Source organism: Pinus tabuliformis, chromosome 6 (genome assembly GCF_031772625.1).
Source record: "Pinus tabuliformis cultivar Carrire ecotype Pingquan chromosome 6, CPIR1, whole genome shotgun sequence".
Taxonomy (NCBI): Eukaryota; Viridiplantae; Streptophyta; class Pinopsida; order Pinales; family Pinaceae; genus Pinus; species Pinus tabuliformis.
In genome coordinates, this window is record NC_142292.1 from 371,002,536 (window position 1) to 371,074,624 (window position 72,089).

Here is a 72,089-nt window from a genome sequence, read left to right on the forward strand (position 1 = left end):
TGTATGGAACCAAATTATTCCTAATGGATTCCACTATAAGACTCATAGCAATGATTTCATCCTCCTTGAACTTTTCTTTTCCTACCTCATCTTTTGGTTTAACAACCTTCCCTTTCACAATGTCAAGAATTTGTTCTTAGTAAGAAGAATATATATTCTAACTTTCCAAGCTTTGAAGTTTGATTCTCCCTAATGAGCCTTAGTGTTGCAACAATAATGATGCAACTCCCAAGACTACCAACTTAAATTATCACCCGGGGTTTGTACAAACTTAAGAGGTGTCAGCACTGTATGTGCAACATGCAATGTGCCATTCTTTCATTGATCTGATGCAATGAAGTGAATATCATAAAATAAAACACTAACCTAACTGAAAAAATGAAAACAATAGTCTACTTGAGGAATGTTAATTAATACTCTAATTGTAGAATGTGGAATGCTATTTTGAAAAATGAAATTTGATCTTTTTAACAATAATTCTTGTAACTGAAACCTTAAGGAAGCATGAATTCAAAAGTCAAGTCTAATATCATTTTCATTGATAAATCACATTTTCTATCATTGTTTTCAAGGAAACTTAGCGTTAGTAATAGAATCCATGTACATTTCATAAGAAAACATCATTGTTATTCAAATGTGGAAATTTGCCTTCTAATTCTAATTGCAGATTTTTACTTTTAGTGCAGGAAAGGTGGGTCTAGAGTGGTATTTGGTCTTCCTCAATCATGGATTCAGAACCTAGGGGTCATGATTCAAGATTAAGAGATAAAAACCACGGTTTTGGAGCAAATATGGTTAAGTTTACACATGCTACATGAGTTCTACTAGAGGTGCTACATGAGGCCTTGTTTTTCTACAAGAGGAGATAACTTGCTGAATGCCAAAGTAAATCAGATTCAAATTGGATGAGATTTTTTTTTTTATTAAGTAGGATATCTCAAGGCTCGATTCTAAGTGGAATCACTCCAAAATATGTCTGTTAACACGTGTGAAAAAAATAACAGAAACTTACTACTCTAAAAAATGGAAATTCAAGAACTAGTGACCTAGTTAACCTACCAAATGCATAACCTAATCAAGTGAAAATGTTGTGAGGTGAACTTTGCTATTAATTATAATGTTTTTATGACCCAATACAAGTGGAATAAACTCAAATGAATCTAATTAAAATGTTCTAAATGATAGCAAAAAATCACTACTATTTTTCTACAAGGCATTTCCAAAAGTTCTAGATTTGTGAATTAGTGGATCAATCCAAGTAGCTCAATGATGAATATTTCTTTTAAAAGTTTTTATAAGAATGAATCATGCTTATGAATCTATAAATAAAATTAAAAAATACTCACTTCAATCATTTAACCGATGTAACCTATAACAAAAGAAGCATGAATAGTAAATGCAAAAATAAGAGATGCAAGTGAAAAAAGAATTCAAAGGAAATAAAAAAATTGTACAATAGGGATTTGAGGCTCTTGGGACGGTAAAACCCAAGGAAAATCAAATTCATATGAAGGAAACTAAGCTTTAAAAGCTAAAATTGGCACCAAAACTCATTATTTGAATCCATCCAAGTACATCCTTGGTAGAAATGAAAGTGGAGCTACTAAATAAAAAGTTTTCTCCACAAGAAGACTAAGAAATACATCTCCCTAAAGGAAAATTAAAATTGGTACCTATACAAAATGATGAGGAAGAGTTCTCCTTGAAAGGAGAAATATTTCCCCTCCAAAATCCCTCAAATAATGGATCTAGTTCTCAACACTAGGAATATGCATTAAATGATAGGGAGCACATTCCTAGATTTTCTCAATCACTGGAGCTCTAGAATTTGTGCAATAATTTCATTCATTTATTATCTAATATTGATCCTCTTTTAGTAGAGATAAAGTCCCTATATTATATCATTCATTCTTTACTCCATATTCTTTCAATATTTTGCAAAAATAAATAATATTAGGCACATAATATGCAATTATCTCTAAACCTTCCTAAGAACATATTAAAGCTAAAAGAACATTATTAAGTGTAGAAGGAGAGATTTAATATATCCTTTATGTGCCTAGGAAAGGTTATATGGTCCTTAATTTATGTCTAATTTGGAGGCCCATCATACCCCCCTACTAAAATTGTTGCTCATCCTCTGAGCAACGTATTCATCCTCCTTGCTTTGTGGTTGTTCATGTATGTTGGCATATTTCATTCTCTGTTTGTCATTCCATGTGTTTCTTTCCCTGTTGCTGTTCTTGCAACTCTTCTATTTACATTTCTTCTCCTATATTAGTTTCCCATGGAAATTCTAATGCAGGTTTCAACTGCTTCTTTCTCTCAGGTGGTTCTTCAATTGTAATGGTTTTTATTTGTGAGGGAAACACCTTGCTTTTGGTTTGTCTTCTTGGTATTCCTATGGAACTTCTCCTTGTGAAAATATCGATTCTTGGAATCCATTACCACATTAATAATGTGATTCTCATTGAAGTCCAAGCCTCTTATTGCTGATACAAATTCTTGGCCATGACACATCATATTATCCATCAAATTCTTATGAAAACCCTTGACTAGGAGTCTGAATTATCTTTGCTCATTAAATTTTGAAATTGAAAACACTTAATAGAGAGATCTTTCTTCTTACAGAGGGAGAAATGATGGTCAATAAACTAAAGCAAAAGAAAGGAATGATGTGATGAGCAACTTACTAACTTGGATATCTTTTACCCTTGGAGAATTTTTTTGGCATTATGGCATTATGAACATATGTTGAACTTGATGGCAACCCTCTCTTAGACGGTCATTTCTCTTATATACACCATGATGGGGACAAGAAGAGCCAAGAGGAGAGAAGAAAGGCCACATACACATGTATTAGAGAAGAAAGGCCATATACACATGTATTAATGTTATCGGAGGTATTTGGGCGCCTAAAACCCATATATGCATGCATTTATATTATCGGGAATTGGTTGGGTGCGTAAAACCCATATATATATGCTTTTACAATAATAAAAGGCCTTTTTCATTTTTTGGCGGAAACAACACAAGTTAAATATGTTTCGGCACATATGGACCCGATGGCATATCGCAACGGACCCGATGGTGGCATTAAAAATTGGTTTATATTAATATCGCATCCATGCACGTCGGGGGTCTGGCTAAGTGACTTCGTTGAAACCTCTGATTGGGAGCGGACCCGATGAAGGCATCAATCATGGTTTATAACAAGATCGCATCAGCAGTATCGCAATACATAAAGGGTCGCCCACCTCAAATCCTCCGATTGCGATAACTCAGCGGACCCGATGGTGGAATTAAACTTGACGTATAATAATATCGCATCCGATGCTTAAAAGCCCTGAATGCCAATTGCGATAAAGAGGTAGTGGACCCGATGGGAGCACTAAAGGCAATATATAATAATATCGCATCCGTAGTTCGGCATATATGCGCATCGGACTTCGGTGAAACCTCCGATTGGGAGCGGACCTGATGAAGGCATCAAAACATGGTTTATAAAAATATTGCGTCCGCAGTATATCGGAATACATAAAGGGTCGCCCACCCCAATCCTCCGATTGCAATAAGAGGGGTCGGACCCGATGAAGGAATTAAAAGCATTTCATATTAAATCGCATCCGCGGTGTTTGCCCATCTTATAATAGCCTCCCACTTCAAATCGCCGATAGCGATGAAAGGAGCGGACCCGATATATAAATAAAGGCTGGTTAATGGGGCATGTCGCATCCGATCCATCGGATCGGACGTCAGGAATAAACCATGAGATGGGCAGGCACCGGTAGCAATAAGGATTGGACCCGATATATTATTAGTTTGGATGCATTAAGTTAAAAGTCCGCCTTTTGTGGTTTGGACCATTTTCATCATTTTCCCGCTTAAGCCTATTCTTAAGAAGATCGGTCAAAAACAGTTGCGCCTCAGGTTTTCGGATCCTATGGTTTCGATTCATGGTTTTATCAAATGCGTGATTATATAAAGAGAAAGGGGATCCGGTGGCAAAGTATTGATTATGATTTGAAGATCTTAAGGGAGAATAGATCGGCATTCTTATGATCTGTCAAGGAGCAATCTACTAAACTGAATTCAAGAAGAATGCACGTAGGACGGCAGATCTGCATCGCTTTGGGGGTATTGCAGTACAGTTGAGAGCAGCCAACTACAGGGAAGTAGCAGTCATTCCTTAACTCTAATATAGCGTCTTCTGTTGATTCGCTAAAGGTCTCTGGGTCCAGATATTGGGTTTGTCTTGTGTCTAGCCTCTGGGTGCTCTATAACATGTATGTCCTCTGCATTATGGTATGATTATGGCATATACAACCTCTGATTAAAAGGTGACCAGATCAGATATTTATTTATAGCTAGTGCTTGGGTTGACGCGTGGGTGATCTGCTGTATAAAGAAAACATGTATTGATCTGAGGTTCGGGTATTTCTGAAGAATCATTTATACTTTATGATCATTTGATCTTCTTGGATCCAGTCTGAAAATTAATGAAACGTGAACGAAGTAGGGAGTTGTATCTCCCTTCCAGGAAAACCTGAAAACTAGAGAGAGAGTTGTAGCTCTCTGCAGGTTGCAGCCTGCGTACTCGTAAATGACTGCACCAGTACAAACTCATTGTAAAAGAAGTTTCTAATTGAAAGAAGATAGAGACATATTGCAGCAGGTGGTTTTCACCCACATTGGGTTTCCACCTTATATCTGGTGTTCTTTGGTGTGACTATCTATTTATCTTGTTCATGCTCATTATTTTATGATACTGACATACAAAGTAACGATCAATATCTGAAGAATAATTCAAAGTATAAATAAGGAAGATATATTGAAAAGAACTTAATAATACTAATTCACCCCCCCTCTCAGTATTATTTCCAACAATTGGTATCAGAGCCAAGTTCTTCAGAGAAGCTTGATCGCTTGAAGGAAGATCATTCATTATGAGCAACTACGAGAGGGAAGCATCAATCAGGCCATCGATTTTTGATGGGACAAACTTCAATTATTGGAAGGTAAGAGTTACTGCCTATCTTCAATCTCTTGGTACGGAAGTTTGGGATATCATAGAGACATGCTACACTTTTCCTTCAGCTACTCCTACAGATCCGGCCGAGAAAAAGAAATATGAAACAAATGCTAAAGCAGTCAATACTCTGTTGGGATGCTTATCTCAATCGGAATTCGTAAAGGTTATGCAATATAAATCTGCAAAAGAAATATGGGACAAGATTGTCTTGAGCTACAAAGGAGATGAACAGGTAAAGCGTGCTAAACTTCAAACCCTCAGTATTCAGTATGAGAATCTCAGAATGTATAATGATGAAAGTGTGGCTAACTATTTCCTTAGGGTAGATGAGATTGTTAACTGCATGAAAAACTTGGGTGAAGAAATAAAAGAGGCTATTGTGGTTGAAAAAGTTCTAAGATCCTTCCCCACCAAGTTTTCATCTAAAGTGTCCGCCATAGAAGAAAAGGAGAATCTACGAACTCTCACCATGTCACAGCTGCATGGAATTCTAACTACTTATGAAATGAGAAAAGGAGGTCCTTCAGATAGGAGAGAAGCTGCCTTCAAGGCTTCAGGCAAAGGAGAGTACCTTGAATCAAGTCATGTGTCAGAAGAAGAAGAAGAATCAAATTTTGTCAGAAATCTTCAATGAGGTACTGGCAGATTCAGAGGTAAGTTACCCTTCAAATGTTTTTCTTGTGGAAGAGTAGGTCACTATGCTGCCAAATGTCCTCATAAGGATAAGATTGACAAGGGAAAGGAACCTGTTAGATGGAACAAGAAACAAAATGCAAATAAGAAGAGCTATTACACCCATGAAGACAGTGATGGTCTATCAAATAGCGATGAAGATGAACGAGGTAATCCCTATAAACTTTTAATGGCTTTTGAAGATGATGATTACATGGATGCTCTAGATATAGATAGCTATTATGAGGAGATGTCTAGACTCAAGACATGCTTAGAAGAAAAGAATGTGATCATTGAGACTCTGCAAATCCAACTTGATGAAAAGGAAAAATCTCTTGAAAAGTTAGAATGTGAAATTGTTGGGCTTTGAAAAGAAATTGAGAAAACAAAGGCTCTCTATGGTCTTAAACAAGCTCGAAGGGCTTGGTACTACCGTTTGGACAAATATCTTCGTCAACAAGGTTTTTCAAAAGGATCAGCAGATAGCAATCTTTATATAAAAATTGAAAATGACAAGTTGGTAATACTTGTTGTGTATGTAGATGATATTATTTTTGGCAGCAATGAAGAAACTATGAGTCAAAACTTTGCCTCGGTAATGCAAAAAGAATCCGAAATGTCCCTGCTAGGTGAACTGACATACTTTCTTGGATTGCAAATCCAACAAAATAAAGACGATATCTTCTTGTCTCAAACCGAGTACCTCAAGCAGATTTTGAAGAAGTATGGCATGGAAGATTCAAAACCAGTATGTACTCCCATGGTTACAGGATGCAGTCTTAGTGCGAATGATGAATCGGCTGCAGTTCATCAACCAACATACAGATCTATGATTGGAAGTCTACTTTATCTGAAAGGTACCCGACCAAACATCATGCATGCAGTTGGAATAGTTGGAAGATTTCAGGGAAATCCAAAGGAAACTCATCTTCAGGCAGTAAAGAGAATCTTCAAATATCTTCAAGGAACTCAAAACTTTGGCTTATGGTATCCTAGAGATATAGATCTTGTTAGCTCTGCTACATAATCCAACATTTGAGGATCAAATGTAGTCCTGATTGGGTTGTTTGCGCACAGAAGGATGCCCAAAAATGGATGCAAAGTGCCCCAAAAGCCTTCAAAAATCCTCTTAAGGCCTCCACCAAATGAAAAAGTTGCAAGAGGAAATCCCTTGAGAAGGCAGGAACACTCTATCGGGGGGCACAAGCGCGTTGAAATCATGCGAAAAACCAAAGTTGCAGACTTAAGGGTCCAAAATCATATCTGCCATTGGATCTGGCCGATTAACGGTCCAGATCGCGTCAGCATTTCGCTATCGGCAATTACAAGTGGCAGGCTTTAACATAATTTATGCGTCGATGCGATGGGCCGGACCCGATGGCCCTTCAACACTCCATTTTATAAAATATTGGGTCCGCGGCAATATCGGCGATCGACGGGTCGGCGGTATCGGCAGTGGCATTGCGATTGCGGTCTAGCGATTTGATCAGGGCCATTAATCGGTTGCATAGATCAACGGCTCGCATCACGTCGGAATTTCGCTATCAGGGCTGCCAAGGAGTACAGGGCCTTCACATATGTTATGCGCCGATGCGATGGGCCGGACCCGATGACCCTTCAACACTCCATTTTATAAAATATCGGGTCCGCGGTGATCGCCGATATCGCATCGGCACTTTCAAAGGGGCGGGGCTTTAACACAAATGATGGTGCAGGCCAATGGGCCGGACCCGATATATGCACAATACTCCATTTCATATTTTTTAAAGTCCGCACCCATATCGTTTTCAATGTATTTGGTGTATTTTCTTTGTATAAAGAAAATATAAAGGGAAGCCCTGGGCAGATGCCGATTATGATGGGTTTTGGATCCGATGGGATTCAAAAGTAAAATATATATATTCTTCAAATCCGCCAGAGCCATTTTTCATGATTTTGTAACTGTTTTATGTATATTGTTCAAATATTAAAAAAAACAAGGGACCGGTGCAGGGATTTCATAAGAACGGCAGCCACTCCATTGCAGGTTCAAGCGGCAAGCCGTCCTTGAAGGAACCGTGCAGTTATGTTATATACCAGAAGAAGGATTCGGCGGAGGGACAGTGGCCGGCAAACAGAACCCAGAAAGGGAAGGGGAAGGGCCACTACATGCATCAACCCAAATCAAATAAAATCATGGAGCATTAACGGCCCTGCCAGTGCAGCAGTCATCCTAATGAACTTAATGGGGCATCTTTGGCATGAGGGAGTTCCTATGCATCACAGCAGGCCACCCAAAATATCTGAGTATGGTTATTTCGCTGTCAGAAGAGGAAAGCCGCCGAGCCATGCCTACCTATTGAGGGAATCAATCAGTTAAACAAGACAGAAGGATAGATTAAGACACCTAAAGCCTCAAAAGGCTGAGGACCATTGTAAACAAGCTATAAATAGCTGAAAACAAGATGTAACAAGGGTTCAACTTTTGGAGATTATTCCTCCCCTATTTTCTCAAGCTTCTCATCTATAGTCTTTAGTAATACAAGCTTCTTTTGCTGCTACATGTTTAATGTCCATTTCACTTCTGTTCTATGCTTGCACCTGAACAGTTTGTTCAGGTTTTCTGTGTGTTCGAGGCCAGATAACTGTCATCTTATCTCTGCTTTGATATATTAGATTTGCAAGCTTCTTTGCTGCCTATGGCTAGCCATTTATATGTGTAATTATATACGCATCTGCCGGTATAGTCAGTAAGTTCATTTGCTGCCTGTAGCTAGCCATTCGTATAGGTCCATGTATGCAACCTGCTGGCATAGTGAGTGTTCTCCATCTATCCATTAAATCTACAAACTATTGAGCATTAGCAGTCTAAAGCCTTGTGTTATTGGGGGTGTTCATGCATGCCTTGAGTGTGAATAGAGCTGAAATGGTTATCTGACTTGATCCAAACCATATTTCATTCCAATATTTCAGAGAACAATATTAAAATTTATATGTTACCAGGCATCTCTGATTTACAACCTCGGAGAGTTTCCTAGAGTGATAACATAATTGGCGCCGTTGCCGGGGAGAGGAGAATCGAAGCTCATCTTCCCTGGGAGACGACACAGCTTCAAGCTTTGATGACAGACAAGGCTTGAACACAGATTTTGGTTGTAATCATCTGTCTGGCGACTCCACTGGAGGAAGGCCATCCTTTGGCGACTCCACATTGAAGTTCTGGCGCAGTTCGTGAAGCTTGCTCGGAGAAATCTTCAGAAATCACTAGCTGGCCAGTGCCTGATCCTGAGAAGATCGTTAATCGAAGAAAATATTGTAGAAGGAGCATCAGGGTCAGGTAAGCCTTAAAGAAGTTTATGTATCTTTGCTGATTGAAGTATTTCCTTCAGAGATTCATTCAGCTCCTTCCCCCATTCATTTCCCTTTTGGACCTCAATTGAAAGAAGCATCCATGCTGTCTATCGTTTTCCTCTGTCTCTCCTATCCTCTTTATTGATTCATATCACTCAGTTTACTAGTATCTTTTTACCTTACCTCGGTCATGGCAGGCCAGCAAGCCCTTTCAAAGATAGAACAAATAGTTGCTGCTAGGTATGCACCTTTGGTCTTGCCTACCCCTTTGAATGCCATGCCTGTAGGAGATTATATGGAATATATGCCTAGATTTACTGGAACTGAGGGAGTGACAGCAGAAGAACATCTTGAAGCTTTTTATAGTTATGCTGACAATTTAGATATCAATGAAGAGGATGTTTGGATGAGGGTTTTTGTTCAAAGCCTAGATGGGGAGGCTAGAAAATGGTTTAGAGATTTACCCCCTAGGTCCATTGCAGACATTGATGCTTTAGATGATGTATTTTTAAAGCACTGGGGAAATAATAAAGATCTGCTCTTCTATCATGATGAATTTGGGAACTTGCAGAGAGAAGATGGTGAGCTGCTGTCTGATTTCAATATCAGATTTAATCATTTGTACAACAGAATGCTAGTAGAAATAAAATCTACCCCTTCTTCTGCCATGCTCACATATGCCAATGCCTTCAATTCTCAGTTCTGCCTGTTGTTAAGAGAACGAAGATGTACTTCTTTGGCTGATATGCAAGCTGCAGCCTTTGAAGTAGAAGCCAATATTATGGCTGCAGGAAGACTTGAAGGTGATGATGAATGCAGAAGTCAGGGAGGTGAATCCTCATCATCCTCAGAGCTTGAGATTGATAAATTAGCTAGGATGATCAAGCTTTTGACCTCTGAAGTTTCCAAGTTGAGAGCTGAGCAGCATTTTGAAGAAGCAGGAGCTCATTGTTCTATTTCTTTTCCAACTCCAGATCCATGTAGACGAACACATGAGCATGCGCAGATTTTGCAGAGAAGCAGAGAGGTAAACGAAGATCAAAGGGTGAAAACCCTTTGTCAAAATATAGTCATGGAAGAAGAGCATCCCGAAGAGGAGGAGGTCCATGTTTTGGAAGGTGCTCCTTTCTTAACAAGCATTGCTTATGAGGAAGCAATATCCAAAGTCATTGTTCAACAATTTGTCGTAACTGCAGAAGAACAAGTTGACCAGCAGTGGCAGCCAGTAGCAGATCCCTTCCCCCTCGAAGAATTTGTGCCTGAAGCCAGCTCATCTTTACATGGCTATGCAGATCTGCAAATTTTCCAGCCTGCTATTGTCCCCAGTTCAGTGATTAAAAACGGGGAGGAAAGCTCCCCATCATCTTTTGCTTCTCTGTCTGCTCAAGTGAAAATCCCTCCTAGTTGCCCCTTAAACACTGAGGCAGGAAATAGTTCAATGATCGAGGCTGAAGCTGATCATCTCAGTCTTGATATTATGAAACCTGCTCAGATGGCCTCCACACAGACTGAAAAGGCAGCTTATCAATTAACAGAGGAAGAGGGTGTACAGTTTTGGGATTCCTCCTTGGATGAGGACTGTTCTAAGCAAGATGAACGAGCAGAAAATGTCTCTGTGTCCCCTGCACAAGGATACAATGGTGCATCTTTTATATTAGTGGAGCAGGCCGCAAAAGACACAGACTCGTACACTGCAGCCATGATTATCCAGCAGCTGTACAAAGGCTCCTCTGAAAAACGTCCAAGGAGGAAAACACACAGAAAGGGAATGAAGCACCGATCATCTCTACCTATTAAGCTCAAGTGTCCTAAACTGTTTGAAGTGGATGATCAAATAAATCCTGTCCTGCTGATATATGATGAACCAGGCTGAGAACAGGAGAAACAATTTTGGTGGCCCAGCAAATGGGCAAATTTTGAAGTTTAAATTTTCAGGCTTTTATGTTTGTAAATAGTTTCTTGTTCAGTTTTTATGTTGTATGCTTAGTTGACTCCATGCCCAATGGACACTAGGCAAGTGTTTTTATAGCTGTTTTTGTATGAAGGCATTGGTCTGCAGGTTCTTGAGACCTCACAGGGAGGATCTCATCCCCAGAAGGAGCCAGTGTTAGCTCTGCTACATAATCCAACATTTGAGGATCAAATGTAGTCCTGATTGGGTTGTTTGCGCACAGAAGGATGCCCAAAAATGGATGCAAAGTGCCCCAAAAGCCTTCAAAAATCCTCTTAAGGCCTCCACCGAATGAAAAAGTTGCAAGAGGAAAGCCCTTGAGAAGGCGGGAACACTCTATCGGGAGGCACAAGCACGTTGAAATCATGCAAAAAACCAAAGTTGCAGACTTAAGGGTCCAAAATCATATCTGCCGTTGGATCTGGCCGATCAACGGTCCAGATCGCGTCAGCATTTCGCTATTGGCAATTACAAGGGGCAGGCTTTAACATAAGTTATGTGCCGATGCGATGGGCCGGACCTGATGGCCCTTCAACACTCCATTTTATAAAATATCAGATCCGCGGCAATATCGGCGATCGACGGGTCGGCGGTATCGGCAGTGGCATTGCGATTGCGGTCTAGCGATTTGATCAGGGCCATTAATTGCGTGCACAGATCAACGGCTCACATCACGTCGGCATTTCGCTATTATGGCTGCCAAAGAGTACAGGGCCTTCACATATGTTATGCGCCGATGCGATGGGTCGAACCCGTTGACCCTTCAACACTCCATTTTATAAAATATCGGGTCCGCGGTGATCGCCGATATCGAATCGGCACTTTCAAAGGGGCAGGGCTTTAACACAAATGATGGTGCAGGCCAATGGGCCAGACCCGATATATGCACAATACTCCATTTCATATTTTTTAAAGTCCACGCCCATATCGTTTTCAATGTATTTGGTGTATTTTCTTTGTATAAAGAAAATATAAAGGGAAGCCCTGGGCAGATGCCGATTATGATGGGTTTTGGATCTGATGGGATTCGAAAGTAAAATATATATATTCTTCAAATCCGCCAGAGCCATTTTTGATGATTTTGCAGCTGTTTTATGTATATTGTTCAAATATTAAAAGAAACAAGGGACCAGTGCAGGGATTTCATAAGAACGGCAGCCACTCCATTGCAGGTTCAAGCGGTAAGCCATCCTTGAAGGAACCGTGCAGTTATGTTATATACCAGAAGAAGGATTCGGCGGAGGGACAGCGGCCGGCAAACAGAACCCAGAAAGGTAAGGGGAAGGGCCACTACACGCCTCAACCCAAATCAAATAAAATCATGGAGCATTAACGGCCTTGCCAGTGCAGCAGTCATCCTAATGAACTTAATGGGGCATCTTTGGCACGAGGGAGCTCCTATGCATCACAACAGGCCACCCAAAATATCTGAGTATGGTTATTTCTCTGTCAGAAGAGGAAAACCGCCGAGCCATGCCTACCTATTGAGGGAATCAATCAGTTAAACAAGACAGAAGGATAGATTAAGACACCTGAAGCCTCAGAAGGCTGAGGACCATTGTAAACAAGCTATAAATAGCTGAAAACAAGATGTAACAAGGGTTCAACTTCTGGAGATTATTCCTGCCCTGTTTTCTCAAGCTTCTCATCTATAGTCTTTAGTAATACAAGCTTCTTTTGCTGCTACATGTTTAATGTCCATTTCTCTTCTGTTCTATGCTTGCACCTGAACAGTTTGTTCAGGTTTTCTGTGTGTTCGAGGCCAGATAACTGTCATCTTATCTTTGCTTTGATATATTAGATTTGCAAGCTTCTTTGCTGCCTATGGCTAGCCATTTATATGTGTAATTATATACGCATCTTCCGGTATAGTCAGTAAGTTCATTTGCTGCCTGTAGCTAGCCATTCGTATAGGTCCATGTATGCAACCTGCTGGCATAGTCAATGTTCTCCATCTATCCATTAAATCTACAAACTATTGAGCATTAGCAGTCTAAAGCCTTGTGTTATTGGGGGTGTTCATGCATGCCTTGAGTGTGAATAGAGCTGAAATGGTTATCCGTCTTGATCCAAACCATATTTCATTCCAATATTTCAGAGAACAATATTAAAATTTATATGTTACCAGGCATCTCTGATTTACAACCTCGGAGAGTTTCCTAGATTGATAACAGATCTCACACTTCATGCTTACACAGATGCAGATTGGGCTGGAAGTGTGGATGACAGGAAAAGCACAAGTGGTGGTGATTTCTTTATGGGTTCCATATTAGTATCGTGGTTCAGCAAGAAACAAAGTTCGATTGCTTTATCTACAGCTAGAGCAGAATATGTGGCTGCTGCATCTTGTTGCACCCAACTTCTTTGGATGATGCAGACTTTACAGGATTTCCAAATCACTTGTACTCCACCTATCCCCATCTTATGTGATAATACAAGTGCATCCAGCATTTCAAAGAACCCAGTCATGCATTCAAAAACCAAGCACATACCAATCAAGTATCATTTTCTCAGAGAACAAGTGCTTGAAAAAAAGGTCAAGTTGGAATACATTTCTTCTAAGGAACAAGTGGCTGATATATTTACCAAACCATTGCCTAGGGAGACTTTTGAATACCTCAAGCAGAAGCTGGGGGTTGTCGACGCATCATCTTGCTGTTAATTCTCAGATTGGTGCTTGTACGAGTACAAGGTTCAGGGGGAGCATAATTCATTGTTGGCATTATAGTATTACAGAAGGAGGAACATGTTGGGTAAATGAACTGTATCTATCCATGGCAATAAAGATGTTGAATTATATTATATGTAGGCAGTATAGCGCGGTTCCTATTTTATATATAGCTAGAATAGCTCAACTTTCTGTCCTAAAGTCAGAGGGGCGAAATCAGGAGGAGCAAGCTCTCAGGGGGAGAAATAGTTAGGAGAAGTAGATATCTGCCCTTTGCCCTTGATGTCAAAGGGGGAGAGTGCTTTTTGGATGGTGTTGTTGCCATCAAGTCCAAAGGGGGAGATTGTTGGCATTATGGCATTATGAACATATGTTGAACTTGATGGCAACCCTCTCTTAGATGGTCATTTCTCTTATATACACCATGATGGGGACAAGAAGAGCCAAGAGGAGAGAAGAAAGGCCATATACACATGTATTAATGTTATCGGAGGTATTTGGGCGCCTAAAACCCATATATGCATGCATTTATATTATCGGGAGTTGGTTGGGTGCGTAAAACCCATATATATATGCTTTTACAATAATCAAAGGCCTTTTTCTTTCAATTGAGCAATACCTTTCCCTTTTATGGCAGCAGGAGTATCATTCCCAAATGAAACTTTCTTTCCTTTTTCTAAAGCAGTGTATGATTCAAGTTTTTCTTTATCACCTGTCATATGCTTCAAACATCCGTTGTCGATGTACCATTGATTTTCCTATCCTTCTGCATAAAATGCTATCCCACATCTTTCTGGTCGAGGTTCCTTTATTCTCCATGTTCTGGTGCTTGAATCTTTTTCCTTTGTTTGCCGAAACCTACTCCTGCATTCATAGTCTTCATGACCAAAGTTATTACAGATAGAGCATTCAATTTCATTTTCAAGAGCCGAGAAGTTGTTATAGGTCCTTTTTGTAATCCCAGTCATACTTCTTTGCTTTTGAGCTTCTCTAGTCATGATTGTTTTGTAGGCAACACATTGAGCTACTTTGTGACCAAAGTTATGGCAAGAGAAACATTGGCCATTGAAGAAACTTCTGCGATTATCAAATTTACCAGTCATATGATTGTGATTTCTATTTTCATCCATTCTTGAGGTAAATTGAGAGGATCTTGGATGATTGTAGCTTTTGTTCATCCTTAAGGTGAATTGTCCCTGATTTGTCTGGTAGTCTTTGTTTATTCTTGATGAAATTTGTCCCTGTTTTACCTGGTGATCTCTGTTTGGATTTTGCTCATATCTTCTTGCAGCATCGAGATAACTCTTCGAGGTGGATGCTTGAGATGTTTCTCCATTATACCCCAGACCTGTCTTAATTAGAGGACCTGTCTTAATTATGCTTGAGAGTGCTTTTTGGATGGTGTTGTTGCCATCAAGTCCAAAGGGGGAGATTGTTGGCATTATGGCATTATGAACATATGTTGAACTTGATGGCAACCCTCTCTTAGACGGTCATTTCTCTTATATACACCATGATGGGGACAAGAAGAGCCAAGAGGAGAGAAGAAAGGCCATATACACATGTATTAGAGAAGAAAGGCCATATACACATGTATTAATGTTATCGGAGGTATTTGGGCGCCTAAAACCCATATATGCATGCATTTATATTATCGGGAGTTGGTTGGGTGCGTAAAACCCATATATATATATGATTTTACAATAATCAAAGGTCTTTTTCCTTTTTTGGCGGAAACAACACAAGTTAAATATGTTTCGGCACATATGGACCCGATGGCATATGCAACGGACCCGATGGTGGCATTAAAAATTGGTTTATATTAATATCGCATCCATGCGTGTCAAGGGTCCGGCTAAGTGACTTCGTTGAAACCTCCGATTGGGAGCGGACCCGATGAAGGCATCAATCATGGTTTATAACAAGATCGCATCCGCAGTATCGTAATACATAAAGGGTCCCCCACCTCAAATCCTCCGATTGCGATAACTCAGCGGACCCGATGGTGGAATTAAACTTGACGTATAATAATATCGCATCCGATGCTTGAAAGCCCTGAATGCCGATTGCGATAAAGAGGTAGTGGACCCGATGGGAGCATTAAAGGCAATATATAATAATATCGCATCCGTAGTTCGGCATATATGCACGTCGGACTTCGGTGAAACCTTCGATTGGGAGCGGACCCGATGAAGGCATCAAAACATGGTTTATAAAAATATCGCATCCGCAGTATATCGGAATACATAAAGGGTCGCCCACCCCAATCCTTCGATTGCGATAAGAGGGGTCGGACCCAATGAAGGAATTAAAAGCATTTCATATTAAATTGCATCCGCGGTGTTCGCCCATCTTATAATAGCCTCCCACTTCAAATCGCCGATAGCGATGAAAGGAGTGGACCCGATATATAAATAAAGGCTGGTTAATGGGGCATGTCACATCCGATCCATCAGATCGGATGTCAGGAATAAACCATGAGATGGGCAGGCGCCGGTAGCAATAAGGATTGGACCCGATATATTATTAGATTGGATGCATTAAGTTAAAAGTCCGCCTTTTGTGGTTTGGACCATTTTCATCGTTTTCCCGCTTAAGCCTATTCTTAAGAAGATCGGTCAAAAACAGTTGCGCCTCAGGTTTTCGGATCCTATGGTTTCAATTCATGGTTTTATCAAATGCTTGATTATATAAAGAGAAAGGGGATCCGGTGGCAAAGTATCGATTATGAATTGAAGATCTTAAGGGAGAATAGATCGGCATTCTTATGATCTGTCAAGGAGCAATCTACTGAACCGAATTCAAGAAGAATGCGTGCAGGATGGCAGATCTGCATCGCTTCGGGGGTATTGCAGTACAGTTGAGAGCAGCCAACTACAGGGAAGTAGCAGTCATTCCTTAACTCTGATATAGCATCTTCTGTTGATTTGCTAAAGGTCTCTGGGTCCAGATATTGGGTTTGTCTTGTGTCTAGCCTCTGGGTGCTCTATAACATGTATGTCCTCTGCATTATGGTATGATTTTGGCATATACAACCTCTGATTAAAAGGTGACCAGATCAGATATTTATTTATAGCTAGTGCTTGGGTTGGCGCATGGGTGATCTGCTGTATAAAGAAAACATGTATTGATCCGAGGTTTGGGTATTTCTGAAGAATCATTTATACTTTATGATCATTTGATCTTCTTGGATCCAGTCTGAAAATTAATGAAACATGAACGAAGTAGGGAGTTGTAGCTCCCTTCCAGGAAAAACTGAAAATGAGAGAGAGAGTTGTAGCTCTCTGCAGGTTGCAGCCTGCGTACTGGTAAATGACTGCACCAGTACAAACTCATTGTAAAAGAAGTTTCTAATTGAAAGAAGATAGAGACATATTGCAGCAGGTGGTTTTCACCCACATTGGGTTTCCACCTTATATCTGGTGTTCTTTGGTGTGACTATCTATTTATCTTGTTCATGCTCATTATTTTATGATACTGACATACAAAGTAACGATCAATATCTGAAGAATAATTCAAAGTATAAATAAGGAAGATATATTGAAAAGAACTTAATAATACTGATTCACCCCCCCTCTCAGTATTATTTCCAACAAATTTACCATTATACAACCAAGAGTGTCTGCAGCAAATTCTTTGCAGCTTTGTTTTGTTTCTTTGTACCTTGTAGCAATTAATTAATCATTATCCAACACCCTAGTAGAAAAGTTTTTCTCTTGTAGCCCTTTGCTAACTTCCTGTAGAAATATGTCTATCTCTTGTAGTAGCTTTGTTCTTTCCTGTAGCAGTTCTGTTTCTCCTGTAGCATTGCTAGTACTCCTATAACAATCAACTTGAATCCTATAGCAGCTATTCTTTTCATGCGAAGAGGTGGTGGGTCCACCTTTTTATTCTTTTTTTTTTTCATTCTTTTTTCTTTTTTCAAAATTTCCTCTATTTTTTCAATACATGAAAAACAAACTCAAAGTTCTTTGAGTTAACTAAGTTGGACCTCACCTACCCCTTGGTACTCCTTGTCCTCCATCATGAATACATGATTACATCCCACTTTCTCAAGTCCTCTTCACTTATGTCTTGTCATCTCACCCATGTGCAACTGTCTTGATGGAAAAGTGAAGATAACTTCTAAATAAGGCTGAGGCTTCTCTACTACTACGTTTGGCTACAAAAAACCTTTTCCATCATACCCTTACAACATTGTTTTGAGCTAAAATGAGTCTATATGATAGCTTTTGAGGATTGCATACCTAGGCCTTACCCTTGATGTGTTTTTGCAGGTGATATTGAGGTTGATGATGCTATGACTGTTGAAGCTACCTTTTGTGGTTCTAAAGCTACTAGTGATGATCCTTTGATGGTTGCATGATGAATCTGAGAAAAGGTAGTGGTTGATCTATTAGCTTCTTCAGGTGTAATTTTATTATGATCGTTTCTCTATGCATTGGATTTTCTCTGAATTTTTTTCTCTTGAAATGTGCTTGACTAATCGAAGATGTCACTGTAGGTCTTGTTGATGGTAGATCAAGATGCTTCTATTGGAGATGATCAGTAACCCTGTAGTATCCCTTCATAAGTTTTATTTTTTCCCAAGATCAAGGAGATGATCCCTCTATGCTTCATGTTGGTCAGTTCTTCATTTTGGTGCTTCCAAGTGCTTTTGATTGTGGTTCTGGGGGCTTGTGTAGACTGCTACATGGCTGCATTATTTCCTGCAACAGTCACATAGACCAACATATGATCACAATAAGTTTCACAAAATGCATCCAAAAATTGTGATAATTCATGTTAAACTCATGGACAAGGATTAGAATCTTTGGATGTTGTGAACATTGTCGGAGAAGGGGTGAAAATTGGGTATTTTTGATGGAAAAAGATGATTATTTGAGTGGATAAGTGGATAAATTGTGTGGACAATGGGTGACGGTGGTGTGGTAGACTTATTTAATCATTACCTAAAGAATACATGACCTTTTGGCCTCTTTCTCCAATCATATCTGCCTCCTGTAGCATGTATGGTTGTTCCTATAGCATTTCAGGATAGTCTCATTTAGCAAAATTGTTTTATCCATATCTCTCAAATGGTAGAATAGATTGACCTGATTTTTTTAGCATGTTTACATCATACTTATGAACCTACTCATGAAATAACTCATCCAATGGACAAACGATTTTTGAGATATGGTAAAAATATTTTTATGTCCTGTGTACTCTAGCCTCTTGTAGCAAAACATAACCTTCCTATAGTGTTTTAGGACAATGATGAAAATGAAAGGGAAAGACTTGGAAATGATGGGTGAATGATGGAAATGGATGAGGGTGATGGATTGACATGGCTTTGGCCTTGTTGGAGCATTTGGGAAAAGGAGGAAAAATCTCTAGTTTGACATCCATCGACTAGGTTTTTGATCATTTTTTTCTTTTTGTGCTAAATTGTTCTTATTCCTTGCAAAGGTTGGAGAGCACCAAAATTCATCAGAGAGAGATACATGGAGAAAACAATTTTTTTTCCTGTTCATTTTTCAGTTTTTTTCTTTTTTCCCTAGGCCTACTAGCTGCCTCAATGAGGTTTTGAACTAGTAGGTCTGCCTAGCTACCTCAAAGAAGGTTTTCACCTAGGATCTTTTCTTTTTCTCTTGTTTCTCTTTTTCCAACCCATTGACCACCTCATGGATGTTGTCAATCAATGAACCAATCTTAGGCGCCTCAAAAGAGGTTTTCACCTGAGATTTTTTTTTCTTTTTTCCATTTTTTATTTCTTTATTTCTATCCTACTCTATTTGGAAAAACAAAATATCTTTCAAGTATAGGAATACTTCCAGTGGATCCATGTGCACATCAAGTATGATAGATAAACTCATGTGTAGGCTCGAATTATATGCTTTGACTTGTACCTGTATTTTAGAGACCAAATGATTTGACTTTGATGATAGAAAGCATTGTTGAAGAAGAGAGTGATGCTCCATCTTGTTGATTTTATGGAAGAAAACCTCAATATAGGTTTGATGCCCTTGGTTTTCTTGCTGATATTGATCATTCTCCATGTCTTCTTCTACCATGACATTCAAATATTCCTCTTTTTATTGATTATTCTCTTGAACACATGGAAGACCTAATGGTAAACATGAGGGAACTTTCTCAATCTCTAATTTTGATGTCTTCTCTTCATCGAGTGCAACCCATGATTCTTTGGTCTTGTCATTTGAATCCTGTTCTTCTAAATGTTGTCCATAAATGACATAAAGAGAATCTATTTTTTGCAATACTCTTCCTGATCTAAGATGAATACCATTTAGATCAAGAGGATATGTTTGGAAGTGTTGTAGCTTAACATTGTAAGTGGGATGAGCTAATTCCTTGTGTGTCTGGAAATGGTGGTATAGGTAGTTGAGTGGGAGTGGATCTTTGAGATGGATGTGGTTGGGCTCGTGGTTGTGGTGGAGGTGGATGGTAGGGATAACATGGAGTTGGTTACGGAGGATATCGAGGAAAATATTGAGGATATTGTGGATTTCTACCATAAGGTTCTTTCCAACCTTGTTGCATTTTTTTTTGGGGTTGAGATGGCCAAGGTTGCCAAGGAAAGGGTGGGTTCCAATTACTTTGGGATGGATGTGCATAACCTTTAAATTGTGAATTAGGTTCTTGCATCATATCAAGTTGACTAAGTTTCCATGGCCTTCTTTGAGCTACATAACATAGTTACTTTGGTGATTGAAATGCTCCATTGTCCTCTTCGTAAAATTCCTTCAACCTCGGTAATGATGGAAAATATTTAGTAGCATGTGATTCTACATGGATAATGCAAATATCAACATCCTTTTTTTACTCATTTTCCATTCTTAACATTTCTACTTGTTTGATTATATTTCTAAGAATTTTTGTTTTAAAGCCAAGAAAATTTCCAAGTTCAACTTGACTTACCGATCTTGATGTTGTTTTACTTGCTCTTGCCCTTCCTCTTGATATGTGCTTGCATGTTTCACAAATTTCTTCAAATGATAATTGGTATACACCACCTCTACTCATGAGATCAAATCGATCAATCCACTTGTCCCTAATTTTTCTAAGTAAGAGGGTTTTTAGTGTGTCAAATCCTAAATGATGCAATTTTTCCCTCATAACATTATACATGAATCTCTCTATTAGATCCTTAAGGCTCTCATCTTGTTTTTGAGTCATTTTAAAGATTTTAAGATCACGATATTTATATTTTTCTAGAAATATCTTTCGAATATCAATCCGTGATCTTATTGAATTAGTCCCTAAACTCATAAACCATTTAAGAAATCTATCCCTAAATGTTTCCAAAAACAATCTTAGTTTTTGAGTGTCTAGTAACTGACCATAAGATCTACAAAGGATTTAAAATTTAAAGTGAAAGGTTTCTAGATCCTATGACCTCATACCATGGAAGTTGGGAAGGAAATATGGATGTATTTTCTTCATATGAACACTAACATCAATATCTTATGGGAAATCCAAGAGGATCTTCTTCATTGTCATCATCTCCATCCATTTCTTCTACCTTATCTACCGCCTCTTCTTCTTCTACCTGCAAAAGTAAATTGTCATGTGGTTCTTACTGCACCACATGATCCAATGGGGGGGTTTGGTGTTGGAGATTTTTTTTATTTTTTTTTTTATTAAAAAAAAATGAATAAGAATGTTAATGCAATGCAAATTTCTGAAATTAAATATTCTTAATGATTTTTTTTTTGTAGAAATGTATCAACCAGGGAAGAAAACAATGCATACTTTGACACTTCCCCAAAAAAGATGCCAAAAAGTGATGAACCTTAGTATTGCAACAAAAATGTTGCAATCCCCAAGGCTACCAACTTATCTTATCAACCCGGGGTTCATACAAACTTAAGAGGTGTCCACACTGTATGTGCAACAGGCAATGTTTCCTTCTTTCACTGATCTGATGCAATTAAGTGAATATCATGAAATCGTACACTAACCTAATTGAAAAAGTGGAAACATTAGTCTACTTGGAGAATGTGAATTAATACTCTAATTGCAGAATGTGGAATGTTGTTTTGAAAACAGAAATTTTATATTTTCAACAATAATGCTTGTAACCGAAAACTTAAGGAAAACACATATTTCATTAAATTTGGAATTAAATGATGAATCTAGAATTTCAAAATAACCAAAACTTTCAATTCTATTGATGTCATTGTAATAAACAATTTCCAAATTTAATGAAATATGTGTTGGAAGCATGAATTCAAGAATCAAGTATAATCTACTTTACATTGATAAATCACCCTTTCTATTACTGTTTTCAAGGAAAATTAGCTTTAGTAATACAATCCATGTACATTTCTGTTGTAGCGACTACAACCACCCCCAAAATTTTTCCTTAGCTTCATTTTGGAGCCTCCCTACCAACCATCCTTAGATCAAGTACAAAAGCTTTAATGGTTTTCTATTAGCATGACAGCCTGTGCATGATAGCTTGTTGCATCCCCCTCATAGGCTACTTCCCCAAACTTGGTCCAGCCGCAGGCTTAGCAGCTTCGTCAAGAAATTGCACAATTCTAGAGTGGAACTAGCCTTCCCTCCAGAAATTGTGCAATCCTGAATGGAAGCTTGCTTGCCTCAGAAATTGCGCAATCCCGTTAGTCAACCTTTGTTAGGCCCCTATACTACTAGTGTAACCCCTTATTGTTATTAGTATAACCCACTTATTATATTGATGTACCCATGTAGTGCCCATATTGTTAGTATTGTGCCCCATAGAAGCCCACTATTGTTATTATTGTGCCCTTACATTATTATTGTTATGTCAGCTCTGATTATGTTATGACCCCTTAGACTCCTATATATATAAAGGAGGTCTTTTCATTTGTATCATCCAACAATTGTTCATTTCTGTAATGTAAAGGAGGTTGCCCCCTCGAAGAGACTGAATTCTAAGGTGTTGATCTATCTTTTCTATCTTTTCTTGAGCTAGTTTCATAACATTTGGTATCAGAGCTTTGGATTCTAGGGTTTCGCTGCTCCAAACAGGTCATCGTGGCATTTTCGCTATAACTTTTTTTCTGTGGTGTTTCAGAAGTCGCAAAAAAAACCTATTTGAGAATAAATCGCGCTAAACCTTGGGTCCGAATTTTAGAGCTTTTCGCATGATATTTGCGGAGATATGATCTGAGGAAGTTGGTCTTTTTGCAGACTCCTGAATTACATTCAAAACAGGTGACCTGGGGAAAATCGTCATAACTTTCTCTCTGGGGATTGGATTGAAATTTCGTAAAAAGTTATAGAAAGAGGACGGAATTTAGTTTCTTGTATATCTTTTTCAGAGCCAAAGGTTGAAAAATTGACACGTGGGACTTCATACAAGTTCGCTCTTCTGGAAAGGTCTATAATTAGGTCATCTTGGGAGATTGTGCATAACTCTTTTTTGGAGAATCCAATTTGGATTAGACTGGTGGCATTGGAAATAGGACATAGAGGGATACTATAGGTAACAATTTCAGAACTTAAATATCCATAAGTATAGAGTTACAGTTGTTTCAATATCGAGGTCCTAAAATCAAGAAAAAACAAGATGAGGAAGTTTGATGGCAAGGATCCGGTAAATTGGATACTTCAGATGGAGCAATATTTTGATCTACATGGTGTACCACTGTTACAAAAGGTATTTATTGCATCTTCATATTTAGAACCGGATCAATTTTTATGGTATAAAGGGCTTTGTTCTCGTAAACAACTTGTTACATGGTCAATTCTCACGGAGGAAATGATAGCACATTATGAGGATACAAAGAGCAACACCTTCTTTAGAGCAACACCACAAAAATTGGAAAGAGTAAAAGGGCTTTGTGACATATTTGAAAGTAAAATTATGGAAACAAGGAAGTCTACCCCTCACAACTTTAAAGATGGAAGTGTTGTTTCTCCTAGCCTTCCACAACCTACAAGGGTTACACCACAACAATAAGGGGTTACACTAGTAGTATAGGGGCCTAACATGTCATGTTAGGCCCCTATACTACTAGTGTAACCCCTTATTGTTATTAGTATAACCCACTTATTATATTGATGTACCCATGTAGTGCCCATATTGTTACTATTGTGCCCCATAGAAGCCCACTATTGTTATTATTGTGCCCTTACATTATTATTGTTATGTCAGCTTTGATTATGTTATGACCCCTTAGACTCCTATATATAGAAAGGAGGTCTTTTCATTTGTATCATCCAAGAATTGTTCATTTATGTAATGTAAAGGAGGTTGACCCCTTGAAGAGGCTGAATTCTAAGGCGTTGATCTATCTTTTCTATCTTTTCTTGAGCTGGTTTCATAACATTTGGTATCAAAGCTTTGGATTCTAGGGTTTCGCTTCTCCAAACAGGTCATCGTGGCATTTTCGCTATAACTTTTTTTCTGTGACGTTTCAGAAGTTGAAAAAAAACCCATTTGAGAAGAAATCACACTGAACCTTGGGTTCAAATTTCAGAGCTTTTTGCACGATATTTGCGGAGATATGATCTGAGGAAGTTGGTCTTTCTGCAGACTCCTGAATTACATTCAAAACAGGTGACCTAGGGAAAGTCATCATAACTTTCTCTCTAGGGATCAAGTTGAAATTTCGTAAGAAGGTACAGAAATAGGACGGATTGTAGTTTTTTGTATATCTTTTTTAGATCCAAAGGTTGAAACAGTGACACCTGGCACTTCATACAAGTTCGCTCTTCTGGAAAGGTTTATAATCAGGTCATTTTGGAGATTGTGCATAACTCTTTCTTAGAGAATCCAATTTGGATCAGACTAGTGGCATTGGAAAGAGGACACAGAGGGCTGCTATAGGTCTCATTTCTAGAACTTGAAGATCTGAAAGTACAGAGTTACAGTCGTTTCAAGGTCGAGCTCCTAAAATCAAGAAAAAGCAAGATGAGGAAGTTTGATGGCAAGGATCCGGTGAATTGGATACTTCAGATGGAGCAATATTTTGATCTACATGGTGTACAACTGTTACAAAATGTATGTATTGCATCTTCATATTTAGAACCAGATCAATTTTTATGGTACAAAGGGCTTTATTCTCGTAAACAACTTGTTACATGGTCAATTTTCACGGAGGAAATGATAGCACATTATGAAGATACAAAGAGCAACACCTTCTTTAGAGCAACACCACAACAATTGGAAAGAGTAAAAGGGCTTTGTGACATAGTGGAAAGAAAAATTATGGAAACCAGGAAGTGTACCCCTCACAACTATAAAGATGGAAGTGTTGTTTCTCCTAGCCTTCCACAACCTACAAGGGTTACACCACAACAATTGGAAGAAAAAAGAGAAAAAGGGCTTTGTTACAATTGTGATAGTAAATGCACTAAAGGTCATAAGTGTGCTGAGAAGAAATTGTTTTACATAGAATATGAAGAGGAGGAAGAAAAGGATCAAGAAACATCAAAAGAAGAAGATATACGCCAGGACCCCACCCCAGAGAAAGAAGAAATGAATCAGACCATATCTTGTAAAGCATTGGCAAGAATTACCACTCCTCAAACTCTCAAGATAGAAGGACATATCAAGAAGAAAAATGTGAAAGAAGTGAAAGATCACATCGAGAAAGAAGAAATGAATCCAACCATATCTTGTAATTCATTGTTCGAAATTACCACTCCTCAAACTATCAAGATAGAAGGACATATCAAGAAGAAAAATGTTCAAAAAGTGAAAGATCACATCGAGCATCAAGAAATGAATCCGACCATATCTTGTAAAGGATTGGAAGAAATTGCCACTCCTCAAACTTTAGAGATAGAAGGAAATATCAAGAAGAAAAAGGTTCAAGCAGTGAAAGATCACATCGAGCATCAACAACAAGTTCTCCAACTTTTAAAGGATAACGCCACTTCGGTGCAAAATCAAACGAAACAACAGGTAGATAAACATCGTAGTGAAAAATGTTTTTATGTAGGTGATTGGGTATTTTTACTGCTACATCTCAAGCAATCTATTTATGAGAAGGAAATGTTGGCAATTCTACATGCACTTAAAAAATGGTGACCTTACCGAATGGGAAGACTCTTCAAGGATGAGGATGTGGAAGCATTGTTTTGTGCTATTTACATTATCCAACTAGATTGGATAAACGAAGCAAGGGATGAATGGAAAAAGGACGAAGAAGTATGGCCACTTATTCAAAAGTTGCAAAAGATCCCAATTCAAACAATATTGCCAGAAATTGAAGAGGAAGGAAAAATCATATTGGAACCTGGAGCAGTCACAGAAACAAGAACCTGACAGCTACGAAATCAATCAATTGAGTATCTCATCAAGTGGAAGAACTTACCTGCCGAAGATTCCACATGGGAGGACAAGAATTTTATACAGAAGCATCAAGAACTACTCAAGCGTTGAGGACAACGCTTTTTGAAGGAGACGGGCATGCTAGGCCCCTATACTACTAGTGTAACCCCTTATTGTTATTAGTATAACCCACTTATTATATTGATGTACCCATGTAGTGCCCATATTGTTACTATTGTGCCCCATAGAAGCCCACTATTGTTATTATTGTGCCCTTACATTATTATTGTTATGTCAGCTCTGATTATGTTATGACCCCTTAGACTCCTATATATAGAAAGGAGGTCTTTTCATTTGTATCATCCAAGAATTGTTCATTTATGTAATGTAAAGGAGGTTGCCCCCTCGAAGAGGCTGAATTCTAAGGCGTTGATCTATCTTTTCTATCTTTTCTTGAGCTGGTTTCATAACAACCTTCCCTAGAAAAACAATGCAGTCTAACGCAGCAGGACTTCTCAGCCCATAAATTGTGAAATTCTGGGTAGCAGTCAGCTACTTAGCCTAGAAATTGCACAATCCCTCTGGGTAGCGAGCCCATCTTCCTACCAAAAATTGCACAAAAGTTACCCTCAGTCAGACATGATGCTATTTCATGTGCCATCGGGTTGACCGATTCCACCCGGGACAAAGAAAAATTGACTTGCATGCATGGGCTGCTTCTTCCTGAAATAGAAAAAAACAACATGCAAAAGCTTTCTTAGATTACAGGGAGCTAGTTTTAGCAACTAGAGGTTACATGCAAAGATCGTTTTAGAATCTTTCCTCCAAGTGTCGTTTTTTTCCTAGATTTGTCGCATGTGTGTCATGAGGCTCTAACTTATTCATTTGACACTTCAGAGCTCAATTTTTCACATCGATCTTGGAGCACTGACATCCCATAGCATATCCAGGAGTCTTTGACACATCCAGCTTAACTATTTCTGGGTAAGTCCTGTTAACTTGTCTTTTGCATCATTTCTATCACTTTTTGTGTTTTGGCTTGTGCAAGTGTTGTCTACTTGATTTCCATGAACACTTGTTATCATTTGAATGCATATTACTTGTACTGCCACCATTTCAGTTTTCGTAAGCATCTCACTGCTGTCACATGCATGACACTGTTTTGCGTGAGCGGTCACTAATTCGGGGACTCACTTCACACACATGCATGTTGTTCTGTTTTATGAATCTTTCATTCACTTTTTGCATGCACGATCATTCACTCTTGCTTACACTTAGTATCGCGATGCATTCACATCCACATTTGCTTTTAGTTGCCTATCGGTTGGTCTAGGCAACCTTGGTCCAGACTCTGCCTCACCAAGATAGCATTGCACAATCCTGAGAGGGAATGCTCTACCTTCCTCCCAGAAAATGTGCATTTCTTTGAAGTGACTTTCCTCCAATCTTTCATTGCACAATTCTGAGAGGTAGTGACTTCTCACCTATAAAATCACGCAATGCAGTCACTAAGCCTGCAACCCTCTCTAGCTAGAATCATGAATTGCACAATCCTAGCAGCCAGCAGGCTGGTCTAGATTGCACATTGCACAATTCCAACAGCCAGCCTATCTCCGGGCCTCCTAAGAAAAATTGCGCAATCCTTGCTAGTCAATCCCCAGGTATGTTGCATGTCATTTCTCAAGTTTGATTTGATTTTAGTTGATATATTTCTTGCCATGCATGTTGCCATGTCTTCAAACCTGGAAGGTGTTCATCCACCTCTCAACAGTTCAGGATCAATGGCCTCCAAGAGAGTACGATCAGAGGACACCAATGAAAGTGCAACTAGAGCAAAAGTTGAGTGAGTGTATATAATTTTGCTGATCTATGAAGACACCAAATTGATTGTAGATAAGGACATCAAGTTGAAATGGCAAGAGGTTAATAATGTATTTGCAGGCACGTTTGGGGAAGACCCCGAAGACTGCCAAGTCTATGTGAACATTCACAAGTCTGGCTTGTACCAAATTTCATGCAGGTATCTCGTGTTCCCATGCATAGACATGATACATTGAATCGTCTCGCACACTGATCCTGAGACGATGACATTGAGCAGTGTTAGTGGGATGGAGATTGCTACCTTCAAGTCATGGGATTATGAACAAATGTACCATATGTCGAAGCCCTTGATCACATGGAGACACCTTTTAGCCAACCTAGTAGTAACGCAAACTCCAGGGATATCTTGAAGAATTGGGTAAAGGATTCGGCCAAATTCATGATGACACCCAACCAGGTTTATAAGAAAAAGATATTATGGAATGCGTATCGATACTTGGTCATCTTTGCATGCCACCTATATGGCCAAGAGAGCACGGAAACCTTCCTACAGAATTGGGTGATCGCATTGGACCAACTGGCCAGTGAAGGCAAAGCATGGAATTGGTTCGACATGTTGGCTCACAGGTTGAAGGAATAGGTAACAAGAGCTCAACAACTGCCCAAAGGTTAACTAGAAGAAATCTAGATGTTCACATACATCTTGGATGAAATCTATGCCCATTATGAGTTCCCGGGCTTGAAGTGTTCATGGACATCGGCAGAGACCTCTGTGAACACTTATTGTAAAATGTTGTCTGAATGCAGCTTTAGAGGAGTTATCACATAGATGTCAGATCATTTTGTCATCCTGGTGTACAAGATGATATTTGAATAAGATTCACCTTGCATGTCGAAGGAAGAAATGGAGGCACTAATCGATATAGCAGATTGGTATGCCTCACCATCTGGAACCTTCATATGGATGTACAACACGGGGAAGCCTCCGCATGTTTTGCCGAAGTTTGCCTTGGACAAGATCATCATGCAAGAAGTATCATACCATGTCTCGGCAGGATTGTCAGCTAGGTTGCACCGGAAGAAGAAGGCACCTTGGACCACTCTTCCGTTGTTGATCGGGTTATACGAGATACATAATTTCAAGCATTCAGATGTCGAAGCAGAGGAGATAAAGAAATATCCATTTGACGCCCAAAGATACAATTCGTATTACCCACATTGTTTGTAAAAGATCACTACGCAAGAGTACAATTTCAGTGGATCCATGAGGCATGTCATTGGGTGAAGGAAGACCCATGGAGATATTGTTACAGCTTCTCCAGGCTGAATGAACTAGTCGATATCGCTATGGAATGGTTAGTGAAGTAGCATCCAAGAGAGAACCAGCAGTAGTAGCAGCATAGGTAAACATACCGACGAATGACAAAGGAAAGAGGAATATTTTCGACAGTGTAGAGGAGGAAAAAGATGCAAGTTCCATGCATACCCACTTATGCAAAAAGCAGCTTTGGTGATAGAGGCAGAGAGCCAACATCGCGACAAGAGGAACACACAAAGGCAGAGAGAAAAATGGAGAATAGAGGAAACAAAGAAGGAGTTGCATGAGCTGAAGGAGCAACTCCGGAAGGCACATGAGTTGTGCAAACAAGAGAAGGAAGTGCAGCAAGAACATGTACAGCAGGGGGTGGAACATGTACAGATAGATGAAACTGCACCCTTACAGGTAGTAGAATCATCAGAACAACTGGCATCAAGTAGGCAAGGTGAGCAGTTGCAGGAGCAGGACTTCACTCAAGAGATTAAACAAGCACTTGAGCAGATGGATACATACATGGAGCAATAGGATTTAGAGCAATACATCGACCTCATGCCTCACCACCAAGAGGTCGGCACACTAGCTTCACTAGATCCAGAAGTAGAGCAAGTCCCAAGTGACCAAGGAGACACTGAGATCCTTGAAACAATCTCGAGGGAGAGAAGCACAACATCTGATTCAATGAGTCCCAACATAGAGTTGTTCAATCTCACAAAGTGTCCACTTCGGATGATCACACATCTCCTATGTAGTTTGAGGAACGAGTGATCGTGTCTGATGTGCGCAAGCATCCAACATCATTGGGAAATGCTACCAGAGCATATGCCGAAGCCACTAGCTTGAGTGTTCTTTTCTTAATAGTAGAGAATGAGCGAATGACTAAGGAGTTATAGATGGCCAAGTACGGAGGATAATTGGTTACAAAATCCACCGGAGCAAAGTTGAAGAAGGCAACACTGGATGAAGTATTGTCCCTTGACACCATCATGCAGACATAGTATTCCAAGTTTGGCATGGTGCATAAGGCAGTTGTCCATCTCAACAGCTAGCGGCAATGATGTGTGAGGAGAGCACATATCTTGTTGAATGTGCATGGTGTTGTTGATTACATGCAAACATGGACAATGAGATAAAAGGGAGCCCCATTACACTTGCCCAAGATGATGAAGCCCAGAGCAGTCGAGCTGAAGGCATGCATCCAGAGTCAGATCTAGAACTATGAAGATCTCTCGTAGCTCATCAATAGTCTACAGGCCTCCCATGCACAGGTATACAAGAGTATGGATATTGTTGTGTGCACACAGGTTTGAATAGAGCTTGATTCGTACTTTGATGAGTTGATGCGCATAGTCACCAACCCAGACTTGGTGACCAATGCAAACACCATGCATCAATGTGTTGCTGGTCTGGCTACACTCAAGACAATAATGCACATGTTATTAGACAAGTTGGACAGAGGAGCTCGAGCAGTGTATCCAGATGCTATGGAGGGAAGAGTTTGTTTCTAGAAAGATATCACCACAGAGTACACAAACCCCATCATGGACTACCAATCTTGGCATCAGTTCACCACTGTCGATCATCGCGAGGATTTGGAAGAGTTGGTATTCCCACACTTGTCCGAGTCATAGTGATGTCTTGCATGGCTTTCTCAAGCCTATTTTGTCTCACATGGGTACATGTGCAGATTGTATGTAATGTCTTGTCAAGTGTAAGTTCAAGTATCGATAGTTGGATATAACAATCATAGAGTAGATGAAGAGTCATGAGGGTAGATGAACTGTCACAAACGGGAATGTCGAGGGCCACCCCACTCTTTGCTATATATAGTCCCTCATAACTCATCGTAAAGGCTTTTGGTTAGCCAACCTTCCAATAGGAGTATCTTAGAGAGAACTTGGACAATATTGTAATGAGCCTTGGCTTCTCCACTGTGCAGAGCTAGTATATCTCTTTGGAGGAGCAAGTAGCAGTGACTGTAACGTTCCCTTGTCAGAACTATTGTTTGGTCATGGTTGTATTGGATGACTGGAACTTACACTTCTAAATATAACAGAGCCAGCATGTTTCATGCGTATGTCATATTGTATTTCAACTATCTTGTTTACTCTAAACGATATATGTATATATTTTCTTACAGATGCATGTCTAGCTATTTTCTGTATATTTATGCATGAATCTTACTAAAATGTGTTGTTGGTTTAACCATCAATTTTTCTTGCTAGATTACTTTCCTTCTATGTTGTGATGCATCTTTTCTCATGTGTTCCCTTCTTAACTACATTCTTTCGTAGGTTTCCAAGGGGTGCACTCACTTCACCCTCTGTGTGTTAGAACCTCTCATGCTCCTTCCTCAACTTACTACATATGTCACACCCTTGCTACCAACATGGGCATCTTACATGCCTCTATGCAAGACTGCAGTTAATGCGATACCATATGACCCACTATTGGGACTCCTATACCAAATGGTCTCAGGTCTAATTGGGACTTCTTACCAAGGATATCCCCTGACATGTTGGTGTGTCTAGCACCGTCAACATTTCTGGTGCTAGAAGGAGGGCCATATGACAAGTTGTGTCCTCTCATCCTGTTTTGAACCTTTGCACATCTATCATGGATTCTGTCACACTCACCCCACCATGATGTTTTTTGCATGCTGAACCTCTCAACATCACGAGGGAGTTTTTTGATCTCTTATCGGAATTCATGTATGATGGTGAAGGCGAAGTGGCCTGGCTTCTATTCTTACAAGACTTCTTCTCCATGCTTCATGAGGAAGACGAGTGTTCTGACAAACAGGCCAGTCTATTGCTTGCATACACACTTTGCAAATCCCCACTATGGTGGTGTTGCAGCCTACCGAATGACAGCATGCACTCACTTGAGTAGTTCTATGATCTCATTAAAGATACTTTCCATCATTTTGATCCCGAACATCTTGACCAAAAACTATTATAACAACGAAAGGCCCCACATGAATTACCTATGGATTTTTTGCAGTGCTTTCGTGTTTTGCAGTTTGAAGCTTCAAAAATCCAGATGAGATTTCCTTATCTTTGGGATAGGTTCGAGTACTGTCTTAACAAATCATTCCATCCCAAGATGAAATTGGAGCCCAAGCCTCACTCAGCATACTTCAATGATGGAGCTGCACAATCACAAATGGATACGGTCATTGTCAATAGTGACTTTGTGCCGTCCCCTCATCAAACAGCTCCACCACTACAGAGTGATGCGGGAGAATAGACACACACATCCATTCAACTGTCACATCCTCCCAACATCACTTCGCTTAATTTTCACGCAGATGTGGTTTTGAGTCCATTGAGTTGTCACATGCATTTTGTACCTCAACCTCCATCTTTGTACTTGGATGATCCTTCAGATGATACTGTCTTGTGTTCTTCCATTCCAGACTCTACGCTTATTGTGAATGAGGATCAAGCCAATGACGAAGTTGGTGTTGCACAATCAACATGTGCTGTCATTAATGAAGAGTATGACTGGGAGCTTTAGCATCAACACTCAGCAAAGGATGAATCCCTTCGTCCGAGCCTCCTCCATTCTTTCCTGACATATTTGGTGAACTTGCCATCCATGATTTCGCATGTGTATCTCCATCTATGGATTCACCCATTTTTTATTATTTTCAGGACACACAGATGTTAGTCCATCATTCAACAATGGAGAGGATAAATTATTCATTTAAAATCCACTTGAGTTTTCATCTGCTTTTTCCGAAAACATAGAGGGTGAATTTGTCTGCTTCTCATCTACCCCTCTGTTTGATTCATTAGATCATGAGGATGCCAATGAAATCATTGATTTTTTTTATCGTAGCTATCATGATCTATCTATTCCCGTATTCGTTCATGATGATGATTTTAGCGCAATTGTTTTTTCAAAGCCACCTATTTATGATGATCTTTCTATCGATGAAGTTGAAACCCCCCAGCCTGTCGAGGCACTTCAGCTTGAGCTAATGGTTATGTCAAGCCCCATTGTTCTAAGGTTGGTTTCACTTCAGATTAGGAAATTGTTGAAACATCCAAGGCTCCTCATCACTCATCTGCATGCATTGAATATCAATCTCACACACAGATCATAATTCCTCCGCTTGAACTACATGATCCCATCGCTCATGCATTGGAGGAATCTTACATAGCAAGCACACGTGCACGACGCAAGTTGTCTTTGTTTCTTTCATTTGCTTGGATGTCATAGTCAAGAGCATGCGTATGCTTAACAACTGCATGTAGTGTCACACAACACCATGACAAGTCCACAAACTTTATGTCATGCACTTGCACTCACTTATGTTCTGTGGACACATTGAAACTTGGAGTGTGTTTGTCTTCATTGTTATATCTTTCATGTTTTTTGGTTCGCAGAGTTGTGTTGTTCGCAAATGATGCCTTCACCAACATGGGTCAATCAATGCGCCAGTCACTGCATTGGAAGTATCACTTTACGTGATCAGACCCGTGCATCGTTAACTTAGGAGTAGGAGTAGTGTTTACTTTTGGTTGTTTGCTTGAATGCTTGTTTTCTTACATAGCTCGCATGTTTGTTTGCTTGCCTGCTTGTTTTCTTACCCGCTTTTCTTTCACATTTACTTCTTCTTTTGATTTGTTTTGTGCTTGTTTTCTTGTTTTGCGCTGGTAGGTTAGTTTCACATGAGAGTGTGCACGACTCTCGAAACTAGTTGGGTAATGTACAAGAGGCCTTGTGCATCTATCACTACGTAGTTATCTGTTGTCTTGACTATGTATGAAGAACTTGTTATCTTCATTCCATGATATGTCGATGGAAAATATGTACTGATTGAAGTGAACCTTGGTAAAGACACAACGCTTGTGCGCTAACTAGTGTCACCTACTCTAGTTGGTTGTTTTTGGGTTAACCCTTGTCAGCTCAGTCAAGTAGAGTAAGGTGAGGGGGAAAACCTTAACCAGCACATCAGAGGTATATATAAAACTACTTCTCTGAAGGGAAAACCTCTTCTCATCTCAATAAGTTTGGATCCCTCTTCTGCCTCTGAAACGAATAAGTGTTATGCGTAATTATGAAAATAAAAATGAAAAAAAAATGAAAAGTGAAAAATTTCAAAAATGAAAAATGAATAAGGTGAAATAAGATAAAGGCTTCTCGCATAGAGAGGTGATGCAAGTAACTCCACCGAGGTACTGACCAGGCTCATTGGCAGCGGAGCGATGCTTGTGTTCCTGCGTGACTCTGTTGTGGTACTATCCAGGCCTACTGGCAGTGGAGCAACACCAGAGATGAAACTAAAACTATGATGACTATACTACTTGTGCACCAATATACCCCTCATCCCCAATCGAAACAACTGTGTTGGCTTGGCTTGGAATGTGTGTCGACCTACCAAGAGCTTGGCAGATGCTACATCTTACAATCAATCAGGTGCAAAAACCAAGACGAACAGAGAAATAAACAATACTTTTGGAGGTGTTAGACTTGCTTTTGACAAATAAGGTCCATTCAAAGAGTTGGAGTTCTACCAATGTTTCGTCAAGTGTTGTAGCAGCTACAAACACCCTCCAAAATTCTTCCTTAGAATAAATATTTCATTAAAATTGGAAATTTTTTATTACAATAACATTGCTAAAATTGAGCTTTTTGGTTATTTTGAAATTCTAGATCCACTGTTTAATTCCAAATTTAATGAAATACGTGTTTTAGCTTCATTTTGGAGCTTTCCTACCAACCATCCTTAGCAACATGTATTGCACTGTCAATTACACAAGCTTCAGTGGTTTTCTAGTAGTATGACAGCCTGTGCATGATGGCTTGTTGCATCCCCCTCAGAGGCTACCTCCCAAAACTTGGTTTAGATGTAGGCTGAGAAGATCCCTCAAGAAATTGTGCAATTCTAGAGGGGAACCAACCTTCCCTCCAGAAATTGCACAATCCTGACTAGCATCCTGCTGGCATTAGAAATTGTGCAATCCTATTAGTAAACCTTCCATGGAAAAACTGCACAATCTGACCCAGCATGACTGCTCAACCCAGAATTTGAGCAATCCTGGGCAACAGTCAGCTACAAAGCCCAAAAATTATGTAATACCATTGAGCAACCAACCCATATTCATCCCAAAAACTATGCAAAAGTTACCCTCAGTTAGGTAGGTTGTTGCATGTGCCATCGGGTTGACTGGTTCCACCTGAGACCGAGAAAACATGACTTGCATGCATGGGCTTCTTTTTCCAGAAATAGCAAAAAACAACATGTAAAAATCATTCCTATATTTTAGGGAGCTGTTTTTAGCAACTAGAGGTTACATACAAATATCATTTTAGTATCTTTCCTCCAAGTGTCACTTTTTCCTATATTTGTGGCATGCGCGTCATGAGCCTCAAACTTACTTATTCAATGCTTTCGAGCTCACTTCTTCACATCAATCTTGGAGCTCTGACATCCCACAACACATATAGGAGTCTTCGACACATCTAGCTCAACTATTTCTGGGTAAGTCCTCTTAACTTGTCTTTTGCAGCATTTCTGCCACCTTTTGTGTTTTGACTTGTGTGAGTGTTCTTTGCTTGATTTTTTTGAATTCTTTCTTTCGTTTGCATGCATATCAGCTTGTACTATCACCATTTCAGTTTTCGTTAGCATCTCACTGTTGTTGCATGCATGACACTGTTTTGCATGAACGATCATTGATTCAGTGACTCACTTCACACACATGCATGTTGTTTCATTTTCTGAATCTTTCATTTACTGTTTGCACGCACGATCATTCACTCATGCTTACACTTAGTATCGCCATGAATTCACATCCACATTTTATTTCAGTTGCCCATTGGCGAGTCTGGGCAACCTTGACCCAGACTTTGCCTCACTAAGATAACATTGCACAATCCTTAGAGGGAAGGCTCTGCCTTCCTCCCATAAAATGCGCATTTTTACGCAATTCTGAGAGGCAATGATTGCTGGCCCAGAAAATTGCGCAATCTATTTATTGGGCCTACAACCCTTCCCAGCTGGAATTACGCATTGCGCAATCCCAACAACCAGTATGCTAATCCGAATTGCGCATTGTGCAATTCTAGCAGCTAGCTAGTCTCTCGGTCTCCCATGAAAAATTGTGCAATCCTTGCCAGTCAATCCATAGGTATGTTGCATGTCGTTCCTCAAGTTTGCTTTGGTTTTAGCTGACAAATTTCTTGCCATGCATGTCATCATGTCTCTAGATCTAGCAGGTGTGTGTTCGCCTTTCAACAATTCAGGATCAATGGCCTATAAGAGAGTAGGATCAATGGACACTGATAGAAGTGGAACTGGAGAAGTAGTTGAGTGAATGTCTACAAGTTTGCTGATCTATGAAGACACCAAGCTAATTGTAGACAAGTACATCAAGTTGAAATGACAAGAGGTTAACGATGCATTTGCAGGCACATTTGGGGAAGAACTCGAAGACCGCCAAGTCTATGTGAACATTCACAAGTCCGGCTTGTACTAAATTGCATGAAGGTATCTCGTGTTCCCATGCATGAACATGATACATTGGATCATCTTGCACACTAATCCCGAGATGATGACATTGAGCAGTGTAAGAAGAACGAAGATTTCTACCTTTAGGGCCTAGGATTATGAATAGATGTACCATATGTCGAAGCCAGTGATGACCATGGGACACCTTTCAACCTACCCAGCAGTAATGTCAATTCCAAGGATATCTTGAAGAACTAGGTAAAGGAGCCGACCAAATTCAGGATGACACCCAACCAAGTTTTAAAGAAAAAGATACTATGGAAGGCGTATCAATACTTGGTCATCTTTGCATGTTTCTTGTATGGCCAAGAGAGCATGAAAACCTTCCCAAAGAGTTGGGTGATCGCGTTGGACCAACTAGCCAGTGAAGGAAAATCATGCAACTGGTCTGACATGCTGGCTCACAGGCTAAAGGAACATGTAACAAGAGCTCGACAACCACCCAAAGGTTAGTAAGTAGAAATCTATATGTCTGTTTACATCTTGGATGCAATACGTGCCCGTCAAGAGTTCTCGGCCTTGAAGTGGGCATGAACATCGGCAGATACCTCTGTGAACACTTATTGTAAAATGTTCTCTGAATGCAGCTTTAGAGGAGTTATCACGCAGTTGTGAGATCATTTTGTCACCCCGGTGTACAAGATAATATTTGAACAGGATCCACCTTGCATGTCAAAGGTGGCAATGGAGGCACTAATCAATATAGAAGATTAGGATGCCTCACCGTCCGACACCTTCATACAGATGTACAGTGCAGGGAAGCCTTCGCATGTTTTACCAAAGTTTGCCTTGGACAAGATCATCATGTAGGAAGTATCATACCACATCTCGGCAGGATCATCAGCTAGGCTGCACCGGAAGAAGAAGGCACCTTGGCCTACTCTTTTGTTGTAGATCAAGTTACATGAGATACAAAATTTCAAGCATGTGGATGTTGAAGCAGAGGAGATCAAGGAATATCCATTCGATGCCCAAAGCTACAATCTATATGACCTGCATTGTTTTGTAAAAGATCACTGCACTAGCGTACAATTTCAATGGATCCATGGGGCATCTCATTGGGTGTAGGAGAACCCATGGAGATATTGCTACAGCTTCTCTAGGCCTAATGAACTGATCGACATCGCTGTGGAATGGTTAGCGAAGCAACATCCAGGAGAGCAGCAAAAACAACAGAGGTAAACATACCAGTGCATGACAAAGGCAAGAGGAAGATTGTCAATAGTGTAGAGGAGTAACAAAGCTACAAGTTCTGAGTAGACCCACTTGTGCAGAAAGCAGCTTTGGCGATAGATGTGAAGAGGCAACAACGTGGCAAGAGGAACCACAAATGCAGAGAGAAGAACAGAGAATGGAGGAAATAGAGAAGGAGTTGCATGAGTTGAAGGAGTAACTATGGAAGGAACAGGAGTTGCACAGACAGGAGAAGGAAGCATAACAAGAACATGTACAACAGGGTGTGCAACATGTACAAATAGATGAAACTATGCTTGTACAGGTAGTAGACTAATCAGAACAGCTAGCACCAAGCAAGTAGGGTGAGCAGCCGCAGGAGTAGGACTTCTCTCAAGAGATTGAACAAGCACTTGAGAAGATGGATACAGACATGGAGCAATAGGAGTTAGAGAAAGACATCGACCTCATGCCTCACCACCAAGAGGTCGACCCACTAGCTTCACCAGATCCAAAAGCGGAGCAAGTCCCAAGCAACCAAGGAGACACTGAGATCCTTGGAGACAATCTGGAGGGAGAGATGCAGAACATCTCATTCGATGAGTCCCAACATAGAGTTGTGCAATCTTGCAGAGTGTCCTCTTCAGATGATCACATGTCTCTTGCATAGTTTGAGGAACAAGTGGTCGTGTCTGATGTGGGAAAGCATCCAACAACGTTGGTAGATGCTACGAGAGCATATGTCGAAGCTGCTAGCTTGAGTGTTCACTTCTTGATAACAGAGAACGAGCAAATGGCTAAGGAGTTACAGATGGACAAGCAGGGAGGAGAATTGGTTATAGCATCCGCTCGAGCAGAGTTGAAGTAGGAAATACTAGATGAAGTATTGTCTCTTAACATAGTCATGCAGGCATTGTATTCTATGTTTGGTACCATGCATAAGGCAGTTGTCCATATCAATGATTGGCAGTAGTGATGTGCGAGGAGAGCACGTATCTTGTTGAATGTGCATGCTGTTGTTTATTACGTGCAAACATGGACAATGAGATACAAGGGAGCCCTGTTACACTTGCCAAATATGATGAAGTCTAGAGTGGTCAAGTTGAAGGCATGCATCCAGAGTCAGATCTGGAACTATGAAGATCTCCTACATCTTATCACTAGTCTACAGGATTCCCATGCACGAGTATTCAGGAGTATGGATGTTGTTGTGCGCGCACATGTGATCCCATCTATTGGGACACTCACCTAGGCAAAGACAAAGGCACAGGTCTGACTGGAGCTTGTCTCATACTTTGACGAGTTGATGTGCATAGCCACCAGCCCAGACTTGGTGATTAGTGTAGACACCATGCATCAATATGTTTCTGGTTTGGCCGCACTCAAGTCAATGATGTGCATGTTATCAGATGAGTTGGACAGAGGAGCTCGAGTAGTGTATCCGGATGATATGGAGGCAAGAGTTCGTTTTGAGAAAGATTTCACCATATAGTACACGAACAACATCGCGGACTACCAAGCTTGGCATCAGTTCGCGACTGTTGATCATAGCGAGGATGTCGAGGAGTTGGTATTCCCACAATTGTCTGAGTCATAGTGATTTCTTGCATGGCTTGCTCAAGCCTATTTTGTCTCACATGTGTACATGTATAGATTGTATGTAATGTCTTGTCAAGTGTAAGTTCAAGTGTTGATAGTTCGATGTAACAGTCATAGAGTAGATGAAGAGTCATGAGGGTAGATGAACTATCACAAAGGGGAATGTCAAGGGCCACCCCGCCCTTTGCTATATAGAGTCCCTCATAACTCATTGTAAAGGCTTTTGGTTAGCCAAGCTTCCAATAGGAGTATCTTAGAGAGAGCTTGGACAATATTGTAATGAGCCTTGGCTTCTCCACTGTGTAGAGCTAGTATATCTCTTTGGAGGAGCAGGAAGCAGTGACTGTAACGTTCCCATGTTGGAACTAGTGGTTGGTCATGGTTGTATTGTATGACTAGAACTTACACTTCTAAATATAACAGAGCCAGTAGGTTTCATGCATATGTCGTATTGTATTTCAACTATCTTGTTTACTCTAAATGATATATGTATCTATTTTCTTATGCATGCATTTGTAGCTATTTCCTTTATATGTATGTATGAATCTTACTAAAATGTGTTGTTGGTTTAACCATCACTTTGGCTTGCTAGCTTACTTTCCTTCAATATTGTGATGCATATTTTCTCATGTGTTCCCTTCTTAACTACATTATTTCATAGGTTTCCAGGGGGTGCACTCACTTCACCCTCTGTGTGTTAGAACCTCTCATGCTCCTTCCTTGACTTACTACATATGTCACACGCTTGTTACCAACATGGACATCTTACTTGCCTCTATGCGAGACCACAGTCAATGTGATACCGTATGACCCACTGTTGGGACTCCTACACCAAATGGTATGATGTTGAATTGGGACTTCTTACTAGATAGATCCTCTGACATGTTGGTGGGTCCAGCACCGTCAACAATTTCATAAGAAAGAATTCATTGTTCTTCAAATGTTGAAATATGTCTTCTAATTCTGATTGCAGATTTGTACTTGTAGTGAAGGAACGGTGGGTCTAGAGTGGTCTTTGGTCTTCCTAAATCATGGATTCAGAGCCTAGGTGTCATGATTCAAGCCTAAGAGACAAAAAGCAAGCTTTTGGAGAAAATCTGGTCAATTTTACATGTGCTACAAGAGTGCTACAAGAAGCCCTGTTTTGCTACAGGAGGAAATAAATTTCTGAATACCCTAGTAAATCAAGTGAAAATGGGATGGGATTTTCTATTTATTAATTAGGATATATCATGATTCCATTCCAAGTGGAATCACTCCAAAATACATTTGTTAACACGTGCTAAAAAAATAGCAGAAAATTACTACTATAAAAACTAGAAATTCAAAAAATAGTGAGCTAGTTAACCTACCAAATGTCTAACCTAATAAAGTGAAAATGATATGGGGTAAATATTGTTATTAACTTGAAATTTTTTATGACCCAATACAAGTGGAATAAACTCAAATGAAGTTGATTAACATGTTCTAAAAAAATAAAAATTACTACTATTTTGCTACAAGGCATTTCCAAAAGTTCTAGATTTGTGAATTAGTAGACCAATCCAAGTAGCTCAATGATGAATATGAATTTTTAAAGTTGTTAGAAGGATGCATCATGCTTGTGAATATTTAAATTATAACCTGAAAACCAACTCACTTCAATCATTTAACCAATGTAACCTATAGAAAAAGAAGCATGAATAGTAAATGCAGAAATAAGAGATGCAAGTGAAAAGGACATTTAAAGGAAATAAAGAAATTGTAAAGGAGTGATTTGAGGCTCCTGGGATGGCCAAGTCCAAGGAAAATCAGATTCATATGAAGGAAACCAAGCTTTAAAATCTGAAAAAGGCACCAAAGTTCATTATTTGAATCCATCCAAGTACATCTCTACTAGAAATGAAAGTTGCGATGTTAAATAACAAGTTTTCTCCACAAGAAGACTAAGAAATGAATTCCCCTAAAGGCCAGTTCGAATTGGTACTTATACAAAATGATGAGGAAGCATTCTCCTTGACAGGAGAAAAATTTTCCCTCCAAAACCACTCAATTAGTGGGTCTAGTTCACAACACTCGGAATTTGCATTAAATGACAGGGAGGACATTCCTAGATATTCTTAATGACTAGAGCTCCAAAATTTGTGCAATAATTTCATAATATATTGTTCATTTATTGTCCAATATTGATCCTCCAATAGTAGGTAGAAATTCGCTATATTATCTGATTCATAATTTACTCCATATTCTCTCAATATTCTGCAAAAATAAATAATATTAGGCATGTATAATATGCAATTATCTCTAAACCTTCCTAAGAACATACTAAAGCTAAAAAAAGTTATTAAGTGTAGAAGGAGAGATTTAATTTAGCCTTTATGTGCCTAGGAAAGGTTAGATGGGCCTCAATTTATGTCTAATTTGGAGGCCAATCACTCCCCCTAAAACAATAGAAACTAGTCTACAAGAAGGACTTGAATAAAATTCTCTCTAGGTTTTCATCAAGGTGAGCTTAATGTTCCTTTCTTCATGAAAGCCCTGATATCATGTTGATTTTCTTAGTGTAATCAGGGTTAGCACAATATTTCTGAAATTTTGATAATCACTTTTGATGTAGATCTTATTTTAACTTATTCCAATATATCATTGAACAATTATACTTTAGAAATTCAACCATAAAGAACACTAGAAAAATAGAGATCACAATACATAAAAGAAGACGAGATTGACCCTCGGAAAACCCACCAAGGGGAATAACCCAAAAACATCTTCCAATAGAGAAATTCTTCTTGTTCAATGAGAAACACACCTAGACCTATGGTCAAACTGGGTCTTCTCCTCCAAGTCAAGTCATTCAATTTGATCCTGTAATTCTCTTTTCCTATTTGACTTATAATTTCGACCCTCCTATAATTTCCAGCTGCCCCATAATTTCGGTCCTGTAGCTGTTTCCACAGTTACCCATAAAATTTTGCCCCCCTTTAATAGAATGCCTAGAAAACTCAAAATCACAGAGAGAGAAACTAGTCGACAGGTTTGAGTTGTAAGAGAGAGATGTGTTTCCTTTATATAGTGATTAGTTTAGGTCAAATGGGTGTCTTATGGAGCCTAGGTCGATTTGACTTAGAGGGAAACCAACTTGTCACTTTTTGGAGCCAAAAGTTACATATCAAAGAAATCGAATTTCCTCTTTAAAATGTCTCAATAATACTTTAAATCAAAATACATTTTCCTTTAACTCAAGTATTCATAAATATTATTTACAATGATATATATAATTACATCAAATAACCAAATATACATTATGAAAACTGAACTTAATTACAAGTTCAGTAAATGAAAAAGGATCAAATATACACTAAGCCAAAGGCATTGATTCTAAAGAATTGTGACCTATTTATTATCCTCTCACTAATCCTAAACCATCCTTAAAAACTCCTACCTTCGAGTTTGGACACGTGAGCAACACCCTTGATGGGATTCTTGAGCTCAAATTTTATGGGGCCTTTAAGGGTAATCTAGTACGAGCATGTTTAGATGGATTTTTCAATAATGATAAATAAGAGATCCACTAGATCTATGCAAGTTACATGGTACATTATAATAACGATGCCACACAACTTAAAGATTTCATCTATGACCTCTATATAGCTGGTATACATTCATAATGATTCAAATGTTCTGTAAATTGCAAACTAGATTAACCCTAATGAAGGAGTCTAATAATTGGAATTAAAATCTTGCGTCAAAGAAATTTCTTATCTAATTCTTCACATCATAGCTCTATTACCTTCACGTGTTAAACAACAAGATTACTAGTAGCTAACAAAATATTGAACAAAGGTATCTTTGGGACCATGAATGTGTTGGAATTTTCCACGAGTGTCACCACAAGCTAATGATGGTCTCTCGATGAGTTAGTGGAAACGGCAACCTCTAAAAACAACAATATTTTAACTTAGTGGGATAATTAGGTTAATTATGAAATAAATTCGAAGATGGTGTAAAACTATGTGAATTTTTAATTTTCTTAATATTGTTATGTTATTTTTTAGGTAAAATATAATTTATTTATATATATATATATATATAGTGAAACTTAAAAGGGTCTTAAAATTATGAAACAATCTCTTTTTTTTTAAGATTGCATCTCTTAATGTCATATAATGCACTATATTATTTTTTTTCCCAAGTGGTTAAGGTCTCAAAAAGTTATAGCGGAAATAAACAAGGGATATATTTGAATATTTTGATACTTCTTGAGAGAAAAATATATAAAAATTAGTAATTAATAATTTTTTTTAAATTATATGTTTAGAATTTACACAGTGGACTCTATATGCATATCTAGTTTAATGGACAACAAATTTATCTAACTTATAAAAAAAAAATGTCTAATACACACACATCTGTGTGCATGTGTGTTTTCTCAAAAAATGGTGTTTCATGTATTTGTAGCCCAAATCACTACGTTCTAATCCCAAACTTATATGAGATTCCAATACTAACCTTGTACAAGTTTAGAACTTTAAATATATATATATATATATATATATACTCTTATTATTGGAAGATTCTTTCATTATAAGGAAGGAATTTAGTCTATATTTAAGTTTATTTGTTTCTTAATGAGTCATTCCCAATTCAAATTTTGCACTCTAAACTACAAATACTTGAATATATTTTTCTCTGTATTGCTAAAATACAAATATAAAGAGTTTGTAGAAGTAACTATACAGTCTTCGTACTCTTAACAACATTATACAATAACACAATTTTTAAATACTAACAAATACAAATAAACTTTTCTAATTTCTCCTTTTCTACTTTCACATAGATTGCTAAGCAATAATTAGAACCTAACCATTCTAAATCCTTTTTTTTCTCATAATGTTAACATTACAAAATCAAAACAAATTGTACAGAACTATAAACAAAAATATAATAATTCATTTTCCTTTTCTGAGAAGTATGAATATCTTGAAATGTTACTATTATACACTCCTCCTAACCTTTGATACTTTACTTCATAGTATCCCCAAGCACTTTGAATGCAAATCCTTATTTCATCTTTTTACTTTGTTTTTTTTTTTTGTCTACTCTCACTAGATTGTCTCTACATGATTTTTCTCTCAACTACGTGACCAAAGTGGATTGCCTCACTCCAATTTAGTTGGTAGTTGGTAACTACCTCCACTTCACCCAATAGATTGGAGGTAATTACTACCTCAATTATGAGCTCCACTTCCCCACTTTCCATGACAACTTCCTATCATTAAGAGAAGTTAATGATCATTACTCCCATGATCATTTATAATTTAATCATTTAGATTAAATTTCTAGGGATTAATGAGTAGGTAATCAATATGAACAATTTACTTGTAGTCAATACTTTTTTAGCTATATGTAATTCCAACATGAGTTCCATATATTTGTTTTATTAACAAAATTATAAATACAAGATTTACTTTCAACCTTTATCCATTATCATGCTAATAAATTATTTTCAAATAAGTATTCTCAAACTAAAACACATTCATACCTAACCACATTTACAAATTCACAATAAAAGATTCAAGTCAAGGGATATCAAAAAAAAATTTTAGGATGGAAATTTATCTTAAATTTTAGAAACCTAGACAAATCTTACTAGTCCCAAATATGCAAACTATAAAATATTTGGATATATATTTATAAAATATTGAAATTTCTATTGATTTTATAAATAGTGTCTATAAAATTTAAGCAATCTTTAAGGTAAAATAATTTTATACTATAAAATTTGGGTGAATCATTTCTAGAAAAAATGGAAATTGGCAAATCTTTTCTTTCGAAAAAGCGTAGAATTAGCTCACTTGCGAGTATTAGCCCCTAAAAATTTCCATGCATAGGAGCACATTTTGAAGGATCTAGGAATGCTTCCCTATAACGATTCACAATAACTTCTAGGTGAAGAACATTCCACTACCACCACCTACGTGGCTATCCTATGTTGGGTTATTAAGTTGCTTCTATCAATGTAGGTAGAAGGATTATAGGTTGTAATAAATGTGATCATGGGAAAAGGAACTCACAAGAGTTGGGTGACTCAAGAAAGTTCCACAGGAACAATGGGATCATAACCATTAACCCTTCACAGGAATCTTCTTACCTTAGATTTTGGGCATAGTGATCATGGAAGATTTAAAGTTCCTTAATAGAAAATGCTAGTTTTCATATGTAAAATGACATAGGGGAATTTTTTGGATGCCTACCCCAAAGTCTTAGCCAATTAACCTTTTCTTTTCTATCTTCATGATGGAGCATTTTAGTTGGTTGATTTAGAGTAATTTATGAAGAGTTTATGACTAGGATGATGGTGTAGTTATATTGCTTAGAGTTTCAATGAAGACTCTCTTGGTTATCCTAGTGCTATTATTGCCAAATATCACTTATAGGCATGATGAGAATGTGAAAAATCACACAAGTTTGAATTGTAGCATATATACACCCCATGGTCCTTGCAGTGCCGCCCTAATTAAACTATGTGAGAGAAAAACCTAACACTAAGATGAAATGTTTGAAATGAAACTAATTATGGATTAAAAGATGTAGATATAATGATCCTTACTTTCTCAAAAACTCCACTAATATTTGATTGCAATTAAAAGAAAAATTAAAAACCATTTTTAAATTGATTTGCAAAATTTGGAAAAAAATTATTTTGGGTTATTACACTAAACCTCATTAACTATTGAAATTAAAAAAAATAAAAATAAAAACAAAGTATTCATGTGCGTAGTTGGGATAGTTCTTAACTATATGAAATTAAAAAAACAATAAAATAAAAACAAAGTATTCATGTGCATAGTTGGGATAGTTCTTACTTTAGTTAATCTTTTTGTTTTTTAATATGTGTTTGGAAGGGAAATGAAGAGGGTTTTGTAGATTTCTTTTGATCCACTCATATTAGTGCAATGTGAACAACAATCTAAAGTTGTAAATATCTCTTCTACTCCCAATATGATTTAGCAAAAATAAATTAATCTATGAGATGATGAGCCCATGTTCTTAAGGAAGAGTGAGTAACACAGGATGAAAATACTTTACAAAGTGGAAAAATTGAAGTTGAAGGAAAACATAATTAAAAAATAAAAATTATAAAAGCAAATGGCTTTAAAACATAGAGCTCATGAAACTTGCACTTTTGTTTCTTTGATAATCATGCAAGTTTTTTTGAGAATTTTATGAGAAAGGAAAGGTGAAAGCAATGCAAGTTTTTTTTGAGAATTTTATGAGAAAGGAAAGGTGAAAGAAAAGTTGTAAGATAGATGGTTCTAACTTGAGGACTTTCACAACATGAATGGTTAGTATAGAGTGGCCTACAACCAATTGGAGGGTGAGTTTGATGAATTCAAACTTGTGAAGTCCTTAATATGCTGGGAAAAAACTTTTTCCAAAATGAGCCAAAAAAAAATATCCTCTACAGTTTAAACATTACTAATATTTCCAAGATGAGCAAAACAAAAGTCTTCTACATGAAATATAAGTTAAAGATTACTAATATTTCGAAGATGAGCAAAACAAATGTCATCTACATGATATATATAGACTAAAGATTACTAATAATCCATACTGAAAGATAATATGGTGAGAGCATTAAGGTCACATGCATGATAAACATAAAAAACCAACATTAAAATAAAAACAAAACAATAATCATGAAGTAAGTATAAATTTATTGATTAATGGGAAGGAAAAGAAATCCTGAGACACGAGGAAGTGACAAGCAATGGTCTCTTTCTCCTTTCCGTGAGAGGGGTTCTCGTTGATCTTTCTGGAAAATTGCTATACCTTGTAATTTAAAGGGTCTTTACTAAATTGTTTATCTTTATTTAAATATAAAATTAATAATAATAATAATATAGATTTGAATATTAAAAAAGGAAAGAGTTAATTTGTTATTATCAAAGGTTAAATTGAAATGTATCAAAGCACATTATTTATTAGTGATGCAAATTTATATAGATAATAAAGATGCAATAACAGAAAATTAGTTATCTATTTAATATGGAATTTTTAACATAAAATATATTGATGTATTTTTTGTTTGTTCCTTAGGTTATGTGAGCTTTGAGATAATTGACCTTAGTAACTGTAACAATTGGATTGCATTAGGCTTGGGTCATACCAGCTCTTAACATTGCTGGAATTTTTCCCACTAAGTTTGAACATGTTACCTTTACACTATTAAGTATTTTAACAAAACACCCTATCACCATCTACTCTACACCCATGGGCTGAAATATATTCATATATTATACTTATTTATCTTTTCAATCTTATAAGTCAATCAAAAAAATATTTTTAATGAATAATTTTCAAATATAAATATTCAAAAATAAAATTGCAATTTCATAAATTTGTCACCCATCAAATATTATAAAATAAAAGATAATTTTTAGTTAGTAAATATGATGTAATGTTTGTTTTATTAATGATGATGATGATGGTTAACGTCCACTAAGATTAAGTTAATGGAGAATATGTATAAACTTAAACAATACATTAAAATGTTATGATTTTCTTATTTATTTATTTATTTTTAAATATTTGTTTTATTTTTAATTTTAAATGTTTAACCCGTGCAAAATTTACAAATTTATAATTTATTGATTTATGTAAAAATAATATATATATTTTTTAATTTATTAATTATTTTATAATAACAATTTTATTTTATATTTTAGACTTTTTATATAACTTTTAAATCATAATATTCATCTTTAAAATTATAATAAATTTTAACATATAAAACATTTAATACATGGGATTTTTTTACATAATTTTTAAATTATAATAAGCATTCATCCTCTTTAAAATTATAATAAAGTTTAACATATAAAACATTTAATAATCTCATTGAGTAGGTATGTTTTAAAGAATGCAAAGAAGTTAACATTTATGTGTAAATAAACATTTACAGAAGCACAAGAAAATAATCTTGCATAGTTTATAAACTGGAACCATTGTGATTAAACGTGTATAAAAATAATTAATTATAATGCTATTTTAAGTAAAATTCTTTTCTATTTTTATTTGAAAAATATATAAATTTAGTTAAAAATTAAAAAAACTAAATTTATTTTAATTTTAAATTATATTTTTTACATATTCCCAAAAAAAATTATAAATTTAATTTAATCTTATTATAAATTATATTCATATATTAGTTATCGCACCGTCCTTTTAAACTTAAAAAATATAAAAGCAAAGATATTTCAAAAAATTAGTATTTAGCATAGACTTTCATAGGATGAAAATTTTATTACTGAACCTGGACCTATACTCATAATATATACAAAATCTGTAGCTGCGATTATCAGAAGGTTCTCCTAATTTGATTAGGTGAGTAATGATATATAATGTGTGGTACCTGGAAGACATAACCAGAACTTTTGGGCTGACTGAAGACTTCCAAACTGTATGTCCCCTAATAGATTCACGAGTATAACCACAAAACCAATAAAAGCTAAGAATGGATAAACCTGCGCTGGAAATGATTTATCAAAACTTTTGTAACTAATTGGTAGAAATTGTAACTAATGGGCAGAAATGATACCAATGAGGTTTGGAGGATAAAGTTAAAATGTAAGTTTTTTTATAAGTCTAAAATTTTAGCATAATTTGTCAAATCAAGAGAGAGGACAATCATCTTTAGTTGCTAATTGCTAATGCACACTGATTCAACGAAAACCACACCAGGCTACCTGGAATAATCAGTTGTGGTCTGTAATAGGGCAAGTTTGGGCAAGCTTTCACTCCTGCCTGATGCCTCTGGCTCTTGAGTTGTTAACCTCTTTCCTTAATTCCGAGGAAAATAAGGCTTAGCCAAAAAGTTTGAAAGCATACTCCATGCCCTAGTTGAAATGTAATTAATAAATATTATTATGATTTTCCCGTATTAAATGTCATTATGTAAGTCGATTTTGAAATAAGATTTTTATAATTTTTAATAATATAGACGAATCAAAGAAATTCATTTTCAAAGTAATTATGCTTTTTCTCGTTTTTTAATTAGATTCATTATTCATTTAAAAAAAATATCATATAAACGCGTATTATCTAAAAGAAAATATTAATAGAATCAAATAATGTAATAAAAAAGACAGTACTAATGCACTTTTTCTTACATCAACCAATAACATAATTAATAAATGATTAATTGATAGGTTAAATAATAAGTTATTGTAGGCAGAGAAGTTCTAAAAGAAAATATTAATAGATCAAACAATGCAATAAAAACGGCAGTACTGATGCACTTTTTCTTATATCAACAAATAACATAATTAAATAATGATTAATTGATAGGTTAAATAATACGTTATTGTAGGCAGAGAAGTTCTAAAATAAAATATTAATATATCAAATAATGTAATAAAAACGGCAGTATTAATGCACTTTTTCTTATATCAACAAATAACATAATTAAATAATGATTAATTAATAGGTTAAATAATACGTTATTGTAGGCAGAGAACTTCTAAAAGAAAATATTAATTGATCAAATAATGTAATAAAATGATTTTTATTGTTATTTTTTATATTATGTGATTGCAGGCAGTGGTTATTTTTAGATATGCCAAGAATTTTGAATTTGGCACGTGAAAAAATAGTAGGAAGTCATTTCTAACCGAATGGTTGCAAATAATCTTTATTAAGAATAATACAGTTGTTTGATTAAGAATAAAGTAATTTATTAAAAATTAAGTCTATTTTTTTTCTCAATATTTAACCATATTTATATTCATTCCTCTTAATATTAAATTATATTACCATAAATTAAGGAACATGGTGTTTAATAGTTTATCATATTATTTAATTTTCTATATAAATATATTTGTTGTTATGTTTGTTATGTTGTTATTTTAGTTGGTTAAGTGTATGAAATTTTAGTTATAAAATTTTGAAATATTAAATTAAGTTATAAATTATTAGCAATTTAATATGGGGTATGTGGTATTGTTGGTCACTTGAGATGTTTGGTGAAATAGGTATTTTAATGTTTATTATGTATTGATTTCTATACTTATTTACGCCTCATTTAATTTATATAATTATGCCTGTATTTCTATTAATTACTTAATTTATATATCTCTGTTAATGAATATAGTGATTACTAACTATTATTAAAGAATGCAAATGAAAAGTAACTCATCATTATTATTTAAAAATAGTACAACTCTATAATTACCACAATAGTCCTTCTAAAACCTTTTTACTATATATTATAATTTATTTTTTATAATTATTTTATTTATTTTATAAAGAAAAATTAAAATAAAATATTTAAAAATATTATATATCAAATTGAAAAATATAACCTAATTAAATATAATACATATACAATTAAGATGTATACAAAATTGCAAATTTGTAAATACTCTCTGGCACAACAAGAGTATTATACATTAGTTTGGTGTGTAACATTACAATAAATTTACAATTACAAAGAGAGAATGTGGGAGGAAAAGGCGGTATGAGAAAAAGGATCTTGTGGGAGAGAAAGCTAACTCATACCAAAGAAAAATAAAGTTTTAGACCATGAACTCATGCGACATTTCTAGGGTATAACGAGGCAAAATATAAAATGATAATGATTTGATTTCTAACAGAAAGGTTACATGAGGCTCAAGGGGAACAATGAAGATAACAATTCATTAATTGGGTGGAGTGTAGTTTTTCCTATTATATTTTCAATCATTCAAATAAGTAGATGAATTGGCGTTTCAGAGTATATTTTAATAAAAGGAAAAGATGTATTTATACATAAATAGGATTATTAAAGTTTAGGAAAGCACTAGAGGAAGGCCTCTATGCAATGCTTTAAATGTTTGTAGTCCCTATTTGACAACCCCCTAGGAGAATTTGATGAAGAAACCCAAGTCCAAAAGTCAAACACCAACATTTATGTGTATTAAGAGCCTAATTGACCAAATACATAAATAAGGAAAATTTGGTGCAGATATACACTTACGTATATACAAAAACATAAACATATGAATGACCAATATAAAAAAATGTGTTGGATAAAGAAAAAAATAGAAATTAGGCACACATGCTTAACAATGTTCTTTATATCATTAAAAAAACTGGAAAGTATAAAATGAAGACAATTTTAATAGTTTGCATTATAAAGAGGCAAGCACATGCGCACACACATAAAGATAAAGGTAAGGGAAATATTTAAGCCAAAAAACCTTTTCATTGCAAAATAAAGTATGCTAAGAAATAAAGAGTACCTAGTAAATTGGTAAAATTTAATATATATTTTTTAATATTATAGATCACCATGGCCATATTGAAACAATAGTTTCAAGGTCAACAATTTCCTAGAAGAAACTACCAAACCTTAAGAGAGAATTGATTATATATATAAAACTAGGGGTAGAAACCCCATATGAATACAAAATGGTTTAGTCTTTTTCATTTCCAAACTAATTAAAAAAATGAAATAAATAGGCCAATATGGTCATGGTCATGCTATGTCAACAACTAATTCACATGAACTAGAGATTAACCTACAAATAAAAAGGGGTTGAAAGGGCTAGAAACCCTAATTACTTGGAATTTCCTACATTGAAAAATGAGACAATAGGAATCCAGGGAAGAGTAGGTATGGACCTACAGTAGGAAAAGAGAAGTCGTATTGTAAATGGATGTATAAATCTTGCTTTGGACCAAATACAAGAGGGCATCCTCGTATAAAAATAAAGAGAAATTACCTACATATAAAACCCCTCCATAATTTTTGTATATTGAGTAGACAAAGAAGCTAATAATCTATGGAATCGAGAGAAAACACTTACATATCCAAGCGAAAAAATGCATACATGTATATATGTGCAAGGTAAAAAAATGTACAATTACCTATCTTACTATGTTAAAGAGTTAGTAGCGATAGATAGATATGTTCAAAACATAAGTTATGTTGTTTACATATGAAATTATACCTAAAAATTTCTGAAATTAACCTTATGCAACTTGTACAAAACTATTTTTGGTATATAACTTACATGACTAATAGGCATACATGTTGTATAATAGATATCTATTACAACTTGGCTAGAAGGGAGGTAGGAAAAAATTAAGTGGGCAATCATGGCATTAAAATATAAAATACCTAATTGTTAAACTAAAATACTCTTAGAGAGTAGTTATAGAAATTTATTGGTACAAGTAGTCCATGACTACCTGTTGTAAGCCTATCCTCTTATAATTAAGTACACATACCTTGGGTGAAAGATATTTGAGAATAACTATGGAATCCAAAACATTTACAAAATTACATGCTTATATACTCAGGGGTTCAGTTAAAAGAACAATCACATCACATGTGCTATCACATATGCTAAGAAGGTTTGGAAACCTTCGATATTTAAGGTATATGATTGAATTGGAGGGAAACATAGAGGATATATACATAATAAAAGGTATATTAAACACTTTTAAGGTATGCATATACCAATTGGAAACATGCTTAGAAGAAGGGTTGAGAACCTTGTAGTATACAAAATAAAATATAACACAAAATATGATGTACTCAAACTGAGTTTGTTTGGGCATACTCAATGTTAACATTTGTTAAAACCTATTTAGATATACAAAACATATATATCAAATAAAAAACATATGCTAACAACATAACTTAAGTATGATTATGTTAAGTGTAATAACATATGGCTATAAATAAGTCATCTTGGCTGATATGAGTAGGCCTTGGGTTTCATGAATAATATGACCTGTGGATGAATTAATGAACTAAGAAATATTCTTAACAAGAAGGTCTCCTCATGAGGGAAACCTGTTAAAATTGTAGAATAGTTAAGAATCCTAGTAAGAACCATTAGATTGGGGTTGGTAATAACAACTAATGCTACATGGAATCATTTGAAAGACGTAACATTTCTTTTTTGTAGTGAGATTCTCTTGAATATTATAGATTTTAAGAATTTCAAGAGAAACCTTTTCATTAGAGAAATTTTGAAGTCTAAAATGGGCCTCCTAAAAAAATAAAATAAGATTAGATTACATCATCAAATTTTAGAAGGAGAAAAAGAAAAACTACTTTTTCAACTCATATTTTCAACTTATCTCTCTACGGTTTTACTAAAATTTTGAGCGAGATCCCTCATTGGTTACAAAATTTAATTCCTCATCTAAGGAACATGCATGTTTCATACTTTCGATGCTACATGAAAAATGAGAAATACATGAAAAAACATGATTACAATCATGCTTTTCATGTATTTCTCATTTTTCATGTAGTAGGGTCCATCGAAAGTGTGCACCATGGGTACTCATTGGATGAGGAATTAAATTCCGCATCCAACAATTGCTCTCACAGGGAGATAAGTTGAAAAAATAGTTTTTTTTTTTTTCTACTCCAAAAGTGGTGAATCATCCCCCATGGTTGACATCATCATCTCGAATCCTATTGGTTCTTATAAATTTTATTTTGGTTGTTGTTAGGCCATGGAATTTTCATGTTTAATTCACATTCTCACCCTATGCTTACTCATGGTTTTCATTTTTATTACTATCATTTTGCACAATTGTTGGGCTAGTAGCTTAAACTTGGAGCATGATCACGTAAGTGTTCATTATTAAATTATCTCCTTTATTTCAATAAGATTTGCATCAAAATGATTATTGATTACGGTGATTGTGTTGTTTCAAGAAGTCATATGAAATCATGATCAAAGATATACATGCATCAACAATTAATTGCACCTACTTCTATTCCTCCTTCAATGCTCCTACACTAGCATTCCTACACCGATTTGGGGCTTTCATACATCGCCACATTTTCAAGAAAATCCAACAAAGGTTTTTGTTAAAAATGACATTATAACACCTTACCATGATTTTTATTGCACCCTGGTCGCACATGTGGGTCTCTAGAAGCAAATCAACTAATATGCTCAAAATCCGCACAGTTTCCAAACTGCCAAGTTTGACCTCGATTGTGTGAAGATGGAGGAGAATCTCATAAATATGAGAATATGGGTGTTTTATTAGTATCAAACTTTATCTAGAACCGAAACTATTTCAAAATATTCGCAATGGTTTAAAAGTTACATGAGGATCTTTGAGGCAGTTTTATAAAAAAAAACTGTTTTTCCCGAATTTTTGGATCTTGTCCAAATTTGCCAAAGAAATGGAAAATTCGTATCAGATTTCATTTTCTCAATGGTACACTTGTTTTACTGGTCTCCTATTGATGGGAAGTAGTCGAGATTCAATCCCTCACTTTGTTTTCAAAGGTTTGGCTTGTTCAAAGTCTATCATGTAATTGTAAATTATATAAAAGCCAAATCATGGCTATGTAGGGGGTGGGGAAGAAAACCAGTTATTGTACTTCCATTTCGTTGGATCAAGTTTAGGGGGCCTTTTATCCCTTTCCTATGATTATTTGGAGGTTGGATTCGAAGCTTTGATGTATAATTGCAACAAACATTCAAGTTAATCTAAGGAGCTACACCAGTTTATCAATTTCAGAGTTTAAGTCTTATGTGAATGAGTTATTTGTGTATTTGATTTCCCACCTTTCGTAAAGGGAAATGAGCTGGTTGGCCAGGGCCAGCCAACCCAACTTGTTCTCCCTCTATCTATAAGGTGTGTTTTATATATATATACATACATATATATATACATACATATATATATACATACATATATATATATATATATATATATATATATATATATATATATATATATATATATATATATATATATATATTATGCAGATTCAAAGCAAGAAGTATTTTGTTTTGTTAAGCTAACAGATCTATGGTTTCTTCATAAATTGCGTGATACTCAGATCTAAGGTTTGATAGTGTGGGTGTGTTCATTTATTTAATATTACTATAGTATTTCTTTCCTTTGATGCATTTTGTGAACTCCTTTCTGCAAAGGTGTGTTTCAAGTGTGTTTTAATCCTGCAAGTGTGAGTTTTTTCAACAAGATTGTTTATTCCTACAAGGCGATTTATTTCCTTTACGCAAGTGTGTTTCATTTCTAAGTACAAGTTTGCAAGTATTCTCGGAAAGCAAGTTTGACTTAGAATTGATTTGTTAGTTATATTTCCTCGAGTCTGAATGAAACCCTGTTCACCTTGCAAGGATATGTAACCATGTCTACTTCCTTGCAGGAATAGCCTAGTTGAGCACTAGAATCTATTGTGGGACCCTTTGAACTAAAACCTCCATTTGAGAAAGGCACAAATCTAGTTTATATGGTGACAGTCATCTGAAAGAGAAGTATTGTTGGTTCTATAGGGATAGGGACATTGTTCTCGGTACAGGAATCAATATTCTAGTACAGGAACAATGCACCCTAGTTCAGGAACCTGGAATTCTAATACTAAGTCGAGATATTCAGTGCAGAAACAGAATACACTTCTGGTACAGGAACATCGTTCTAGTACATGAATATCGTCCCAAGCACAGGAACTCTGTTCGAGTGCACGAATGTTGTTGCGGTGCAGGCATTGGTTCAGTCAAGGAATGGAAGACTTGTAACAAAGACAAGCATAACTATAAGTCTAATTCTTTCACTATCTCTTAACGCACTGATACTCAGTCACAAAATATTTAATTTCTTTCCTTTATTTACCAGAATTGTTTCTGTTGATTCAAGTTCCTTTCATTAAGTTCTAGTGTAGGAACGAGACCCATTTCGGTACACGCATGTGGTTGCTATAGTGTAGGAATGAGATATATTTATTAAAGGACTTAGATTTATAATTACAATAGAAGATCATCTCTTTTGTTCTTTTTAAAGTGCTGGAGTTTTGATTACATGAACATATTTCATTTTCCAGCATTAATTTCAAAGTGATTGCAAGGCATGCTTTAATTTTTCTATCAAAATTTGTGAAAAGTATTTTTCTTGAGTGAATCTAGTTTCCAAAATGGTGTGGTGCCATTGTATTAATTAGTGTAGGTTGATGAAGTCCTTCTTTGGCTTTTCCAGTGTTGCATCTCTAAGTTTACGAACTCCCAAATTGACAATTAAATGATAGGTTGTTTATTACGCCCAACATTTTGGCACCATTGTTGGGGAGGCGCTTAGGGGATTGACCTTGGTAAACTTTTGTAGTTTGGTTTTCTTTTCACGTAGTTTCTCTTGAAAGTTTTTCTTATTTCAATTTATTTATTTTTTGCATCTCTTGTTTTTTTAAAGGATTTTCATTTCCCAGGTGTTTTAAGAACCCCCCTATATATACTAATCCATGTGATAACATAATATATCAGTTGACTTGTTGAGAATAGGAAAATGGTATTTTCAAGCATCATTCAATGAGAAGTTTTGATGCTGCTACAGAAACATATAAATGATCCAATGAAGAACTCACAAGTGCAGAATTTAATATTTTTCTTGAACATAAAAATAATATTATTAAATCTTTGATTTCAATGTTGGATGATTTGTAGTAACAACATAAAAAGGGTGAAGAACTACTATTGATATATTGTGCCAATTGTATGAAGAATCACTTCCTTGGAAAGTGTCCACTTAGTAGCCTGAAAGTTTGCAAAATTTGGGAAGCGGTTCATGCAATAGAACATTACCCATCACTGCCAAGATTACTAAAGGTACTTAGGAAATCAAGTAAGGAATCAAATCAACTTCCAGGTATAACTCAAAACTTATCATCATTCAATACTTGGATTAATTCTTATTCTCTTGAGAATTTTCCTCAACATGTTTATAATCTTGCAGTTTCATGGAAAAAATTTAGTCCTCCTCCAATTGAATACCCTACTTCATGGTTGTAGTGGCCCTCTCCTCGGACCTCATCCTCGAGTTAGATATCGCCAAGGCCTTAGGAATGGTTTGGAGCCTCTTCCCTAGGGAATTATTTCATGTAAAATCAATTACTTGAAAATAGACAACAACCACAATTCTCATTTAATGATCCACCAAGTCATTCTCCTCCATGGTCTTAGCTACTTGTGCAACCTTACTCTGATCCATACCTTAGGCCTAATCCATACCCTATCCCTTATAATAATCCATATCCTAGCCCTTACCCCAATCCATATCCCAGCCCTTATCCTAATCCATACATTGGCCTTAATCCAAACTCTAATCCATACTCTAATTCAAACCCTAGACCTAACCCTAATCCTAACAAGTAGGTTGCACAACAATTTAAAACACTTGTTCTTCCTGTTGACTCCCCTATTGAGTGTAATGATATATCTTTGAGGTTGGGGGAAGGGGTGAGTTTGGAAACATCTCCTATCACTACAAAACATTCACACCAGGAAGATCTAATTCAAAGACCATCAGAGGAGCAATCTTCAATTGGAACATGTTCTAGAATTGTTGTTGAAACTCAAAGCCCTAAGATTTTCCTTAACCATTCTTGCCAATATGAAAAGAAAATGTTTGAGCCCAAACTTGAGGGGTTTCTCTTTTGTCTTCCACCAGAGCCCTTATGCCTCCTAGAAAGTGATTATCAAGATGTGGAAGATTTGTACAAGTTGGAGAATCATAAATATGTGGATCCCATTGAATCCTGGTTTCAAGCAGTCATCTACACACCTTATTCTCTCATCATTCATCAACTCATGGTACAATATCAATTAAAACAATTGGTTTCTCATACTCTCGTATGTGTTGAGGATTATTCTTTAAAATTGAGTGTCGGTATATTTAAGTTACGCACATGGATTATTTGGAAGTACTCCTACACTTGCAGGAGACCTTCCTTACTTTAAATTAGGGTAGGGTAGTATAACAACAATGAATAAAAATGTCATTTGAAATAAAATTGTATAGCATCACTCTTGAAACTGAAATTCTTAAGGCACAACTATTGAAATTCTTTGCCATTAAGCACTCTTGTGGTAAGACTTGTTAGAAGCAATTCACTCTTAATGCCTCATATTCTATAAAATGACTTTGATTGTTGGTTGAGATTATTATTTGGGTCAGTTAGGAGGATTTTTATTGTTATATTTAATAATTTCCATTCATAATCTTAAAAGCTTACTTTTCACCTATTCATTCTAACAGATTTTCATCCAAGAAACCTTTTCAAGTTTCTCTTCGAAGATATTGATGAAAACCATCCTATGGTGGAACATGTCTATAAAAACCTGACAAGATTTCATGAGAAACTTGGCATGATCAACTTGAGGAATCTTTTAGTCATTATCTAAGATGTTTTCTTTAAAGTGAGTCCTTAGGGTAGAAGGACCAATGAGTAAATATTAGTAATTAAAAACTTTTCATGCCATCCTGTGCCTTTAAGGAGCATATTTTTTCCACCAACCTATTACATAACATATTTAAGGTTAATTATAATCAGAGTTTCTTTTAAAAACATATTAATTGAGGGATAGGAGGTCGCATTATGAGTTGACCTACCATGATCATGGGTCCTCACGAGAATGAAATTACCACTACTGGTCACCAAGCCAAGGTAATGGCTTTCAGTTGAAAAGTTGGAAGAGAAGAGGTCTCATCTTGAGCCAACTTGTTCATTCTCATTAGTTCTTGTGAATGAAATTGTCGTTAGTTGGTTACCAAACCAGGAGAGTGACCTTCAATTAATTTCTAAGAAAATGTAAATACTTTTAATTGACTCTGAATTTATATCTAATAGATGGGACATAGGTGTTCATTGGGTTAAAAAGTCATCCTTGTTGAGGCTATAGACACCTATTGGTAGCAGGGCCATGCCTGTGCTATTAAAGTTAATTTTACACTCTGATTTACTTAGTTGTTTTTGTCTTTCCCTAAACTTATTATCATATATTTATGAGAATGGCTTTAAGATCATTTCAATAATGTGCTTTGGAGTTCTATCTTTTATAAGTATGAAGGTTTTCATGGATGTGGGACCCTTAGTGTAGGTGATTCACTTTTCTTGAACAAGAGGAGCTTACTATATGCTTGGGTAATGGTAAGATGGTCATCCTCGGAAGGTATTGTTTTGTCATATTTCTTTTTTGCTATTTTCCATCCATTTTAATGCCTTGGCTTCCAAACAATGTCACTTATATTTCTAATAATGAGGCTATTGAAAGTGAAGATTTGCTAATTTGGATTACTCTTGAGATGCTTTATGAAAAGTATGATGGTAGGCTATTTCATGATAACACGATTCTTGCAGTAATGACATTGTTAACATTCCTTTGGTACTCCTAGCATTAGTTATTCTTTTCGAAATAATGAAGATCTGCCTTGACATCATTAAATATATGGTAGCAATTATTCCTTATCTTATTTGATGAAAAAAGAGTCATCATCATATGGCACTTACCTACATTATCTTACTCAATTAGCCCTATAGTTTAAGTCAATGCATCATGACTCTAATAGAGAAACCCTAACTCTACAGTCTTAATTAACTTTGGTCTCTGTTAGAGGTTTTTCTTACATGAGGACATGCAAGATGATTGGCATGGGGGGATGTTAGGCTGTGGAATTGTCATGTTTAATTCACATTCTCACCCTATTCTTACTCATGGTTTTCATTGTTATTACTATCATTTTTCACAATTGTTGGGCTAGTAGCTTAAAGTTGGAGCATGATCACATAAGTGTTCATTATTTAACCTATCTCCTTTATTTCAATAAGATTTCCATGAAAATGATTATTGATGATGGTTCTTGTGTTGTTTCATGAATATGTATTAAATCACAATCAAAGATACATATGTATCAACAATTAATTGCACCTAGTTATGTTCCTGCACCAACGCTCCTACACTAGCATTCCTGCACCGATTGGGGCTTTCATACATCAACACATTTTCCGGAAAATTCGAGAATTTTTTTTGTTAAAAATGATGTTCTAACACCTTCCCATGAGTTGGATTGCACCCAAGTCGCACGTGTGGATCTCTAGAAGCAAATCAACAAATATGCTCAAAATCTGCATAGTTTCCAAATTGCCAAGTTTGACCTAAATTTTCATGAAGATGGAGGAGAATATCAGAAATATGAGCATATGGGTTTTTTACCAGTATAACAAGTTATCTACAACATAACTTTTTTCTCAATATTCGCAACGGTTTAAAAGTTACATGAGGATCTTTGAGGTATTTTTATAAAAAATATTGTTTTTCCCGAATTTTTGGATCTTACATAGATTTGCCAAAAAAATTGAAATCCATATCAGATATGCATTTTCTCAATGGGACAATGGTTTTACTGGTCGCCTATTGATGGGAAGCAGTTGGGATTCAATCCCTCACCTTGTTTGCAAAGTTTTAGCTTGTTCAAAGCCTATCATGTAATTGTAAATTATATAAAAGCCAAATCATGGCTCTGTAGGGGGTGGGAGAAAACCAGTTACTGTACTTCCATGTTGCTGGATCAAGTTTAGGGGGGATCTTCCCCCCTCCCTGTGATCATTTGGAGGCTGTATTCCAAGCTTTGATGTATAAATGCAGCAAACATTAAAGTTAATCTGAGTTATGCTAGTCTATCAATTTTTTAGTTTAAGTCTTATGTGAATGAGTTGTTTGTGTATTTGATTTCCCAACTTTCATCAAGGGAAATGAGATGGTTGGCTAGGGCCCAACCAACCCATCACGTTCTCCCTCTGCCTATAAGGTGTGTATATATATATATATATATATATATATATATATATATATATATATGTATATATATATATATATATATATGTATATATATATATATGTATATATGTATATGTATATATATGATATATGTATATATATATATATATATATGTATATATGTATATATGTATATGTATATATGTATATATATGTATATATATATATATGTATATATATATATATATGTATATATATATATATATATATATATATATATATGTATCTATATATATATATATATATATATATATATGTATATATATATATATATATATATATATATATGTATCTATATATATATATATATATATATATATGTATATATATATATATATATACATATATATATATATATACATATATATATATATATATATATACATATATATATATATATACATATATATATATATATACATATATATATATATATATATATATATATATATGTATGTTCAGAGAAAGAAGTATTTCGTTTTGTTAAGCTAATAGATCTATGATGTCTTCATAAATTGTGTGCTACTCGGATATGAGGTTTGATAGTGCGGGTGTGTTCATCAATTTAACATTACTATAGTATTTCTTTCCATTGATGCATTTCGTCAACTCCTTTCTGCAAAGATGTGTTTCAAGTGTGTTTTAATCCTGCAAGTGTGAGTTGTTTCAACAAGAGTGTTTATTCTTGCAAGGCGATTTATTTCCTTTATTCAAGTGTGTTTGATTTCTGAGTACAAGTTTGAAAGTATTCTCGACAAGAAATTTTGATTTAGGATTGATTCGTTAGTTATATTTCCCTAAGTGTGAATGAAACCCTGTTCACCTTGCGAGGATTTGTAACTATGTCTACTTCCCTGTGGGAATAGCCTAGTTGAGGACTATAATCCATTGTGAAACCCTTTAAACTAAAACCTCCATTTGAGAAAGGCACAGATCTGGTTTATATGGTGACAGTCGTCTAAAAGAGACAATGTTGGTTTTATAGGGATAGGGACATTGAACTCGGTAGAAGAATCAATATCCTGGTATAGGAATAGTGCACCCTAGTTCAGGAACTTGAAATTATAATACTAAGTCGAAATATTTAGTGTAGAAAAAGAATACACTTTTGGTACAAGAACATCATTCTAGTAAAGGAACATTGTCCCAAGTGAAGGAACTTTGTTCCAGTGCAGGAACATTGTTGTGGTGAATGAACATTGGTTCAATCCAAGGATGGAAGACTTATAATAGAGATAGGCATAACTATAAGTCTAATTATTTCTCTGTCTCTTAACGCACTGAAAGTTAGTCACAAAATATTTGATTTCTTTCCTTTTTTTACCAGAATCTTTTCTCCTGATTCAAGTTCCTTTCATTAAGTTCTAGTGTAGGAACGCGACTCATTTTGGTACATGCACATGGTTTGTCTATAACAGGTATGGGATATCTTCAGTAAAGGACTCAGATTTATATGCATAATAGAAGATCATCCTTTATGTTCTTTTTAAAGCACTGAAGTCTTGATTATAGGAACATATTTCATTTTCAAACATTAATTTCAAATTGATTGCAAGGCATGCTTTAATTTTTCTCTCCAAGTTTGTGACAAGTATTTTTCTTGAGTGCTAGTTTCCATAATGGTGTGCTGTCATTTTATTAATTAGTGCAAATTGTTGAAGTCCTTCTTTGGCATTTCCAGTGTTGTGCCTCTAAGTTTACGAACTCCTGGATTGACAATTAAATGTTAGGTTGTTTATTACACCCAACAATTGTACATTTTTATTTTGAGGCCCATTTTAGACTTGAAAATTTCTTTAATATACCTCCTCGATGAAGGAATCACAAAGATTGATTTTCTTGTAGCTTAAATTTCTTAAGTTTTAGAATACATGTTTGTGTGATAGGGATTTCCTAGTAAGTCATTTCTGAATAAGCTAAGAATTGTGGCATAGAGGTTGACTAGTGAGATTTTCAAAGAAAAAGAAACACGAGAAGATAGGTAATTGTAGGTTGTGAAGGAATTACGAGTTTAAAATTATTGTTTCAAAATATTAGAATGATGGCACACTGAGATAGAATATTACAATATTTTATAATTGAGAGAAATAATAGTCTAAAAATAAAAATAGAAATAAAATTACAAAGTGAGAAAAGAATTTTGAGACTCTCAAATTGAAAATGATAGTGTTGAGGGAATCTTGGTTACTCCAAGGCACTCGATAAGCATGAAAACATTTCAGAGTAGTGTTGCAAATATTCATAGAAATAATAGCTATAATATAGACTAGACTCAATCTTGAGAACATCTAATTTCCTAAGGAGTTGTAATGGATCCTTAAAAGGTCAAATAAATCCCTGATTGGCATATACTTAAAAGATGTGGACATCATATATTTATGAGGTTATAGACTCATGTTGTAGATTTGTTGAAGGCTCCAGGGTAAAAGCATGTTAATGTGTATCACTTTTTCCCTTTTTGTGGCAAATAAGTTTTATAAAAATAAATGGAGTTGGAATGTTTACTCTTAAATTTACAAAATCATCAAAAACTAGGTGGTGGTAAAAGAAGACAAAACATGTCAATTTAAATTCAATTTCATGTCATATTTTTTCTAAAATTTAATATATAATTTTTATCTAATTTATTCATTTTCTTTAAAAGGTATCATTAATATTTTACATAAATTTTTAAGTAGTGACAAAACCGCGACCCCCCATTTCTCTATTGATTTATGTCTTTTAATTCCAATTTCTTTAAGAGATGTGTTGTAAACATTCTAAAGATTGCTAAACAAATTTAAAAATAAAAAGTAAGCATATTTTTTAATTATTATTAAAATACTAGTAAAAATGATCATATTTTCGTATATATAAAACCGCGACCCAAGAAACTACCCTTTCAAGTTTATAAAATCATTTTTTTTTAATAGAAATTTGAAAATAACATATAACAAAATGTTAAAATTATTTTTTGAAATTTTTTAAAATATATTTTATATTTTTTATAATAAATTTTTTAATTATGATTATAATAACGTATTTTATATTATTCAAAATATAATATATAAAATTATTTGTTTAGAAATTCTACTTCTATTTTTATATATATATTTAAAGAGTTTTAGCATTTCATTTAACTTTACATCAAGTTATTTATATTTTGTGAGTGATTAACCATAGCTTTTACCAATATTTACTATCAGTTGACTTATTTGCAAATTTAGTATTTACTTTTTATAACATTATTTATATTTTCTAAACCCATTAAATAGGTTCACTATAGCTTTTACCAAAATTTATTGTGAGTTAGCTTTGTTACAAATTTAGCATTTATTTTTTATAATTAACAAGTATGAAACTCAACTCATTTAATTGATATTTTTATATTATTATTTTTTTATCTTTTTTATTTGAGTACTTTTTTTCTTTTGCCATATAATGAGACACATTAACATGCTTTTACCCTCCATTAATTGGACTATTTTATAACATCTTCACAAAATAAAATATTTAAGTTTATTTGGAAGAAAAAAAGACAAGAAAGTTTTGATTGGTTGGAATGGTTGCTAATTGTAACTCCTATACTTATAGATTGATTTTAGTTAATGCAGGAGGATAAATAGGAAGGATGTCGACTATATTCCCTAGAGAAACCCAACATAGTTGCAAAAGGTTAAGGTTGAGTGATGCAACCATAACTATGATGGGGAAATCCCTTAACCTGCCTTTTTCTATTTTGATGTATTTTATTTAAAAGCTTTGAACAAATGTCATAAGATGCTGAATGAGAATATATGAATGATAAAAATGTAAAAGATGAAATAGTGAAAAGATGAATGTTCACTAAATAGATATAAAATAATGAGATTTTAGGTGCATACAATAATGGATGTGCATGCATAAAGGCTTTGAGGAGTCGTTTTTCCTAACATGATTCAAATGACGAATAGTAGGTAATGGTAAACATGTATCTAGGAACATGTTAACAACTAGTTGGGGATCCAATTAAATCATTGTATGTAGTCTCGAAGAATAAAGTCTATGAAAAGGAAGGTGTTGATAGGAGATTGACACAAGTGACACTTATGCTGTTCTAATATGGTAAATGCACTAGCTAACAATACACTACTGGTCAGTGGTTCTCCATATAACTGTTCTAGAAATATTGATTATGCCTCTTTGTTTGTAGGCACATTTGAAGTATTATTGAATGTTTGATTAAGTGCATGATACGAATAAGTATAAGTAATTACAAGAGTATAGGAAGGAATGATTATTTTTCAGACAATTTTACTAAGATGATGTGTGTCAAGACAATTGATATGCATAGAGTGCACAAGGAAAGGACCCCGTGGTTTTTGCACAAAATAAAATGCATACAACACCCATACATGTTATCCTACAATCTGTAATTCACAAAGAAATGGAAACCCCATGGAGAGAGTTTTGGGGAAATAAACTGATGAGGTATGGGAGGGGGGATTTCATGTGTTTGTTGTTGTATTTTTATTGTTGTCTTTTATTAACCTTGACCATGGTCATGTTGATTCTTCATTTCTCCTTTATGTCACTATGGTGGTTTCCTTCTTTTTTTCCTTTTGCGGTTTGGTATTGATGGTTTTTGGGTGTGAAGAAGGAAAAAGAAAAGGATATTTAGAAGGAGAGATAAATAAGTAACCCAACTAGAAATGTAAGACCTCAATCAAATCTTACTTATAAAATAAAGGACATAAAGAGGTCAGAAGGAAATGGAGGAGTAACTAAAGTGGACATGACTAAGTCTGATTGAAAAAAATAGATAGTGATATAATAGCCATGAAAATGATAATGCATGGTTGATATATACTTGATATTGTGAAATCAAGATAAAACCAAAATGATGTTGTTTTACGTGATAAATTATTAGTTGAAAGCATTCATAAGTAGCATAGTAAGTAATTAATCCTTAAGAATTTTATGAACACTATGTAAATGGTATAAAAATGGAATTGGTAATTCCCATGTCTTGAGGTTACGTAGTGAAGTCATTTAATGGATTATGTGTCGCTTGGAATATGCATGAAATAAGTATACAAAGTGAACTAATGTTGTTCATTATTATTGATGATGTGCATATAATGATATTTATGACCTTTGTTGGGTGTGTGAATAAAAAATTCATAGTGATTGATTAGAATGAATGGTGACATGCTAGAATTGAATATGAATTTTAAAGAGGAATGAGATTTACTCCGGAATTGAACCATTTTTAGGTTAAAGTGTAATGGAATCATTTTAGTCCTGAGGAGGCTACCTAGGAAATGAAACAAAAATGTGAGAGGCATTTCCTTCACTTTTCAGAAGTGATAAAGGCAGGGGAAACAATCAGGACGATGTTTAACTCAAGGGGGGATATGTGATACCCCAAGTGAAATTTATTTTGCAAACATTATTATATATACTTGTAAATATTGTGGAATTATTGGTTATGGGTCCAAGACTAAAGTTAACTAACAAATGTAAATATTAATATATTGTTATGAATGAAATAGTGTTATTCTAGTTATTGTTTATTTTAAAATATAAAAGGAGCCACCATGTGAGTAGTCAGACTCCCAATTGTCAAGACACAATTATGAATCAATCATAGTCAAAGAAAATATAATTTTGAAGTCACAATTTTTATAGCTAAATGGAAATATATCCTCCATCTTTAAAAATATTCATACCACTAGAATAAATCTTATGGGAGAGAAAGTTCATGTGGTAGAAAGAGGAAGAGATATTGTGGGAGAAAAAGGAAATTTGAGAAAAACTCTCTAGCGGGAGAGAAAGATTAGACAATAAAGAAAAATAAAGTTTTAGAACATGAACTAGACAAAAATTGCTCGGGCATAAGGAGGTGAACAATAAAATAAATTGATTTGATTCCTAACATAAAGGTTAACTGAGGCTTGAGGAGAACCATGGAGATAACAATTCGTTGATTGGGTGGTGTGTGGTTGCTCCTATTATATTTTTAAACATTCAGATAAGTAGATCAAATATAATTTCAAGGTCTTTTAGTTAATCTATATTGTATTTATATTAACATGTTCAATAATAAAGTGGAGTGTAGGTGTAATGTTTAGAAAATGTTTTATGAATGAATGATTTATAACAATTACAAAGTTATTCAAGTTTAGGTGGTGTTGGATAAGATAGAAAAATTGTTATCTGGGTATATTTTAATAATAGGAAGGCATGTATGTATACATAAATAGGGTTAGTAGGGTTTAGGAAAGAACTAAATGAATGCCTATATGCAATGCTTTAAACCGAGGAAGACACTATTTCATGACCGCATAAGAAAAGTTGATGTAGAATCCCAAGTCCAAGAGTTAAACATCAATATTTCTATGTATTAAGGAGTCTAACTAACCAAGTACATAATTAACAAAAAATTGATACAAATATAAACATATGTATATATGCAAAAACAAGGACATATCAATGACCATTATAAATAAATGTGTTGGATAAAGAAAAAAATTAAGCACATAGACGCTCTTTATATCATGAAAATAACTTGAAAGTATAGAATGAAGACAACCATGTAGAGGAATGAAGACATGAGAATATAAAAATAAATTAAAGATACAACTATAATAGTTTACGCTATATATATATATATATATATATATATATATATATATATATATATATATATATATATATATATATATATATACTTTGTACATATAAGGGTAGAAACCCCATATGAATACATAATGGTTCAATATTTTTCATTTCCAGAATAACAAAAACAAAGGAAATAAATGGGGCCAATATGGTCATGGCTATGTTGTGCCAACAACTAGTTCAAATGAACCATATATTAACTTGTAGATAAAAGGGGGTAGTGAGAGTTAGCAACCTAGACCTGCCTAAGTTGAAAAATGAGGGAATACAAGGCAAAGTAGGTATGAACATGTAGTAGGACAACAAAAGTCGTATTAGAAATGAATGTATAAATCTTTATTTGAACTAGATAGGAGATGTTATCCTTGCATAAAATTAAAAATAAAATACCTTTGTATAAAAACCATTCAACCTACAAAACCCTACTCCTTTGCACAAGGGTGGATGTAAGGAGTGAGTGCCAAAAACTAAAATTAGAACAAGGAAAATCCTTTTGGAATGTTGATGAAGTATTCAATTGTATGTCCTTACTTGTGGCCAAGAATATTTAAGTGGAAATTGAATTTGAAAAAAAAAGGAAGAAGAAGAAGAAGAAAGCTGAGGGTTTGATAGAATAAGAGATGCAAAGATATCGTAAGGATATACCTTGAATTCACTAGTAACTCTCTACCTCTAGTCGAAACAAAATTATTTGTGAGTGTCATCCTATGAAATCCTAGATCCATAAGTAGAGTAAGGTTTGAACCTCGCTGAGACACCCGCAGAAAGCCTAGGAGGAATATGACGAAAACCCTTTAAAAAAAATAAAAATAAGTAATAAACAAGATAGAAACTCAGACAATCTCAGACAATTAGAAACTCATCACTATGACAATCAGGACTACATAGATTTTAGGGGGAAAATACCTTTAACATTGGCATGATTTTCCCTAAGTTGACTAATTTTTCACTATCTTCTTAGATTAGTGCCATATTTCTCTCACAACCTTTTTTTTTGGATTCTTTATCTTGCCTCAAGACCACCTATTTCCGGGAAAACTAGTGTCTTTTCGATCTTCTAGTCCCACTAGGATTGGTAGCTATCCTAGAAACAAACAATCAAAGCAATTTGCGATTTCCTTTATGTATGATAGATAAGAGAGGAGCAAAGAGACCACCCTGGATCTTCCACTTGACTCCTTGATTGATTTCTCTCTCCCTTGATAGAGCTTGCACGTCTTCTCCTACTTATCTCGCTCAATGAATACCTATAGAGACAAAGTAACAAAACACCATCAAAGCATCTCGATCTATTATATCATAAACAATGCAGAATCAGAAATACATTGATCATACAATGGCATTCACAAATAACAACATTCACAAATACACGATTGTATGGAGGAAAACTCAAAGAACTTTATTAATAGTAGAAGGGAGAATTACAACCCAGCTATTTGATCTAGCATCATCCTCCCAGCATCAAAGCCCTCTTCACCTCATGAAAAGCAAGATCACCCAACAATACAATGCCTTTTATTAAAGACAAACTATCAACGCTTCCTAAAAAATTACCAAATTCCAGCCTCTAGATCTCTCAGATGAGGGATCCATTTATAGATGTCTGCAAAGGTGTGAATCATCTCTAGATTTTCAATTAGTGTCATTCCACTTGTTGTTCTTGGTTGACACTTGGAGATTTCTTGGATCTCTTACTCATCCCTGGGTGAATTCAGAGAGGCAAGTGTCATAGGAGATGTTTCTAGAAGATTCCATGAGCATCCACTTAGCAAACTATCTTAGACATTTGTCCATCCTTGCTCATCACACCCATTTGGCCAGTTCTGAGTGGTTTTTCAGGTGGAACTTTTGGGGAATGATGTAATCAGTTGACCATGATCCTTTAGGGTATGAAACAATACTTTTAGGGATTAAAGAGTCGTTGGTTTATCGACATATAATATTGGGGTTGAAGTGCCCAAATATGTCTATAACAGGTGCCCTCTAAAGCATGAAGTCATAAATCTTTTGATGTCAGGTGAAATGCTTTATCATGAGGATCCGAGGTATTCAAACTAGAAGGTGACCTATATAAGATACAATAAAATACATTATCATCATATTATTTTCATGATCTAGCTGAGGCGAGCATTCCCATGCTTAGCTTTATAAATTCATTTTCTTGTACATAGGATAGATAATTGTATGCACTTGCAGACTGGTGATTCTTCATATGAAGAGTCATCTTCCCTAACTTATATGACTATCTATGCAGCTTTTGTGTACATTTGATGTCTTTATATCCTTGAATATATCATAGCCCGGATGGATGAAACTAGATTCAGGGTCTTCAAACTCATTCAATCTTCACCCAATGTACAAGTCGATCCATGTGAAAAGATGTCTTGAAGTCGAACATGGAAAGACATTGCCTGATTACCAGCCAATAATGTAAGTTGTTAACAGACGCGAGAGAAATCATCGATAATGATAATGACCCTCAAGGTACTACATTACAATTCATGTGGTGTGAATATATGATCCGATGTCGAACACCACGCAAAATCTTTCGGTCGAAGGCCATTAATGTAAACATGTCGTCAGAAGCGAGAAACTTTCCATTGAGGCATGCAAGCTTCAAAGTACTAAAAGGGCTTTTTCTAAGTCAACTTCTTAGATAATGAGCTAATGTCGACAAGAAGTGACCCATCTTAGGAGGGCCTTGATGAATCCTACACCTATGACACGAAATGAAGCAAATGATTTTCTGGAGATGAGAAACGATCTTATGATACAAGGTTTAGGAATGGCGGTCATGAAAAATGGAGGTTGAAGGTATTGCAGTAGATGAGAAATTAACTGGATGGTGAATTCTCTTGAACATATCGGTGACACTGAGATGGATCAGTAGCATTAACCCCAAAAATGGATGGTGTGGAAGACCAATGGTGATATGACTGGTGAATGGAATAACCCAACCTGACTCAATCATGGTGATGGAGTGAAAGCGTCATGTTCAAGAGCGACCTGCTACCATAAAATTCTTCAAGTTTTCTTCCCTTTTTCTCGAGTCATTGCTGACTAGTACCTCTTTATTTTTGTCAAGCCTAAGGAGGATAACATTTGATTGTTCTATAATTTGCCCTTTGGGCAAACCTATCACTATGTTTTAGTGAGTCTAACGACAGTGAAACTCATTCTTGTCTGGGTGGACAAGTTTGTCGGTATTGTTTTAACGAGTTTAATGACAAAGACAACTTGGTCCTTTTCATGTTTAGAGAGTTTGAAAAGGGATGAAAAGAGAACTCCAGTATTTCTTTTTCTTAGCATAATCCACTAAGTCTCAAAAAGATTAAAATAATACAAAAGGGATGACTTTTCTGATCACTTTAGCGAGCCGAAAAGAAAAACGCTCGAACTTTTGCATGAGATAATCCCTCAGGTCCGAAAAGTTTAAAATACACAGGAGGGATGGCACTTCCAATCACTTTAGGGAGCTGGAGAGGCCAATTGATCGACAATCTTTTCATATTTAGAGAGTCTGAAAAGGGTTTAAAGTGGACTCGTTTTTTGAGGAACGAGTGGTAACCGGGGTAGCAAATGGTTCCGGGTAATCTTGGGACTTCTAAAAACATGGTGATGTGAAGAGGGTGGATAACAAGACCACTCATTGCAGTTGTTCCTCAAAATGGTAAACAATCAAGTGGAAGCGTATGATCGGCCAAACGAATGGAGGTGATGGAAGGAACACAACCAAGGTTCAAAAGGCTAATATAACTGCGATCACAATGGTTATTTACCAAAGGTGGGTTCATTTTTTAATGAGCTTAAACTCTGGAAGAGCATATGCTCAGTGGTAGGTTTATTTTTTAATGAGCTTGAACCATATGATAACATTGCTCATTTGAGTGCAGGTTCATGTTTTAGTGACGAGCTTGAACCTTGTCGAAAGTATGCTTGGTAGCGTTTTTATGTATGCTAGCAATGAACAAACTACAAAGATAAAAAAACTATTAAAGCTAAAGAAATATTGAGGTTAGGTAGGATGGTTTCATCAACTTGTTTAGACAAAACCCTTCCTTTGCTTTGCCCGCAGAATAGACGAAGGTGAATGGTGTGTCAGACCAATCCCCTGACCTCAGGAGTTAAAATGAAAAGCTCAAAAATCTAAAAATCTCAAAAATGAAATTGATCGTTCTTCGCTTGCATAAAAAGGTTTGCATGCCCCCAGGCATCGAGAAAAGGAGAGTCTCTAGTAACCATACGGGAATCACTATAGTTAAGCAGGATTGTTTTTGTCAATGATTAGACAAAAGCACTTCCTTGGCTTTGTTTGCCAATTAGGCAAAGGTCAGTGGTGTGTCAGACCAATCACTTAACTTACAGTGAAATTCATATGGTAGGATGGTGTCATCCACAGAATAGACAAATTAATTCCTTGGCTTCATCCGCAGAATAGACAAAAGTGAATGGTGTTTCAGACCA